This window comes from Staurois parvus, unplaced genomic scaffold (assembly GCF_062004578.1).
Source record: "Staurois parvus isolate SC_StPar_1 unplaced genomic scaffold, SC_StPar_1.0 ptg000192l, whole genome shotgun sequence".
In the NCBI taxonomy this organism is placed as follows: Eukaryota; Metazoa; Chordata; class Amphibia; order Anura; family Ranidae; genus Staurois; species Staurois parvus.
The window spans coordinates 3187396-3259484 of NW_028317988.1; the positions used below are offsets into that span (position 1 = coordinate 3187396).

The following is a 72089-nucleotide window of genomic DNA, read 5'->3' on the forward strand; positions in this document are numbered from 1 at the left end:
GTAGGCAAAGCGACGTACAGATATGTTGCTGCCTACTTCCAAGTTTCGGGTATGCACACCCTCCTGCTGGCCCCCACTGGTGTCTGTCAGCAAGTTCTGGCCAATGATTTACGGCGGGGACCTGCTGATAGGCTGTGTACAATCACAGCCCAGAGCTCTGTGTTGACATTCAGCACAGAGCTTTGTACACAGGGAGCAATCTGTCAGTTTCTCATCCCTACAGAGATAGATCTGATAGATGACTTAGCCCTAGTTCACATTAAATGCAACTTGGAAATCACACTACTTCACTTGAAATAGCATGATTTCAAAGCTGCAGGTCAGTGTGATTTCAGGTGCGACTTGCCTGACATCGGTGCGATTTAATGCACAGATGTCTATGCAAAACGCATCTGAAATCGCAGAAAATAGTGTAGGAACTCATTTCAAAATCGGTGCGACCCCAACTCTGTTTGCACGCTTCCTCTGCCGACAATAGGGTGAGACTTGTCATGGAATTTGGAACTGTCAAATCGCATAACAAATTGCACCAGTATGAACAGGGGCTTAGTAAAAGCAGCACACATTACAGTACACATTGTTAGGCACACATTTAACCCCTTGATCGCTTTAGATGGTAACCCCTTATCAGCCAGTGTCATTAGTACAGTGACAGTATTATCACTGATCAATGTATTAATGTCAGATTGGCCACCACACTCCCGCAGCCCCATTGTAAATCACTGATCACCACCATTAGTAGTATAAAAAAACATTCCAGTATATATTCCATAGTTTATAGGTGCTATAACTTTCAAGCAAATCAATCAATATATACTTTTGGGGATTTTTCTTTAATAAAGACATATAGCAGAATACATTTTGGCCAAAATTTATGAAGAAATTTTATTTTTTTAAAAATTTTTTATTGGATATATTTTATAGCAGAAAGCAAAAAAATATTGTGGGGTTTTTTCAAAATATTTTGGTCTTATTTTGGTTTATATCACATAAAATAGAAAAACCCAGTGGTGATCAAATACCACCAAAAGAAAACTCTATTTGTGTGAAAAAAATTATATAAATTTAGTTTGGGTACATGCCTTGCATGACTGTGCAATTACTGTTCAAAGTAGCGCAGTGCGGTATAGCAAAATATGACCTGGTCCTGAAGATGGTAAAATCTTCTGGAGCTGAAGTGGTTAAAAAAGCATACCAGGCATGGGATATTTTTATATACAGTAGTTACATTAGTCCAGCTTATACCAATATACGTATGTATAAACCATACTACTCCACTGATCTCCACTTGCTTCAGTGGGATGGTGGAGGATTCCTGCACATACACAAAGGAGCAGGGATGCTCATGACATCATTGGCCTAGTATTGTCACATGGCCAGCAGTTGATTGGCTCAGCACCAGGGGCGGACTGACAATTCATGGGGCCCCCGGGCAATAGGGGACCATGGGGCCTCTGTGTCCTTGCCTACACTCAAGCCACACCCAAAAAAGCCTATGAAAAGGTACCAGGGGCATCTCATGGGGCCCCCTTCTGACCCCAGTCCCTCGGGCAGTGCCCGAGTTCCCAAATGGTCAGTACGCCGCTGCTCAGCACTGATAGCTTCCTTCCAGGTTCGGACTGAACCCAAGCTTAGTCCTAGTAATTAGATATAGGTCCTTACACACAGGCGTTCTTTTTTTTTATCAGTTCAGTCATGTTTTTTCCAAAAAAAAAACGAGATCAGTTCACATCAGTTTTTCATCAGTTTACGTCATTTATGCATCAGTTTACATCTGTTTTCATTAGTTTACATCCATTTTTCGTCCGTTTTCATCCGTTTACATCCATTTTTTGTTTGTTCCATTTTTTTTTTTTACGGAAGAAAAATAGGGTATACTTCCATTCAAAAAAACGAATGTTAACGGATGCGGACATTAACGGATGTAAACAGATGCTTATCCACTTATATCCGCTGGTCCACTGAAATACATGGGTGTCTGTTTTTCATCCGTAAATGGACAGATAAATAACGGACATACGGAACGTCCATGTGAAAGGGACCATACTGTAATGCAGAACTGACGTTTCCCCCCACTCCAAAATTGCTAGCAGCAATAGACATTTGTATGGTGTTTTTGATGAAAAAAAAAAATCAGACTGCTGGCAGTTTTTTTTCTTTTGTCTGCGGTGCATTCACAGTGCACTGTGCACATTCTCAGCACATTATTGTGGCTCAGATTGTGACTTATCCTGGAACTGTTTTTATGTCAGAAACTATTAGACTGTGAAAGTCACATTAAAAAGGTTACTTCCAACAAGTGAAAATATGTGTGTATGGAGAAAAACACAGTTTGCCTTAAGGGGTTAACAAGTACAAGTCTTTTTCTGCAAGGAGCAGTGCTGCCTCCCTAGGGCCTGGTCCTAAAGTTGATACAGGAGCTTCGGGGCTCCCTAATGACTGCCAGCTGTCTCATCATCTCTCCAGCCGTCTAGAAAATCAGTGTATTTTCCAATCCCATTCATGTAAACTAGCACAAAAAGAAACTGGAGACGTTTCATCTAACAGCCAATCAGATTTTAGTTGTTATTTGTTTTCAGTGAAAACAACTGCAATTTTCAAATCTTATGGGACTCAAGAAAATAACTGTCACTTTTTTAAAGCGGAGTTCCAGGCATTTTTGTGTTCATTAAAAGTCAGCAGCTACAAAACTGTAGCTGCTGACTTTTAACCGCATCCCGACCGCCCTATAGCAGAAATACTGCTATAGGGCGGCACGGGTGCGCAAAATCATGTATATATATTTTGCCCTACCCGCACCGCCATTTGCGGCCTCAGCTGCCAATCACTGAGTCCCAGCCAGTGATTACTCGCTGGCGCCTGGTGATTACAAAGGATCTCTGTTTTGTTTACTAACAGTCCTCCTCCCTGTCAGCTACTTTGGATGGCTGTGCACAGCAGGGTGCTTACAGTGAAGCACACAGACACCGCCCCCTAGTAAAACACTCCCTGCATACAGTTAACCCTTTGATTGCCCCTAATGTTAACCCCTTTTTCCCAGTGCCATTAGTACACTGTTAGTGCTTTTTTTTTAGCACTGATCACTGTATTGGTGTCACTGGGGATGTCAGTGACACCAAGTCAGTTCCCCCCAGTGTCAGAATGTCCGCCGCCATCTCGCTATAAGTCGCTGATCGCCGCCATTGCTAGTAATAACAAAAAAATCCCAGTATATATTCCGCCATTTGTAAACGCTATAACTTTCACGTAAACCAATTAATTTACACATATTGGGATTTTTTTTTTAGCAAAGACATGTAGCAGAATACATTTTGGCCAAAATTTATTACAAAATTAGATTTTTTTACTGGACATGTTTAATAGCAAAAAGTCAAAAATATTTTTTTTTTTCAAAATTGTCGGGCTTTTTTTTTTTATAGTGCAAAAATGTAAAAACGCACAGGCAATCAAATACCACGAAAATAAAGTTCAATTCATGGGAAAATAAGGACGTAAATTTCTTTTGGGTGCAGCGTTGCATGACCGCGCAATTGTCAGTTACAATAACACAGCGCCATAATGCAAAAAATAGCCTGGTCAGGAAGGGGGGTGAATAAACACACACTTACCTGTCCCAGGATCCAGCAATGTGCTCACCTGCGCCGTCCCTTCTCTTCTTCTCTCCACGGCACCGGCATCTCAACTGTGGGCACCAGGCTGTGACAGCTTGTGGCTTCACATCCGGGTACCTACTGCACATGCGCGAGTAGCGCTGCGCCTCCTGAATGGTCCGGCAGTCTTCTGGGACCTGTGAAGGTTCCCTGGAAACTGTGGGAGGAAGGAAGGGGCCGAACTTCTGGCTCACTTCATGGTGGTGAACTGAGCCGGAAGTGGGAACGGGTACATGCTCCTCCCTCCAGGAATCTTCTTCCCCCAAAAGGTGCCAAGTGCCAAATATGGCAGTGGAGGAGGGGGGGGAGGGTAAGAGGCAGAGAAGCGGAGATTCCGTTTTTGAGTGGAACTCCGCTTTAAATAAATATGTGCTTTGTGAATTGAGCCTTTAAAATGGAACTAAACCCTCCGATCCTTTACAGCCAAGGAAGCTGCCATCTTAGCTCTGCTTGATCTGCAATTGCCATGGTGCTGCACATGTGATCAATGATGACACCAGCCATTTGATGGTCTGACAGTTCAGTTGGGAGAAAAAAGCAAATGTGACCGTTATCATTCCTGGCATGCCTTGAATAGAACTGTTTTGGGAAGCAATTACCCCCTTCACATATATGAGGTCGTGCGGGCCGCATTTTGCACGGGCACAAAAGCCCATCCATTTGAATAGACTCCCGTGCCCGTGACATGCAGGGAAGAAGTACCTGCACTTCTTTGGAAAACAAAGCCCACACAGGAACCTCGGTTCCCAGTACAGTTGCGTTTTCCAGTGAGGGCGGCGTGCCATTAGAGCTAATGGCACCCGCCCGCGGGTCCGCATTTCTCTGTGCAGGTGGTGCGGCTGCACAGATTTTTGTGTGGATCCGCAGCGGCACCACCCACACAGATGTGAGCCCAGGGTGAAAGTGGAACTAAACCCTCCTATCCTTTTGCATTTGGAACTTCTTTTGGGTGACACGCGTCATGCAATTTGGTTTGCGCAATTGCAGTGCGATTTGTCGCGTGACAATCATGGCAGAATCACCCCGCATTTTTAGGTGCCATTGAAATGAAAGGCACCTGAACACAGTGATGTGCGATTTGACATTTTAACAGCACGTTTTGAAATCCTTGGCAGAATCATGGATATTCCAGCTGCGATTTAAAACACCTACATATGAAAAGGAGCCTTATGCAGGCCATAGACGGGTCAAAAATCGACCGATTTTTGATTTTCGCACCGTTAGTGGGTTAATTGGTCAGCTGTTTTTCGGGGTTTTGGCACATTTTTTTATTGGTAAAGTTGGAAAAAAAATCGGCCAATTTTGCCGATCAGCCGATTTTCCCGGCAATGATGGGCAAATCAGCCGATCGTTTTACGGATAAAAAATTTGCGCATGAGCTGTGACCTGCAAGAAGAAGAAAAAAGAAGAAGAAAAAGAAGAATAATTCCAGTCTACTATTATATTTTATATGAAAAGTATTGCGGTTGCAACAATGTATCTATTTGTATCCGACTAAAAACATCTGTATCCGAAATGGATACAAATGGATACATTGTTGCAACTGCAATACTGCTTCATGTCAAATATAATAGCGGAGCTCTCTGCAAGGGACAGAAATAATTAAATGCCGACCAATTTTTTTTATCATTGGTGGTAACATCAGCCTATTGAACGACCGAGTTTTCATTTTTTTTTTTGTAAATGGCCGTTTTTTGACCCGTCTATGGCATGCATTAGTATGTTTTGAAATTGTTAAATTGGTGAGTTTAGTTCAACTTTAAGCAGAAAATAACTGCCACTTTTTAAAAAAATAATGGAGGCTATACATGGGTCGAGTCCGAACAATTTGTCGATCGAAAATTAAAAATTTTGTGAGTTTTGTAATCCAATCGTGCCACCATTGATTTCAAAAATCGACCAATCAAGCCTTCAATTTTGTTACAAAAACGAATTTTCATGGCCAGGAATCTTCTTTTCTTTCCATGTTATGACCCGTGCATTTCTTTTTCAGTTGTATTTCTCACATGATTCTCCCATCATTGTGTGGAAATTCGTTTTTCAAAAAAATTTCCAACATGCCCGATCACATAAATTTGATGGCCACGCGAAAAGCGACCGTTGCTGCGGTCCCACTATTGGTCAAGATTCAAATAATTCAAAACCGCGATTTTTCGACTGAAAAATCCTTCAGAATTTGACCTATGTATGGCCAGCCTTAATACTGTGTATTCATCCTGATGTATTAGCTTTGCAAAGTAAATGTTGCTTTTTACCGTGCAGGAAGTGTCAGTTCTGACTTTGCTCTTTTAAAACCCAAGGCACTGTTTCCCTTTGTGACAGTCATTTCCATGCATTGCAGCTAAGCTGTGGGCCGTAGAAACGTGGACAGAAACAGACGTGTTGCAGATTTCCACACCGTACCACAGTCTACCTAAAAGCCGCAATTAAAGCAGAACTAAACTCAGTGATTGAATTGTTTCCTAAAACAGTTACATTCGAGACATGCCGTGAACGACAACTATCACAGCTGCTTGTGCTCTCAACCGAACTGTCACGCCATCAAATGGCTGGTGGCAAAACTGATTACATGTGCAGCACCATGGCACCTGGAGGCTAAGATGGTGGCTTCCTTGAGTGTAAAAGAGAGGAGGGTTTTAAGTGTGAACTGGGCACATAGAAAACAATTGCTTTCTGTGGTCCCCTGCGGAGATCAGCGTTTTATCTAGCGAAGTGAAGGGAAATCTGCCCAATGGGACACGGGGGGGGGGGGCAAAAAAAAAGACCTGACGGGTTAGAACTATTCCTTAGTTTGAGTCACAGCTGTTAGGGCTCATTCACACTAGAGATACGGGGGGGGGGCAGTAAAACCCCGCAGTTGTGCCGTGCTTTTACCACCACCCATCCGCTACTCCCTATGGCAGTGCTTTGCTTCATGGCCATGGCAGGCATTATACCCCCTTCAAGTGAATGGGGCTGCCCTGCAAGTCTCCCAGCTACTACATGCAATGCACTTGGTTGCAGTGTGCTGGTGCAGCAATCAAGGGGTTAAAGCAGGTGGCAAGAAGGCAATACAATGCCTCCTCACCTCCTGTCACATGTTCTCTGAAGAGCGAGCTGAATGTGGATCACTCTTCAAAGATCAAAGTTAGTGTGAACAAGCCCTTATAGTCACAGATGGAGATTATTTTGTCATAATGAACAATTTTGCTCTCCAGGAAGTTTTGCCAAAGCGGAAACTTTTAGGCTCCATGCAACTCGTGTTTTTTTAAGCTCCTAGAAGCTATTATCAGCCTATTTTTTTTGCTGCTCCTAGAAGCTAAATAATGTTATCCTATGTGTCCATGCACACTGCTTTACCCTAGGTTCACACCTAAGCGCTTTCTGCCACATTGTGCGTTTTTCAGAAATGCAGTACAGTCCATTTAACATGATTTCCTATGGGACATGTTCACATCTCCGTGTTTTCAGCCGGTACATTTTTTGGAAAGGGTCAGGGACTTTTTTGAATGCAAAAAGTTGAGTTTTTGGTTCTATAGACTTCAGTGGAAACGCTGCTGAAAAGCATGTATTGCGATTTTGCTGTGTTTTTTTACGCATTTTGCATTTTAAATCTGCCTAGCAACAAGAAGAAAAAAATTTAAAAAAAAAATACAAAACACAGCAGAACTGAAAAAACAAAACGCATCAAAAACGTGTAAAGAATGCAAGTGCAAAAACGCAAAATGCAATGCAGAAATGCCTCAAACACAACCTGCATAAGTGTGAACCTAGAGTCAGGCTATTAGCATTTTTTGGGCTTCAGCGTCCAGAAGCAGAAAAAGTATTGTTTTTGTAGAGTTTTTTGGAGCTTTTTCCAGCAGAAAAAACAGCTAAATGCTCCTAAATGCTGCTAAACTCTACTAAAACACTCCTAACAGCTTTTTTCTAACTTTTTTTTTTCCTCAACATGTCCTGCAAAAACGCTAATAAAATGCTAACGCTCCTAAACGCTACTAGCGTCTGCTTGATCTACAGTTGCACATGTGACCAGCCATTTGATGGTTTGACAGTTCAGTTGGGAGCAAAAGCAAATGTGACCGTTATCATTCCTGGCATGCCTTGAATAGAACTGTTTTGGGAAGTAATTAAAGCGGAACTAAACTTTCCTATCCTTTTGCAGCTGGAACTTCTTTTATTACAACAGGCACATGTATAGCGCCGTCAATTTATGCAGCGCTTTACCTATATGTATATATATATATATATATATATTGTACATTCACATCAGTCCCTAACCCTCAAGGGGCGTACAATCTAAGGTCCTTAACATACATTCATTCATACTCATACTAGGGCCAATTTAGACAGGAGCCAATTAACCTACCAGCATGTCTTTGGAGTGTGGGAGGAAGCTGGAATACCTGGGCAACACGATACGCGCAATTTGGTTTGCTCAATAGCAGCGCGATTTGTCGCACGACAATTGAAGCAGAATCGCCCTGCGTTTTTAGATGCCACTGAAATGAATGGCACCTGAACACGCCGATGTGCGATTTAACATTTTAACAGCGCATTTTGAAATCATGGGCAGAATTGCGGTGATTCTGCCTGCAATTCACAATGCCTATATGTGAACGGAGCCTTAGTATGTTCTGAAACTGTTAAATCGATGAGTTTAGTACCGCTTTAAGCAGAAAATAGCTGCCACTTTTTAAAAGTATAATGGAGGCTATACATGGGTTGAATTCTGAATGATTTGGATATAAAGGCTATTGCTAGCGCTTTGTTAGCCATTTTTCCCAGCATTTATTTTAGCTTAAAAAAAATGGTGGTGTGCATGGAGCCTTAAAGCATTATAACCCCCCCAGTCACATCAAGCCTGACTTTTAAATTGTGCAAATTACAGTGAAGTCGCACGATTTCAAACGCCGGGTGAGATGCCGATTTCAGGTGCAATTTGCAAGACATCTGACAAAAATGTCTATGCAAATCGCACCAAAAGTAGTGCATGTACTACTTTAGAAATCAGTGCGGCTCTGACCAAGTCAAAGCCGCACCGATTTGACCGCTGTAATTGCAGACAATAGGGTACGACTTGGCATACGATTTGCAAGTCACATGGCATGCAAATCGCATACCAAGTTGCACCCAATGTGAGCGGGGTGTTAAACCCAAAACCAAAAATTTTATATATTACAGCATACCAATTACTATGTGTAATAGAATAAATCTGTGAAAGAAATAAAGTGAAAAGTAAAAAAAAAAAAAAGACTAATTATTAGATATGGTAGCTGCATATTTCTAGGCCTTTCTTCCTCTGTTTTCAGCTGTAATCTGGCCAGTAACACACCTCCTGTATTAGAGTGCCCCCACTCTGGATGAAGGCACCTTTGGACAGCAGCATTGTCAGTCTGGGGGGAGGGGAGTGTTAGATGTACTAGCAGATTTAAATACACTAACACACTGAAGCTGAACTCCAGCTTTTTATTTGCAGCAAACTTTTTTTTTTCCTATTGGGATAAAGGTTTTACATTAATGAAAGCTGATCATTGTAAGCACCCCTGCTAGTGTTAAATAGGTTGCCTCATCTCTGTAACTGATACATTCTGCTGAAAAGCTTGTTTTTTTGAAAAACAGACTTACTAGCCAGATCACAAGATGAAAATAGAAGAAAGAAGAAAGCCTAAAAAAAAAACTAATGCAGCCACCACATCGAAGAATTGGCAAGCTGCAATATAAAAAAAAGTTTGCTTTTGGGTTTAATACTGCTTTAAATTCCCTCACCGAGCTGTGTAGGTGGAATGCACTGTGATATACTTTGCTCTTTTTTTCTTTGAAGGGTGTGGGGTTTGGGGTGTATTTAGGGTAGATTATTTATTTGCTGTTCTTTATATTTATGTATTTTCCTCCTTCTTAGGGGTTTATGTCAATGGCTGATTTAGCCATTGCTGCATTTTCAATTTATCCACACGCAGCTGTGTTCGGATAAAAAAATGGAGCATTTGACATGAAAACATTGTGTTTGACTCACTTTGGCTGCACTTTATTTGGGCTCATTCACACTTGCTGTGGTCTCCGATGAGCAATCCACATTCAGAACGACGCTTTCAGATCAGCCGCATTCACTTGAAAGTAACAGTGGGTATAATTCCTGCTGTGGACACAAAGCAGGCCGTGGTATGTGTACACTCCTGGCTGCATCTGCAGCAAAAGGGGGGAACAGATGGGGGTGGTAAAAAAGTGGCTCATCAGTGGGGTTTTACCCCCATCAAAGACTAGAGTAAACAAAGGCTAGCTTCACACCTATGCAGTTTGCATTTGATCTGTTTCTGCAGTGCATTTTGAGTTTTTCCACATGCGTTTTTGCATTTTTTTCTTGTTGCTAGGCAGATTTAAAACACAAAATGCATCAAAAACGTGGCAAAAAAGCAGCAAAAACGCAGTATTTCCATTGAAGTCTATAGAACAAAAAACACAACTCTGACCCATAGGAAATTATGTTAAATGGACTGTAGCACCTTTCTGCAAAACGCTGCAGAAAACGGTTAGGTGTGAACCTAGGGTAACAGCTGAACCATAGAAAATACAGGTCAACATGCGCTCAATATTTACTTCTCAATTGAAGTCAATAGGATTTTGCTGACCTGTGCTTGATGTGTGTTCTAAATGCACAAGCAACCCAATGGAGCCCTTATACTTCTTTCACATGGGCAGCAGGCTCTAAGATCGTGGTTTAAAGTCAATTCATGGGTGTTCAGGAGGCAACACTGCCGTCTTTTTCAACGCCTGTTTTTTGACTCTTCAAGGGGATTTTATGTTGAAATACCGCCATAGCTATGTGGTGTGCTTCCATTGACTTTAATAGGTGTGATTGGCAGGTGTAGCGCCTACCAAACATGATGTGTCACGTTAAAACTAGTACGCTACCTCGCAAATGCGCTAATCTGATGTGTCCTTTTGGCAGCGAGGTAAACAAAACGTCGGTGTCTCCACAAAATCCTGTTTTTTCCCTTGGCCCTTTGCCCCTGTGAATGAGGCCTTAGTGTGTGGAGTGCTATTCAGAAGGAAATGAAAGGCAAAACAATGCACTAATGCATGAACGCATGCTTGTACAGGAAAGGGCTCATTCACACGGGCAGGAAAAATTCTGCGTTTAGATGAGCACAGCATATAGTTTTGTGAGCATCCCAACTCAGCACCATAGTAATCAATGAGCCCATACACACAGCCTCATCTACATGCAAAAATGTGCACTGTGCAAAAAACAAAGGACATGGCTACATCCAGGGCTGCACAGATATGCAAATTTTACACGCATGTATGCATAAACATATACGTGCATACTGTACATGTGTACTCATTCATTGGAATGAAAGAATTGTTTGCGTCTAAATGTGAGTACTTTAGGCGCACATTTTTTACGGGATCCTCTGCTAGCTCTGCCAGCAAGAACCATGTTCTGTGCAGAAAAACAAAAATGTCTAAATTGGCCCTAGTATGTGTATGTATGAATGTAAGTAATGCAGGCCATACATGGGTCGAATTCCAATTTTTTGGCCGAAAATCGAAAACGTTGTTCGCTCGATAATCCGATGGTGTCATCAATGATTTCGAAAATCGGCAGACTGAGTCATAAAGTTCACCCCATATAACAGGTGAAACTTCTGTTCCTTCCAGGTCACGGCTCAAGCGCATAGTCTTTTCAGAAAAACGATCGTACGATTTTACCATCGGGTCAAAAATTGGCTGTTTTTCACAAATTTTCCAACATGCCCGATCACCGAAAAGGAACCATGGAAATCGGCCGATGCCACTGACCCACTAACAGAGCGAAAATTGGCTGAGTATTGTTAGGTCCAATTTTCGGACAAAAAATCGGTTGAATTTCGACCCATGTATGGCCCACATTAGGGACCTTAGATTGTACGCCCCTTGAGGGTTAGGGACTGATGTGAATGTACAATATATATGTAAAGCGCTGCGTAAATTGACAGTGCTATATAAGTACCTGAAATAAATAAATATGCCTGTGAATGAGCCCTAAGTGAGCCCCCACACTATGTTGGCTTTTACATACAGTAATTGCTAATGTGAATGGGGCTTGAATTTTGCCCATCCCTAGTCACACAGGTCTGGTCAGGGTGCCCTTGCCATAGCAATGAATGGCTCCACCACAGCGCTGTTGCCATAGAAACAGAAGGCTCTGTCATGGCGCCTCTGCCATAGCCACTGTGGCTCAGCCAATGGCAACGCAGGTAGAGTCAGTCAAGCTCCGGTGTTAACAGAGCACTTTCTTCAGGTAATGGCGGCAGTTGCCTGGGCTACATGTTCTGTGTGCACTCGGGTAAGCAAGCGCCTACATTATGATGTGTGAATGGGCCCTCGGTTTCTCTAGTCACACAGTTCTGGTCAGGGCCCTTGTCTAGCAATGAATGGCTCCACCACAACACTATTGCCATAGAGACAGGCTCTGGTCCCGGTGCTGTTGCCATAGCCACTCTAGGCTCTGCCAATGGTGTCGCAGGTGGAGTCAGTCGGGCTTAGCAGTCACAGAGCACTTTCCTCAAGTAATAGCAGCCATTGCTGTGGCTACCAGCTGTGGGCCCGCTCTGGTAAATGAGCCCCACAGCCTTTTGTGTTTTAATGCAGACATGTTTATGTAAAGGCTAGAATGAATGGCCCTCAGTTTTGCCCATCCCTAGTCACACAGGTCTGGTCAGGGTGCCCTTGTCTAGCAATGAATAGCTCCACCACAGCGCTGTTGCCATAGAGACAGAAGGCTCTGTCATGGCGCCTCTGCCATAGCCACTGTGGCTCAGCCAATGGCAACGCAGGTAGAGTCAGTCAAGCTCCGGAGTTAACTGAGCACTTTCTTCAGGTAATGGCGCCAGTTGCCTGGGCTACATGTTCTGTGTGCACTTGGGTAAGCAAGCGCCTACATTATGATGTTTTAACGTGTGAATGGGCCCTCGGTTTCTCTAGTCACACAGGTCTGGTCAGGGTGCCCTTGTCTAGCAATGAATGGCTCCACCACAGCGCTGTTGTAGAGACAGAAGGCTCTGTCACAGCGCTGTTGCCTTAGCCACTAAAGGCTCAGCCAATGGCATCACATGAAGAGTCAGTCAGGCTCCAGCGGAAACAGAACGCTGTCCTCAGATAATGGCGGCAGTTGCCATGGCTACGAATTGTGTGTGTACTCGGGTCATGCTATGGTGTGTTTTATCGCACACTTGCTTATGTAACGCTTAGTGTGAATGGGCCCTCAGTTTTCCTAGTCACACAGGTCTGGTCATGGTGCCCTTGCCATAGTAATGAATGGCTCCACCAGAGCACTGTTGCCTTACAGAAAGAAGGCTCTGGTTACAGCACTGTTGCCATAGCCACTGCAGGCGCGGTCACTGGCATTGCAGCAAGAGTCAATCAGGTTCTGGTGGCAATAGAACGCATTCCTCAGGTAATGGCGGCCATTGCTGTGGCTACAAGCTGTGGGCCCACTCTGGTAGATTAGCTCCCACACTATGGTGTGTTTTAATGGCTAGTAGAGAATGGGTCCTCAGTCTCTCATCACACAGGTCTGATCAGTGTGACCTTGCCATCGCATTCAACGGCTCCACCAAAGTGCTGTTGCCATAGAGACAAATAGCTCTGATCACTGCGCTGTTGCCATAGCCAACATGGGCTCAGCCAATGGGTCGCAGCTAGTCAGTATCAGCGCTGATAACGCTTTCCTCAGGTAATGGCGGCCATTGCTCTGACTATTCAGGTAAGTGAGCCCCCACACTATGGTGTGCTTTTAGTGTAATCACATTTAGTGTGAATGGGCCCTCAGTTTCTCTAGTCACACAGGTCTGGTCAGGGTGCCCTTGCCATAGCAATGAATAGCTCCACCACAGCGCTGTTGCCGTAGAGACAGAAGGCTCTGGTCAGGGCGCCGTTGCCATAGCCACCGCGGGTTCGGCCAATGGCGTCGCGGCAAGAGTCAGTCAGGCTCCAGCGGCAACCGAGCGCCGTCCTCAGGTAATGGCGGCCGTTGCCGTGGCTACAGGCTGTGCACGCACTCCGTCACGTCCCCTCCCCTGCTTGGCCAATGGCAGGCGGGCGTCAGCGGCTGGGCGGGGCTCCTCAGCTCGCTCCGTGTGGAAAAGACGGTTTCGGGTGCAAAAGTTTGTATTATTTTCCTCCTCCGGACGTCAGAGATGCCCAGTGAGGGAGAAGCCGCTGCTGCCGCCGGTCTCCGGCCTGTTCTCCTCTCCGCAGCCTCCGTTCCTCTATCCCCCGACCTTTGCCCCGAACGCGGGCTGATAAGACGCCGAGATGTGGGAGTCCAACCGAGTGCGGCTGCTATGTATGCTCGGCCTGACCTTCGTCTTCTTCGTGGTGGAGGTGGTCATCAGCCGGCTGACCGGCTCCCTGGCCATGCTCTCCGACTCCTTCCACATGCTGTCCGATGTCATCGCCCTGGTGGTCGGCCTGATCGCCGTGCGCTTCGCCCAGAAGACCCGCTCCACCGACAAGAACACCTTCGGCTGGATCCGGGCCGGGGTGATGGGCGCTCTGGTCAACGCCATCTTCCTCACCGCCCTCTGCTTCACCATCGTGCTGGAGGCCATCGAGCGCTTCACCGAGCCGCAGGCCATCGAGCAGCCGCTGGTGGTGATGGGGGTCGGGGCCGGCGGGCTGCTCATTAACCTAATCGGCCTGTGTATGTTCCGGGACAGCGCCGGGGCCGCCCACGGGCACTCGCACGGAGGAGGAGGCGGAGGAGGAGGACACGGGCACGCGCACGGGGGGAAGAAGAACCGGAGCCGGGGGGAGAGATCGGCCGGAGAGGGGGCCGCCCTGGACCGGGAGGAGACCAACAACCTGGTGGAGAACTGGGCCAACGGACCTGCCGTGGAGGTGGTGCCGGGAAAGCACGGTGAGGAGGACTGTAGAGTGGCAGCATAGCAATGTGCCTGTGTGAAAAGCCTCAGGTGGAAGCTGATCCTCATCCCTACTACTTCTACAGCAATGTGCTTGAGTGAGAAGCCTCTGGTGGAAGCTGATCCCTACTACTTGGACCACAATGACAAACCTGTCTTCACTTACTGGCACACCTATGAGAATGACAGCTGTCATCTGAAGCTTCTCACATGGGCACCTTGCTGTGACAGGTTCTCTTTCATCTCCTGTAATGTCATGAAAAGGACAGCAGGAGGGAAGTGTGAGGTGTCACCTGTCTCACTGTCCCTGGAAAGTTGTTCCCAGCCATAGATCGCTAAGGGGGGCAGAGAAGCCACCTCCTGTTTCCATGGCATCACCCTAGAAACCCCATTGGGTCACATTTGCTAGCCAAGCGAGGCCGTTGTGGCCCTCTCTAGTGATCCGGTCACTGGTAAGTTGTCCCTAGCAATAGATCACTAAGGAGGGCAGAGAAACCACCTCCTGTTTCCATGGCTTCACCCTAGAAATCCAATCGGGTCACATTTGCCAGCCAAGCCAGGCCATTGTGGCCCTCTCTAGTGATCTGTCACTGGTAAGTTGTCCCTAGCAATAGATCACTAAACAGGGCAGAGAAGCCACCTCCTGTTTTCATGGCATCACCCTGAAAAAAACCTTTGTAAGTGTTGCCTTCTATAGCGATCCTGTTGGCTAGTTGTCCCCAGTGGTGGGATTTGCAAGTGTGACAGGGGCCTTACACTTCCCTCTGTGCTTCTAGTCCCTGGTGTTTCAATGGAATAGTCATCGAAATATTGGTCTACAGGGCCACCATTGGGGTGACTTAATTCCATTGGGATATTAGGGAGTGGGAGGACTGAGCTAACAGGCCGCAATGGGGTAGGTGCAGGGCAAGCACAGTGAGGATGACTGTAAGTGTCATAGATGACAACACAGCCATGCGCCTCTGTTAAATGCCATCGATGGAAGCTGCTCTTGATCTTTGCTACATCTAGTGCAATGACTTCCTATGTGTCCACTTAGCCAGACACCTATGAGAGTGACAGCTGTCATCTGAAGCTTCTCACATGGGCATCTTGATTTCCTGGAATTCTCATTGAAAAGGACAGCAGGTGATAAGTGTGAGGTGTCACTTGTCACACTGTCCCTTGTAACTTGTCCCCAGCGATAGATCATTAAAGAGGGCAGAGAAACCACCGCCTGTTTCCATGGCGTCACCCTGGAAATGCTGTTGGCAGTATTGCCCTCTATAGCAATCCTGTTGCTGGTGAGCTTTTCCCAGTGGTGGGATTTGCAAGTGGTACACTTCCCTCTGTGCTGGTCTTTCCTGGATAAAGACCTCCAAATACTCAGCACAACAGTCCTATGTGATCTGTGCTTCTGGTCCCTGGTGTTTCAGTGGAAATGGTCCTCCAAATAGAGCTCTATGAGACCACCATTTTGAATTAATCCCACTGAGATATTAGAGAGCGGTAGGACAGAACTAACGGGCCGCAGTGGGGGTGGTGCTGGGCAAGCACAGTGAGGAAGACCACAGGCCTTATAAGTGACAACACAGCAATATCCACGTGTGAAATGCCAATGATGGAAGCTGCTCCTGACTTCTACTTGAAGAGCAATGACATCACTTGTGTTCACTTAGCCAGACACGAGAATGACAGTTGTCATCAGAAGCTTCTCACATGGGCACCTTGCTGTGACAGGTTCTCTTTTTGATTTCCTGGAATGATCATTGAAAAGCACAGCAGGAGGGAAGTGTGAGGTGTCGCCTGTCACACTGCCCCTGGTAAGTTGTCCTTAGCAATAGATCACTAAAGAGGGCAGAGAAACCATGGCCTGTTTCTATGAAGCACCCTGGAATTGCCGTAGTTAGCCAGGCGATGGCGTTTTCGCACTCTATAGCAATCCTGTTGCTAGCGAGTTGTCCCCAGCAGTGGGATTTACAAGTGTGACACGGGCCTTACATTTGTTCTGAAAATACTCGGCACAATGGTACCATGTGATCAGTGCTTCCAGTCCTGTTGTTTCATTGTCCTCAAAATAGCGGTTTACGGGACCACCATTGTGGTGACTTCAGTCCATTGAGATATTGGGGAGCAGGAGGACTGAGCTAATGGTATACCGTGGAGGTAATTCCAGGCAGGCACAGTGATGACTACAGGTGTCATAGGTGACAACACAGCAATGTGCCCATGTGAAATGTCATCAATGGAAGCTGTGCTTGATCCCTGCTACTTCTAGAGCAATGACATCTCATAGGCTCTCTTATCCATTCTACTCTGAATGACAGCTGTCATCTGAAGTTTCTCACATTGGCACCTTGCTGTGACAGGTTCTCTTTTGATTTATTGGGTTCATTGAAAAGTACAGCAGGAGGTAAATGTGAGATGTCACACTGTTTGCTGATAAGTTGTCCGCAGCAGTAGATTGCTAAAGAGGGCAGAAAAACCAGCGCCCGTCTCCACGGCATCACCCTGAAAATGCTGTTCGCAGGTGAGGCCAGTGTTGCCCTCTGTAGCGATCCCATTGCTGGCAAATTGTCTCTACCAGCAGCATTTGCAAGTGTGATCCATGATAAGGAACTCAGATACTCAGCACAACAGTACAATGTGATTAGTACTTTAGTCCCTGGTGTTTCAGTAGAAATAGTCCTCGAAATAGATGTCTACGGGTCCACCATTGTAGTGACCAGGGGTGGACTGACTATTTGTAAACTCGGGCACTGCCCGAGGGCCCAGGGTCAGTAGGGGGCCCCATGAGATGCCCCTGGTACCTTTCTCATAGGCTTTTTTGAGTTTGGGCAAGGACACAGGGGCCCCACGATCCCCTATTGCCTGGGGGCCCCATGAGTTGTCAGTCTGCCCCTGGTAGTGACCTTGATTCCATTGCGATTATGGTGTACCAGAGGATTGAGCCAACAGTACCACCAGAATTTTCAGACTGCTGTACTGGGTAATAGCAAAACAGGAACAGGACATGCATCTAAAGATTAGGCAAAGGATGGTGGAATGTAACACTGCCGTCAACTGTGTGCTGACAGCCAGCAGCTGTAGCTGTCAGACTATCTGAATAGTGGCTACAGCTGATGGGCCGCAGTCATTGTTCGGCTGACTTTTTCCGCCTGGCTCCTTTTTATTTTAATAATATATATATTTTCAATCTAGATTTGTTGAGATGTCAGCAGACCCTCAGAAATTTGGTTCACAGGGATGGGTTGAAATTTGGGCTATGTATGGCCAGCTTACCTCCCGCAGTCCATCTAAAGAGAATTCCTGGAGCTCTGGCTTAACCCAGCTTAGTGATCTCTGGAAACCTATCCCATTTAAATGCTTTGAGATAGTCGGGTTTCCCTGAACCAGTTTACAATTAGATAGTGTGGTCTCCTAGTGCTGCCAACAGTTGTGTGGTGTGAGGGGCTACCTGATTGGATACGAATTGAATGGGTTGTTTAGGTAGGCCTGTTCTAAGATGACACAAACAGTCTGATTGCAGTCTTCTTTTGATTTACTGAAATGATATAATATGAGGATGTACTTTTTTTTTTTTTTTGTCTTAGGCAGGCCTTTTAAATGTTATATTACTATATATGTAAACTACAGTTCATCATTTGACCGAGTATGTCGGAGCTTTGGGTTTCCATGCCACTCCCTTGTCCATTCACAGAACACCTTGTATTCTCTGAATGATCCACAAAATACAAGGGGTTCTGTGAATGGACAAGAGAAAAGGGGGTGTATAAACTATAGTGCAGCTTCTTTGTGTGAGAGCTGTACATCTGGCATCATAGACAATGGAGGTGACATTCTATACATCTCATGAAAATTAACTATTTTCTACACATTATAAAAAAACAAACCAAACCAAAAATCCTGTTAATGTATGCAGCTCTGATTGGTCTCCGATAATCACATTTTAAAGGATAAGTTCACCTTTTCTAAAAAAAAAAATAAGTAAATGCACATTTTTTGCAGGTAAAAAAAAAGCGCATTTATATAATTTAGTAGGCGCCTGTAAAGCTATGAATCAGCAGATTGTGGGCGCAATCTCAGACTCCTACAGATTTAGTGTAAGATGTCTGCTCATACGTTTGTTCAGGCAGATAGTTACTGAATGACAGGAAGACCCAATGAACTACTAGAGCCCTGGTAGTATATTGAGAACTACAAAACTGTCAGACGAAAAGGCTTGTCAGTACCTGTAGTTCATTCATTCACAGAACTCTGTGAATGAATGATGCAGCTTTGTGAGTGGAGCTCTGCATGGCTGCTCTCTTTTCGAATTGTGACCAGGTGCAGAGAGAAGATCTCTGGCCCACTGTCACAATAAGGCTACGTTCACACTAGCGTTGTGTGCAGGGGGCAGAGAGGCGTTTGGGAAGCGTTTTTACCGCTTCCCAAACGCCTCTGCCAATTCTGCACATTACAGCACATGGTGCTGTTCTAACGGGAGCGTTTGCATCGCGTTGCGTCACGGCAAAACGGACGCCTCTGGTTGAGTCAGGAGGCGTTGAAGCCTCCTATTCTAGTCTATGGTGCCGGCGTTTGCAGTGCGGTTGCGAGGCGTTTGCGGAGCGGTAACACCATTCAAACTGCATTATAGGCGTTTGTATGGCGTTTTTAATGCTCGGCAACTTCCGCTAAACCGCGCATGCAGCGTTTGCCGAGCGTTAAAAACCGCTCCGCAAACGCTGGACCAACGCTTGCCAAACGCTATAGGGGCATTTGGCAAGCGTTGGTAAAACAGCCAAGTGTGAACGAGCCCTAAGGCTCCATGCACTCTGGCTCCTGAAGCTGTTATCAGCATTTTTCTTCCCTGCTCCTAGAAGCTAAAAAGTGTTATCCTATGTGTCCATGCACACTATTTTAGTCAAGTAGCATTTTTCATTCTTCAGCATTTAGGAGCAGTCAAAAAAATTGTTTTTGAGGAGGTTTTTTTGGAGTGTTTTTCCGACAGAGAATGCTCCTAAAACACTCCTAATAGCTTTTGTTTCTAATTTTTTTTTTTTTTTTTTTCCCCCACATATTCTGTAAAAATGCTCTTAAACATTACTACAAGCTGGCACAAAAAGCCATTATCAGCGTTTTTCATCCAGCTTTTTTTTCTAGCGTCTTTTGAGCTTATTAATGGTAGTGTGCATGGAGCCTGAGAAGTGCTATCAGGGATAGGTTGCAGGAGCGGAACATATTACATGTTCCCAAAGGTGAACTTATCGTAGGCTAAGGCTACTTTCACACTGAGGAATTTTTTTTAGTGTTTTTGCATTTTAAAAAAAAAAAAACTCAAGAAAAACTCTTTCTTATGTATGTGAATGTATATCTATGTATGTCTTCACACTGAGGCGTTGCGCTGCGGTGTAAAAACTCCTGCTTGCAGCATCTTTGGGGCATGTTTGGTGAGTTAAAACAAACGCCCCAAAAATGCCTCTTCCCATTGAAATCAATAAAAAAAACTCAAGCGCCTGAAAAACGAATCGGAGAAGCATTTTTGGTGCAGTTTTTAAGTCGCATGCCCTTTAAAACCGCTCAGAAGGCATGGTAAAATTGCCTATGCGTTTTTGCTGTGTTTTTGCGGCAGATCAGTGTGAAAGTAGCCTAAGGGTCCTTTATCATAGCTGACTTGATGGAATACACTGTAAAATGGGTTTTAGAAAAGGCTGCTTTTCAGAGAATTCCAGCCTGATGAGGACTTCAAAGGTAGCGTCTCACTGAGTGCCTGTAGGAAGTGTGATATTTACTGAGGTCACACAGTGGCTGATCCTTTTTTCAATGTGCTGATGTCAGCATTTTCTATCACAAGTCCCTCCAGATAAGCAACTCAAATTTGACACCACAGCTATTGGCATGTTTGACACCTAGTCTTCTCTAAAAATCTTTGTGTGAATATTCCCTTCCCTTACTGTATAGAGATGGCTTCACTTTCTAAAGCTTTAGGGGTTTTTTTTGTTTTTCCTTTTTACACACCGAAATGTCAATGACATTTTTGGTTGCAAATAGTAACACTGGCAATTACCATTTAACCTATTTATTCAACTGGTGAACTTTGACAGAACGTACTGAGTAAATTTAATAATATTGTGATCCGATAGAATCTCATCAAAAACTTGTGAAACAATCTGATAGAAAAAGTTGAGATTTCCTGCTGCATTTAGTGGTTATAATTTGTCCTTTTTGGTGGTTCGAAAATAGTAGTGTTGTTTTTGTCCTTTTTTTTTTTTTTTTTGTTTTTTTTTTTTTTTGTTTGTTTTTTTTGTTAAAGGGGATATGTTTTTGTTGCTGGGCAGAATTAAAATGCAAAGTGTGGCAAAAACGCATTACATGCATTTCAGCAGCATCTTCATTGAACTCTATCAAAAACACTGCTTTTTGCATTTAAAGTCCCTGACCCGTTCCAAAAATGCAGCAGCTCAAAAATGCATAGATGTGAACATGTCCCATAGGAAAACATGAAATGGACTGTAGTATGTTTTTGCAAAAAGCAATAAAAAAAACACATTGGTGTGAACTGGGCCTAAGGCCTCAGGCACACAGGCTGTTTTTAAAAATGCTCCTCCTCTTGGCAGCAGTGTTTTATCAGCAGTAAAAAAAAAAAAAAAAAAAAGCGCCTGACGCTTGTTAAAGTGACTAACGCTTTACAAGCGTTTAGGTGTGTCTACAGGCGTCAAGTGTTTGGCCGTTTTTTAATAATTTATTCTGCCCATTGAAATGAATTGACGCTAAATGTGCCTAGTGTTAACATGCGTTTAGATGCGTTATTTTCTGCCAAAATGCTGCTGCTCCTGGATGCACTGGCCCTGGGTTTTTCTCCTGCTAGTAAACACTACTGCTACTAAAAGTTTCTAAATGTCTGTGTGCATGGACACATAGGATAACAAGGAGGAGCGTTTGGAAGCAGTAAAAAAAAAAAAAAAAAAAAAAAAAAAATCGCCTAACGCTGTTAAAGTGGCTGCAAAAACGCCGTGTGTGCATGAGACCTAAGGGGCTCTTCTTGGATGGTAACAGATTGAATGTACTAATTGTCTTGGGGCTATAGGAACAAACACCTGGAAGGTGACCTTTGTAAGCTTGGGGAGAACGTTGAAGTTTCATGCAGGTAGTGATTGTGGTAGGAATTGGATCCAAGACCCCAGCACTTGAGAGGAAAACCACCCAGAATTTGGCCATCCTGATTAAAGTGTATCTAAACTTAAAGTCAAATTCCAGGGAAAGGAATGGGCTCCATTACAGTTGGCTTAACCTGCACTGCAAGGGTCAAATGCTCATTTAGGTCTAATGTGGGCATAAAAAGCAGTTTTACATATCCAATCGTCTGCTTCAGCAGACTTCCCCAGTCTCCCTGCAGCCTCTTCTTTTCTATGCTTTGGCAGTCGTAGGCGCTCTGATGTCCTAAAGTCCCAAGTCAGAGACCGTAGCTACATAGCTCATTGATATCGCTACGTTTTAGAAATGTAATTGATCCGTTTTTATTCTGTCATGAAACGTGTATAGTACTGTCTTTTGATGCTGTTTGTCATTCTCTAAATATTCTGTTTGTTCCTTAAGTATGCATATGATCATCTGTCTTCGGTTACACAACGTTTGTTCAAGCATTAGTCATTATACAGGTATTCTTCTACAGAAGCCGTGTGCAGAATTGAGGAGAGTGCAGAAAGCAAGGAGTGTGCAAAAAAAACAAGGAGTAACCTATTGGGCTTTTCCTTGTGTCATTCAGTAAAATGAGAATGTATAAAGCTGAACTCCAAGCTAGCCAATAGGAAACCACCTCCCTTTTTTTTTTTTTTTTCCCCTCTCACCCTGCACTGTAGTAAACATAATCTATTTAAAGTGGAACTTTACCTGTAACAACGTGATATAATAAAAAATGTTCTGTAACAAGGAACATACATTCCACATTAATAATTATGCCACCAAAATCAGTGTGTGCTGTAAATTTCCTCCAGCATTGCTCCTGTTTCTTCTTGCTGGAGGTTGCCATTTTGCTAAAGCCCAGAGCCCCTGAACAGCAGTAAATCATAAATGACAATCCTGGCATTCGAGGAATGCAACTGTTTTTTTGAAACTGGTTGAGGACACAAGCAAATGGGACCGTTTGCAACTAAACCCATCGATTAAAACAACCTGTGTCATAGCTGATCACATGTTCAGCACCATGACAGTTGCAGATCAAACAGAAGCAGGTTCCTTGGCTGTAAAGGATAGGAGGGTTTAATTCCACTTGAAGGTCTGGTTCTCACTAGTGTATTTTTAGTGCTTTTTGCAGAAACGCACTACAGTCCATTTTAAATGGTTTCTTATGGGACATGTTCACATCTGTGCGTTTTTGAGCCACTGCATTTTTGGAAAGGGTCAAGGACTTTTTTCAATGTGAAATGTTGCATTTTTGATTCAATAGACTTCAATGGAGATGCTGCTGAAAATGCATGTAGTGTATTTTTGATGTGTTTTTTAATCTGCCCAGCTACAAGTTAGGCTTACCGGTAACTCCTTTTCTGCGAGTCTTCCAGGACAGCCCCTTGAGATGTAGAGCTACTCCCTCGGGGACAGGAAACGCGTAATCCCAACTCCTTAAAGGCGGACCTCCAGGCCTCCATCCTCAGTTTTACTTGAGAACCACTGGAAGACACTGAGAGACATAAACACTTAAGTAGCCAAATATACATTACTTGTACATTGTTGGGGTGGGAAATCAAGGCTGTCCTGGAAGACTTGCAGAAAAGGAGTTACCGGTAAGCCTGACTCTCTGGTTTTCTCCCAGCGTCTTCCAGGACAGCCCCTTGAGACGATAATCAAGAACCTGCCCGCTAGGGTGGGGCCACTGCCTGGAGGACCTTGCGCCCAAATACCTGATCTTTACTTGAAAGGAGATCCAGGCAATAATGCTTCACAAAGGTAGAGAAGCTGGACCTGGTGGCCGCCTTACAGAGAAGGACTATATCCTGAGACCTATGAAAGGAGGAGGACACCTTGGGGAGTAACCCTGGATCTGTTTTGAGCACAACCCTTTCTTCAAAAGCAGTCAGGGCTCCCTAATGGAAAGTGCCTGTAACTCACTTACCCTACGGGCTGACGTGATTGTTACAAAAAAAAAACAAAAACGTTTTTTAAAGTAGAAAATGTTATAAGACTTTTTTCCAGAGGTTCAAAGGGACGGAGGACCAAGGCCTTTAGGACCAAAGACAGATCCCAAACTGAACAAGACCTGACCTTCACTGGTCTGGACTTGGAGACAGCCCTGGAAAAATCTATGACAAAGGGATCTTGCTGCAGGGAGACCTGAAGGAAAGTGCTAAAGGCTGAAGCCTGCACTTTTAAGGTGCTGATTGAGAGCCCCTGATCTTCCCCTTCTTGAAAGTAATCCAAAACTGCTGGAATGTCTGGAGGGCCCCGCCACTTACCTAGCAACCAGGAGTTGAATCTCTTCCAGACCTTAGCTCTAGTTACTGGTTTACAGCAGTTAACCAAAGTTTTTATTATGGTGTCTGAAAACCCCTGAGCTTTGAGGAGTTGTTCTTCAGAAACCACACAGGTTCTGATCTGAGGATGTAGAACAGGACCTTGAGAGATCAGATCCTCCCTTTCTGGAAGTGGGAATGGGGGAGCCGAGGTAAGGCTCTGCAGCAGAGAAAACCAGGGTCTCTTTGGCCAGAATGGTGCTATCAGAATGAGATCTGTCTTTCAAACTTCTGCAGGACCGCTGGGGTCAGTTTCACTGGAGGGAGTGCGTAAGAGGTTGGAATCCCACATTCTCGTCAAGGCGTCCACCCCCAAGGCCCGCTCTCGCAGATTTAGGGAACAGAATCGGCTGACCTTCCTGTTGTCCTGGGAAGCAAAGAGATTGGCCTCCGGCATGCCCCACCTGAGAGTTATGCTTGAGAACATCTCTTGGTTGAGTCATTAATCGTGACTGACTGGATGCCGATTTAAAAAGTCTGCCAGGGAGTTTTGTGTCCCTTTTCAGATGAACAGCAGAAACCGAAAGCAAGTTTAGCTTGGCCCAGGATAGAATGCTGCCTGCAATCACCTGCAGAGAGGAGCTTTGTGTGTTCCCTTGCTTGCTGATATACACCACTGTAGCCATATGTTTGACCGGATCTGCAGGTGACGGTCCAATAGCTCCTCTTCGAAGGCATCAAATGCCCTTTGGACTTCTAGAAACTCTCTCTGATTTGAGGAGCTCTTGAGACTCCTTCCGAGACCACAACCCCTGGGCCGCTGTGTTGCCTAGATGGGCTCCCCAACCATAACTGCTGGCATCGGTTGTAATAATAAGCGGAGAAGGAGGGTTCCACTCCAGACTTCTGACCAGATTGACTTCCTTCCGCCACCACCAGCGGGACCTCTTGACGCTGGACGGGAACTGGACTGCCAGATCTAAAGTAGATCTGTCCCTGTTCCAAATTTTCAGACAAAAAGCCTGAAGAGGCCGCTGGTGGAATCTTGCTCATGGGACTGCTGGGAAACATGAAGCCCTTGAAATCTTCCTTATTGACACCGACAGGTTGCATTGCAACTCTGCTAGCATCTGATCTATCTTGAGAAATTTTTCCCGAGGAAGAAAGAGAGATATTTTTTTTTTTTTTTTTTTTTTTTTTCCTTCACCGAAGAAATTTCGTATCCCAGATAGGTCACTTTCTGGGAAGGAGTTACAGATGACTTGTCCTGTTTTTGAGCCAGCCCAGGCTCCGAAGGAAATCCTGAGCAAACCTGCAGATCTTCTGCCAACTGTTGGTGAGATTTGGCCACGAAGAGAAGATCATCCAGATAAGGATCGATGGTAATAGACCTCATCTCTATTGGAACTAAGGCCTCCGCAAGCGCCTTTTGTAAAAATTCTTGGTGCTGAGGCTAGCCCAAAGGGTAAAGAATGTTCTTTACAGAGAATATCGTTTCCATCCTGAAGTGCTTGTACCTCAGTGATCATTTTAAGGGGCGCAGGTTTAAGATCAGGCGAAACTTGCCCGAAGGCTTCCCCACTACAAACACATTGGAATAACATCCCTTCCCCTGCTCGCTCTTAGGGATTTGAACTAGTACCTGCTGGTCCACTAAGTCTCCAGTTAGGCCACACAGACCTTGTGTCCTGTTTTGGTCCTTGGGAAGGTTGGTTACCAGGAATCTGGTGGGGGGGACGGAGTCTAACCTGTACCCCCCCCCCCTTTCTATCAGGTCCAGAATATAGGGGTTCGGGGAGATTGAAGCCCACTGAGGGAGAAGGGCGTCTCAGTGGGAGGAAGACTGGGGACCTTAGCCATTGAGGCTTGGAGGGGCCTTGAGGAGGATTGAATAGAATCCCCTCTTTCCCCTGAATCATCAGAGGGGTGAGAATAAAATTATATATTTTAATTTTTTTTTTTTTTTTTGGCAAGTGACCACGTTGCATTAATTAAAATAAACAAAAACGTTTCCTCATTTAGTGTGATCATGTGGTACTTGGCAGTACCATGCTGTCTGGAATCATACTGGTCACAACATTACTATTCTGTGTTCTCTGTTCTCATGCTCTTTGGGACCATAACATGTATGGGGACCATCCCCTGCAGCCCAGCATTGATGGATTCACTCTGGTGTGTGTGTGTGTGTGTGTGTGTGTGTGTGTGTGTGTGTCAGTACACAACTGTGTACAGTAGTGCACAGCATTATAAAAAAAAAACATGCCCCTTATTTTGTTAGGCAGCCCTTTCCAGTGATTGAGTTTCCCTAATGCAATTCGTATTAATGGGCTGCATGGTTCCCTTTAACACTCTGCAAAACTGTGAACCCAGCCTTAAATTTCATATATTCTTTATCACGTTAATGTCATTTTGAAAGGGAATTTCAGACTTTAAAGTCTGCGGCTTTCATTAAAAAGTATTTTAACTTGCTCAAGGTTCTTGGGGAACTGGATGACTGTGCTCTGTTTTGTGTCACTTGTGCTCCTGTGTTGTCATGTTAACATGTGGGGACCATAAGCCGCTATGAGGACTCTCATTTCATAGGGATGGTCCACTGTTGTCACCTTGAGAGAGCCTGCCCGGGCCAATGATGTTCAGGTGTTCCTGCAATGTGCATGTAGTTCAGCAGTAAGTTGTCTGTATTGGCTTGCATTTTTATATTGGAAAAATCATTGTCCCATTTGACAGTATTATAAATGAGCACATCTGTGTAATTAGTGAGGCTGTGTTTGCGGTAGCAGCTGTGTCCTCGGTTTGTACATTGATTTTTCAGTATGCTTCGGGGGCTTCCATGATACGGCAGAGCTCGAAGGATTGCCAAGGAACACACAGTCAAGTCTTAACTGCCAAGAATGTTCCGGTCAATTCTTTGGTAATGGTTTGCCTTGTATAACAGTTTCCTAGTTGGTGTTTCCCTTCTTGGCATCTTGTGGAAACCCATACTTCTGATTAAATGTGCCACCACAGTAAAAGTAATTGGTGAATTAGTTATTCTACTGGAAAATATCTAGAAATCTAAAACGTGTTTTTTATTGCCCACACATGAAATACTAAACCTATCGTGGTCCCTGTACTTGGGATGTATTGGGGGGGGGGGGGGGGGTTAGGGGCATGTCCTATTTCCAGCTCTTCTATTGATTGGCTACACCATAGTGACAGAATCGCTAAAATTCAGCTGCCACTTTCCCTATGGATGGCACTCCTTTTATTGGGTAAAACCTGTGTAATCTTGAGGGAGTAGGACCAAATAAACACCTCACTGATTTGTATGAGGGAGGCAGGAAATCCATACCTTCTCCCCAGAATATTATGGCCAATTTTTGGGGGGGGGGGGGGTTGGGGCATACACAACTCCCGGTGATCTTTAGGCATTTTGCACATGAGCTTAAGTTTTTTTTTTTTTTTTTTTTTGTTAAAAAAAGCTAAAAACTGCAAACGTGAAAAATCATGGCTGAACGCTGAAAAACTCAAGGTTTTTAACGTGACTTTTCACAGCTAACGAGTTATTAAAACACCCCATGTGCATGGAGCCTTTGAATTGAGATGCTCAGACAAGAGATCTGCTGGCTAAATGTAGCCTGTAGACATAGCAGGGCTATGGGTACATTGAACCTGGCCAATTAGTACTTCTAATTAGCAGTGGCTGCTATCGCTGCTTTGTACATACTGCTGGCCATGACTGTTGGTCCACACCTACCAGCAAGGAGATTTGCTGACTTGTGCCAGAGGCTGCCCTAGGTTGCCCGTCTGAATGAGCCCTAAAGTAACCTCTACCTCCTGTCTGGGCTAGCAATGACAGCCAGAGATCTGATGGTTTGTTTTAAAAGTTTCTCCAGCTTTGGTGAGACTGGGGAAGATTTACTAAAACTGGTGCAGCTGTGTTTGATAGCCAATCGGCTTCTAACTTCAGCTTGTTCAGTTAAAGGATAAATTTACCTTTCAACAAAAAATATTAAATGCACATTTTTTTTTTTTTTTTTTACCTGCAAAAATAAAAAAATGTGCATTTTATTTTTTGTTTATGAAGCCTCTAAAGGCTGACCTGTCAATATATCTGCTTGATCGTACATCCCCTACAAGGAAGCAGATACTGGCAGGAAGGCTATATGAACTACCACGGAGCTGTGGGACGCCATGGTAGTTAATTGAAAACGACAAGCCGACAGCCGCAAAGGCTGCCGGGACTTGCAGTGGTCCCATTCACAGAATGCCGTGAATGAATGTCTCGTTTGTGCTCCTGTGTTGTCAAGTTTTCTTTAAATTGTGACAGCTCGCAAGCAGGGAGGAAATCCCCCGGACACCCCAATCTACTTGACAGGACACCATGCATGAGCAATCCCTAACAGTTCAAGCTGAAAAAACAGATTTTCTAAAACCAATCATTTTGGCTTATTCTCTTAAACAAATGGTCGGACTCCCAGTCTCCCCTCAAAGCTTGTACCTTGGCAGGTGGGAATTGTACTAGTGTCCTTTTTTAGTTTTATATCTAAAGTTTTTTTTTTTTTTGTAGGGCAATTACTTCCGATAAGCCCGTGCCAAATGACAGGCTGTAATATCAAAGGACCATTTCCTCGAAATATCTGTTGAGGTGCTAGCTGACAAGTGTAGAGCACATATTTTATTTCAGATGATTTATATAGTTTAACAAATCATATTTGGCAGTGGATGTGAATTGGAGCTTGTGCCTTTTCCAGGCAGCGATAATGGAATGTACATGGCTGATTATCCTTCTCCCTCCCCTGGCCATCTGTCATAGGGAGATTTGTGGATGTCATCAGTTTTATTAGAACTTCTGCAGAAACTTTTTTTTTTTTTTTTCATTGGATTCATTAGCAAATGTAAAATCTCAAACTGGCTTTGTTGGCTATAGTCCAGTTTCCAGTGCAGGACAAATGCCAGTCGACCAAAATCAACATCTGACTGACAAGATGACACGGTGCGTGCCCGCTGATCAGGACCCCTCCCTCCCAGCTAGTTTAGTGGTACTTTATTTTGCAGCTCCCACTATTCTACCTGGCCGGCCTGTATAAGTGCAGCTCATGCTCCTTCCACTGCCTCATCCTGCTGTCAGCAAGGTCAGTTTATAGGGGACTAGGAGCTGTATGGGGAGGAAGGTCATGGCTCCTGTCGGCGGCGTTATCCCTTCTAGGAAAGCAGGGGTATAATGAGGGGGGATGGGAGGCTTTATGATTCATTACTGCTATGGCTAGTCATAGTGACTATCTTTAAACATTATACCACCAGTGATACCTATTAGAGAAAGGGATTAAAGCGTGTGCGTGCGTGCGTGTGTGTGTGTGTGTGTGTCTCTGCTGTGTGGGGGAAGGAGAAGCTGTTCATGTGTCTGCTGTGGGTGGATAAGACTTGCATACATCAAGTCATGCTGCATTGTTCCTGGCTTCTAGATATTGGGAATACATATATAGTTCTTATTTCACCCATCTGCTATACGCATTATAAAGTCGAATGACAGCCAGAACTTGACAGTTAACAATTTCTTGAATGGCATATGTCCGAAATGGGCAGCTCTAGGACCTGACATTGGTAAGACTGCATTCACACATGGGAGTTTTGAATCTTGGGCAGAATCGCTGCGATTTCAAAGCACTGCTAAAATGAAAATCGCGGAACCACATGTTCAGGTGTTACCACTTTAATGGCATTTGGAAACACGGTATGTTCCTGCTGTTGAGAAATCGCTCTGCAGTTGGGGCGAATCGCATCACTTGAAGCGTGTCATCCATCAAAGGTTCCTGAACTTGTTTTGGGTGACATGCTTTGCATGATACGATTTGCCCCAATTTCAGCACAATTTATCGCATGACAATCATGGCAGAACCGCACCGTGCTTTCAGGTGCCGTTAAGGGTCTGTTCACACTAGAATGCAGTGTGGGAGAGCCGCAGTTCTACGGGGCTTCCTGCACCACATTCTGATCACAATGCCCTTGCAATCTTCTGCGGGGGGAAGTTTGCACTTTTCATGTTAAATACATTTTAATTACAGATAGTAATTCAACAAAACAGGTACCCCACCAAGGGAACAAGAGAAGTGCTAATTATAGATTCAAAAAACATGCAATGCTCCAGTAAAACATTTTTTTTCTAAGTTATAACTTCCTGTGTTTTCTTATTGGTTACTTTGTTCCCTGCTATTAGTGTGGACTACACAACAACCCTGTGCCCCCCTCATGTTATTGGGAAAGGAAGATGGGGGCATTTTCTGTAGTCCTATCCTAGGGTGACAGAACCATAGACATAGTACAGTGAGTGCTGTCAGCCTACGACAGGAGGTGTGTTACTGGCAGGATCACAAGTCATGATAAAGGCAGATGGAAAAGCCAGAGCAAGTTTAAAAAAAAAAAAAAAAGTTTAAGGACTTGTCAGATACAATGTACTACATTTTTGTTTGGTTTTACGCTTTTATATTTGTGGTAGACTTTTTTTTTTTTTTTTTTTTTCTGCACGTAACCCAGGTAATTGAATTCTGTTTGAGATTTTTGCAAAAGCAAGCAACTAATCTTTTGTTTCTTTTATTCCTAATAGATGCTTTGGCAGACAAAGTGGAACACAGACTGAATGGGAATGTTGTGCAAAACAACTTGGTAGAAATTCATGAAGATGGTTCTCAACTCAACATGCGAGGAGTTTTCTTACATGTTCTTGGAGATGCATTGGGTTCTGTTATTGTGGTCGTCAATGCTTTAATATTTTATATGGTTTTTAACCCCTGTCCGCCCAATGGGCAATGCTACAACCCTTGTGTGCACGACCACTGCGATGACCATCCAGATTTGAATCACACCTCAGCATCACTCAACGATAGTGCAGAACACCCACAGGTTACGATCGCTGGACCTTGTTGGGTCCTGTACCTTGATCCTTCTTTGTGTGTGATCATGGTGTGTATATTGTTGTACACAACCTATCCACTCCTCAAAGAGTCTGCTCTTATCCTTCTACAAACAGTCCCTAAACAAATTGACATCTCCTCCCTGAAACAAAAGCTCAAAAACCTGGAGGGTGTGGAAGCTGTCCATGAGCTGCACGTTTGGCAGTTGGCTGAAAGCCGAATCATTGCCACCGCTCATATAAAATGCCACGATCCCACTGCTTACATGGATGTGGCCAAGCGGATTAAGGACTTCTTCCATGATGAAGGAATCCATGCCACAACCATCCAGCCGGAATTTTCCAGCGTAGAGTCTGGTTCTAGAATATCCCTTTGTGAACTCTCTTGTAGAACTCAGTGCGCTCCCAAACAGTGCTGCGGCAACCCGGAAAAGAACATGGCGGCACGAAAGTCCAGCAGTGGAGCAGCTATCTTGGGAATGATCAGCGAATCTCCTGAGCACAAAACCAAGAGGACTTTGGCTTCTGAGAAGCCTGTTGATGAACTTAAAATAGATGTAGACACTGCTATCTGAACAGCTTTTGCCAATTTAAACCAATGGCTACAGCCAGGGGAAGACACAAAGGGAAGTATGGTTTCTTCAAATGACAGGCTTCCCACAACTGCAGTTTGGCAATATTGATCTATTGGCACGACTGTACACATAGACTAGTTTTTTTTTTTTGTTTTTTTTTTTTTTCCATTTGCTTTTTGTTCACACTATGTGTTGTCATAACAACAGTTGCAGTGTTTTGATTATATAAATATAAGAAATGTCAATGTTACATTTTATTTTACTTTTTCATCCAGGACATTTGCAATGCTAAAATCCTCCTAGCTATGGCTGTGTCATTATGTATTTTTATTTCTTGGGATTTCCACCTTCAGATGACTTTTTTTTTTTTTTTTTTTTTTTTTTTTTTCTGTGACGTGCCACAAAAAAAAAAAAAAAATGGTACATTTCCACAGCAGTACATGCACATTACCTCTGCTGTAATTAACACATTCCAGTGAACTCCTACCTTCCTGCGTTGAAAGACAGTGCTGTCTTTTCTGCACTGAAATCCCAAGTAGTATTGTCAAACCTGCCTGAGCTCTTCTCTGCAGGACTACAGAACACCTTCCCCTCTGCTCTCCATAAGAGTGGAATTGTGTAGTTCTGAAGTCTTCAGTGCAACAGAAGTAGCATTATCAGCCAACGACAGGAAGTTAGGTGTTCAGTGGCTTTCTGGAAGATCAGTAGGTTTTTTTTTTTTTTTGTTTTTTTTTTCTTGCAGTGTTTGGAAAGAAAAAAAAAATGGGAAATGTGCATGATTTACTAAAGGGTTTGTGTGGTGTTTGTGTGTGTTGTTTTTTTACATTTTGACTTGACACACAGTTGCACTACATATTGTCTATCCTTATCTGATTGTCTCCTTTGCCATGTGATGCCACAACTTTTGCTCGCCGAATAATAAGGAACACTACAGGGAAAGCACAGCAGATTGGGTCGTCCCAGGTAGCAAAATTAAATACTTCGGCTTGAGTAAGGTGCATGGCCTGGAAAGCACAGGTCAAATCAAGAAATGGGGCAGATGTTAAAAGGCAGTCAAAACCTTCTTTTTTTTTTTTTTTTTTTTTTTTTTTCTTTCTTCTTTTTTCCCCCTAGGTCTCTGTAACCAATTGAAATCTTTATTCTTGTTCTGGACTGTAGAAATAACACTTGGAGACTGATCAAATGCCATGAATTATTTTATTTATTTTTGCTTTTTACATCCGTCACAATGTGTTGTCAAAGGTCCAGGACTGTGTGTACATGGCAATACATTTCCTCTGAAGGTGAAACCCTGTAATAACTCCTCTTTGTATTTAGAATTGAATTTCAGGTGAATTTGCTAATGACACAGTTGTAATACGTGTAAGTGAACTGTTTTACTGATTGGGAATTCTGTGAAGCCAGTCATGTGCTGCACCCTCTTCCTCAGCAGCAGTCAGGAAGGTACGTGATGATTCCTGGCTCATATTTACAGATTGCTCTGTAGTCTGCCTGCTCATTGCACAATGAATCAGTGGGCAAGCTGGAGGAGGAGAGTTCACGTGGGGGGGGGGAGTACTTGCACAGCTATCGCAAGAATGGCTGAGCAGAATCTTGGAAAGGCCCCAATATAAATGCATTTCAACTGTATGTTTAGCCGTTTGCCTGTAGTTCCCTTTTTAGACCTCTTGTCAGACTGTTGTCTCTTGTCTGGAGATTGAGGAGCTTTTAAATCCCAGGTCATTCCTTTTGTCTTGGGGATGAGGGATGCTCATCACGTTGGTAGCACTTTTGCAATATCCACAAGCTAATGTTTCCCTCGGACTCCGAAAACTCCGTATAGCTTGTGGACATGGCAGCATCTGGGAAAACAGAACTTTTCTTATCTCCTGCAAAGATATATCCCAAATTTAAAAAAGCAAGTGGCTCTAAATGGAAATGTACACCTAATTTATGCAATAATAATTCCTATTTATTGCACTTTTACTTAATGTACTGCAAGCTGTGGGTTTTTTTTTTTGTTTTTTTTTGTTTTTTTTTTGCACATTGGTACTGGGTTGTGTTTTCCACAGTACAATATAGTTTTTAAAATCCTTTGTGAGCAATGTAAATGTCCTGGTTTAGAATTGTTCGTGCTAAGCAAGGCTGTTGAGATGACCAAACTGCAAATGCACACTGAGGTAAGAACCCTCTAAGAAGACATCAGTGTGATGGATGGATGGAATATAGGGTTCCAATGACTCAATTGTGCTTGGAAGTCTTGTTCCAAGCGCATTTGAAATGAATTGCCTTGCCTTGTTCCTCTCTCAGCATGGGTGTTTGAATATCTCGGATGCACCATTAACAGTATAAGCAGTGTCAGGCATTTTGTTGTCTTCTCCAGTGCTGGCAAATTGCTTAGAATTCAGCAATAACTGTGAATGCAATGAAACGTTTTCCAGTGCTGTGACATGACAGTGCATGTCATTGGCAGACATTTTAAAGCACTGCTAGTGTGAATGGTGCCCTCTGGGTCTGACATCTAGTGGAGACGTAGGGTAATGCAATGTGATCGTGGTATCTCTTGGCAAATATGTGGTTAAGATTGCAAAAGCCTAGCCAAAGGTGTTTTTTGTTTTTAATTGGGGGGGGGGGGGGGGCGGCATGCATTAATGCTGCTGTTAAGTATTCATACCAGTCTTTCTATTGGCTAGACATCTGCTTTAATATATTTGCCCCACCTCCATTTAGTAGACTGGTTGTGGTTGGTTTTTTTTTTTTTTTTTTTTTTTTTTTTTTTTTTTCTTCTTATAGGGTTGTATTAGTGCATCACCAGTGCAGGTTTAAATTCTAGTTTCAACTTTTCAGGAAAAGGGGCCTCAGTAGGGAGAAAAAAAATATAAAAAATGTTGACTATTGTAATTGCTATACTTTTGTAAGCCAGGTGCACCAACCGCCAAAGTCTGGCCAAAAACTCCTCATAGCTGGCATTCCCTCATCCTGCCTTGTTGCTGGCATGCTCCAACTGTTGAGTGCTCATCCTCAGTATTACAGGAGCAAATTCTCTCCCTCGTTCAAAACCCAGTGCATGGGTTCTCCCTGTCGCAACAACACTGAGCTCATTTGCTGTTGTGATGGGGGTGGAGAGAGTGCACCTTGCGTGCGCAGGGTTTGGAAGGAAGGAGGATGTTCAGTTCTGTGAATTGGGAGGGGGGGGAGAGAGTTCCCAGGGGCAGGTGTCCTAGGCTTTGGAGGGGGTGGGGGGGTTAGAGCAACTTAGGCAACATTTTTGAAAGCTGCACCCCTTCATTCCTCCTTTCCTTTTTTTTTTTTTTTTTTTTTAATTATAGCCTACTGGGTCCCTCTGGCAATTTTCTTGAAACTGAGTTTGGCCTTTAAATTTTAAAGTCACATTGTTTTGAATGTAAACCAAACCAGAACATGGTTAAGGCATGTAATACTGTGTGACCTGATCTGTACTGGTGCAATGCGATCATTTTGGCACGCTTTGAGGCTGTCAGAATCTGAGCTCTCTGCATGCATTTTTATACAATATTCATGTGGTCACACACCACTCAAAGCACTGCATACTGCCTTTCTCTGTTGTTGTCTGGGCTACTTGCAGTTGGCCATCATTCCTGTGTGGGTTTTTTTTTTGTTTTTTGTTTTTCTTTCCTATTTTTTCTCTGAGATACTAAAGAGAGAACCTGATTTGTTAAAAGGTAATGGCTCCAGTGTTTATTAATGGGCACCACTGACTTCCTCTCTGCTGTATTCAGGTGTCTTATTCTGCTTTAAGTCTAAAGTTCATGAATGTAAGCGACTATTGTCACGTCATCAGCACACTGTGTATTGAATGCACATCTTTTCAGAAGAATTTACAATTGTAATTGTCTTTTTGCAGCCTTTTTGGATATACCATTTTATAAACTACTTGAATGCAATCTTCCTTGAGTAGTTGCTGCATAAATCAACAGAATGAGTAGCCTAGTTTTTAAGAATAATCTCTTGCAGACTTGTGTGAGCTATTTGGGGAATGTCGTCTTGCCTGTTCTTTGCATTTGGCTGTACTTTATATAGCTTATTTATGTATGTAATATTTTACTAATATGACAGTCCCTTTCTGCACACCTCACATATTCCCCCTGCCCTACAAGCCTATTGTTCATGTGTGACATGATCAAAGTTCTGTGTGTAGCCATTATGGCCCATAACACTTGTAATTGCAGACATTTTCAGGACCAATTAAACATGGGAAGAGCCTACGGCGTTGTGTTTCTATTTTCTGGTAGTTTGGTGTAATTAACTGGGAAATGTACCTATATGTAGTGTGTTCAAGCGAAGCAGATCTGGTCAAATCTCACCCAGAACTAGGCGCTAGCACTGCACAGCCTTCATGATTGTATAGGTAGCCATATTAGGTGTGCGCTGAACAGCTAGGACGTGTTGCATTTTTGCCCAGTCCGTTGACTTAAATATCAAGTTCAATTAAAAAAAAAATAAATACTGTGTGTACTGTTACAAAAAGCACTGGCACACATGCATCCACCTCCTCCTGCTATTGATGGCTGAAGCTTGCAGAAGTGGAGATCGGTGAAGCCTTGTGCATCTCCCTGCTCCGCCCAGCTTCTGGGGCATAATGGGCTGTTTGGATGTCTGCAGTCTGTGACCTGCTAGATGGTCTTCAGTTAGAGCTGTGTTAGCAATAGTTCTCAGTGATGGTGTTGATGTGTTGTCTCCCCTTGAACCTGGCCTAATGTGCCTGATGCTGTAGTCATGTGACACCATTGACTCAAGTCACCACTTCTGTTTGCTTCCTGGATGGGTCATTCTTTGGTTGTCCACATCACTGCCTGTGGAGATCACTTCCGATTGGAAGCCCAGTGCCAGGGTCCTGTTAAAATCTTAAAGTGCAACTTTAATCAGAAATTTAAGTCCTGCTAGATCACGTCGGGCTGCCTACTTTTGCAGGTATAGCTCTGTAAAACATTAAAAATAAGTGCCTATGCTGTAAAAAAACAAAAAATCCATTAATACGTTGTCACACCCTGTACATGCGCTGTCTAATTTTTTTTTTTTTTTTTCTGGCACTGTGCTGAAAATCAGAGCAACTAGAGGCCTAACAGTTGACAGTCTTAAGATTTACTGCTGCTCAGGGGATCAGTAGAATTGCATCCTCCAGCAAGCAGGAACAAAGCTGGAGGCAATTTACAGCACACGCTAATTTTGGTATCATAATTAGTAAAGGGGAATGCATGTTCCTGGCTAAAGAACATTTTTACCAAGTTGTTATGGGTAAAGTTTCACTTTAAAGACTAAAGAGGGGGACCAGAGGTCACTGGTGCCATTAAAGCACTGGATCAGCGGTCCCCCTCACCTGGAACTGGCAATGCCAAGGGACCTAGATGGAGGTCTTAGGTGAGTATATTTTAGCTTCACCTGGTAAGGAGAGAATGAACACTAGCAGGATAGGTTAAATGGGGGTCATATTTAGCATGAAATGAGTGAATTTAGCCTTGGTTAAAACTTGCTCATACCAAATGATCCCATTTAGTTTCGACTCAGCTGGGATGAAGGCTCCTTCAAACATAGCCATTCTTTTGGAATACTACACACGAATGTGGAGTTGTGTGTTAAGGCCTCAATCACATGGGCATACTGATCTGTACACCCACGGGCAGGGTTGGCTTCACCCATGGGGAATGTGCAGGTCTTTCATGAAGTCAGCCTGTTCAAATCCATAACAAGGAGCTGGCTGCATGGATCTCCAAGCATTTCCTAGACTATAGCTGTGGGTCCAATGCACGGATCAGAATACAGTCTGTCTGACTGCCCTTCTCATGGGTGTATAGATGGGTACTCCCATGTGAATGAGGCAAAGACTAGGCTGCCAACCCGCATAATTGAATCAAAAACTGGACCTGCACCCTTGTGCTCTGTGTGATGCCGTTATATTTAGAATGGAATGGCGCCCCAACACCCAGCCTAAAGGAAGCTTGCAATCGGAAGGGATGGTGGCTGCCATTACTGATCTCTCCTGCTGAAAACTCGCTTGCTTTGTTTTCATTTTGATCAGATGACTTCAGTATTTTCTCAGTGTTTAAACCAGACACAGGCAGGCATTTTCCAGGACAATAGCATAATGTTTTTTGCTTTTTTTTTTTTTTTTTTCCCCCTTTCAGTAGGTTTCCTTTCTAATAGAGTTAAAAAAAGCAAACATAAATTTAATTTCCACTATTTTTATTTAAATTCCCAACTAGAGAAAAAAAAGGCAAATAATTGGGATGTGTACAATACCAAAATTACAAGCTCAGGTCGCCAATATGACATAAGAATAAGTCCCAAAAATTATCAAGACAGATACAGGTTAGACAAGTAAGGAGGTAACTAATGAGTAGTAATGATGTAAAAAAGCAATCCAGATACTTATTGTAACAATGATTCCATCCTTCAGCCAACATAGCAATGATGTAAAAAGCCACAAAAACAAATCGGATGGTTAATATACCTGTGAAAGGAGACTCAATGCCTCAGATTAGAATTATAATGAAATTTAAAAATGGGGTGAAGAGGGCAGGGAGGAAAAGAGGGGCAAAACAAGGGGCTGAGAGAAATAAACCAGAAGCTGGTGATGAAGCTAACAAATACCGAATGCATGGGTCCCATGTCTTGTCAAATTTCTTGTGGGTAGAGACCATATACCAGCATAGTAAAGTTTTATAGTTCAATTCTATCACGATGGTGTTGTTAGATATTTTGGATAAGGCATAAGCCATTCAGGCAATTCCCAGGTGAAATTCAGATCCCTCTCCCATTGAATCATATATAAAAGTTTTGCAGTAGGATCAGTGAGGGAGGTACCGTATATATCACCGAAATTCATCCCCGTAAGAGGCCTCTTGCCTGGCAAACAAATTTAAAAAAAATTCTGATTGGTTGCTTTGGGTGACATCTAAATAATGTGTGAAGATTCACTTTATCCAGTCATGTGAAAAGAAAGTTCTTGTTTACCTATTTTATTTGCATATGATTATATAATTGAAGTGAATATTCTTGCAATTTGTGCAAACCTTCTCAAATCCTTTTAGTGAATCTGCTTTTTTGCCTCAGAAGCTTCTGGTAACAGATCAATCACTACTGCTCTTGCTGTGGGTAAGCTCCTCCTTCCATCGGAGACAGGGTTACTTTAGTCCGCCTCCTCGTCCAAATCAAAACCAGGAAAACAATTCTGCTAAAAGCATCAGGCTCCCAAGTTGGCTAAGCCTGGGTTCAAGCCTTCTGCACAATGATAGGGCACCCATGCTTCTTCAGGTGCGAGGACATCTGTCAGCCTTTGCTGCAAGCTGGTTTACGGACATTCCAGATCTTTGAGTTCAGTCTGTTGTCACCCAAGGCTCCAAACTGGAGTTTCAGTCTCCATCCCTTTCTCGATTCAGGACTTCAAACTTGCGTTATTTCCACAGCAAAAAAAGGCTCTTCAGACTGCCCTTTACCAGCTTTTTTTTTTCCTTGGAGACCATTTCTCCTGTGCCTGTGGGAAACAGGTTTTTTTGTTTTTTGAAAATCTGTTTTATTAATTTTAACACAAACAACAGAAGAAAACTTAAAACAAATGGTGCCCTCACAGGGGCAGGACATAAGCCCAACAAAACTACCACAAAAATGAATGAAAATTCAACCCTGGAGGGGGTACAAGACATGCAAGGCTTAGGCGAATACAGTTAGATGAAGAGACCATAAAAACAAGGAAGGGACCCTTTACAGGTAAGGAAAAACACAGCAAAGAACTATAACATATAAATTTAAGTCCTATCATCCGCCAAGATGGTGGTGGAGGCATTACCTAACCAGCAGGACCAAAATTTGTAAAATTTACAGGGGCATCCTCTATTAGCATAGGTAGTTTGATATAGGGGCAGATTAAAATTTACTAAATGTTTCCAGAAAGTTATTGTAGAAGTAGAGGGATGCTTTTAGCACAAAGTAATTGTTTTATGTGCGTAAAGTAGCAGAGTATTAAGGAGGAAGCATTTAGACACTGCAGGAGCTAAGGGTTCCACCAGCCCCAACAGACAATACTTCGGGTCAAGGGGGACTGTAATTTGTGCTATATTTTCAATTATTTGTAACACTTCCTGCCAATACGAACAATAGCAGGGCAAGACCAGAATATATGAAAGAATTCCCCATCCTGGTGTGAAAAATGCCAACAGGTTGGAGGAAGGGAAGGGTTCATTCTTTGCAGCTGATGTGGAGTAAAATAGGCCTGGTGTAGAATTTTAAATTGAATTAATTTAGCTCTGGCAGAGAGGAGAATCCCAAGCTAAGACTAGTTATCATCATCCAGGCTAGGGACATTCAACTTCCATTTCGGATGTAGAGATGACAATTAGGGGCTGGCCGCCACAAGAAAGTATCGGTATAATTCTGATGTGGGTTTCTCCAAATTTGATACACGAACGATAGCCTCCAGCTCAGAGTAAGCGAGGGAAATTGTCCTGAGATCTGGCTTCTGAAGGCATGGGAAACTTGAAGATATCTATAGTAATAATGTGAGGGCAGATTAAATTTAGATTGGAGAAGTGAAAAGGGGAATAAACCATTATGACCAGGTGATGTGCTCCAGTGTTTTAATTTTTGTATTTAGCCCAGTCTTTGGGGGCTGGGATCGTGGGAAAGTAAGGGGTTCAGCCAAAGTGGAGTATGCAGGGACAAGGTATTGGAGGAGAGGGATTCCAGTCTAAGCCAAAGCCCGAAGAGTGGTACACCTGGGTGGTGTGAGGTTATGAGGCGATCTTAATCCCATGAACACTAGGGATTGCAGGACTTCCAGAGATTTCAAAATTGCCGCCTCCAGGACAATGGAAGTGTTGGTCAAGTCAGGCTGTAAGCACCAGTGCACATGAACAAGTTGGGCAGTAAGGAAGTATTCGAAACAATCCGACATTGCCAAACCTCCTCTATCCGTAGGTCTTGTGAGGGTGGTGACTTTATATCTGGGAGGCTTAGTTCCTCAAAGAAAATAAAGGAATAATTGGTTTATTTTGAGAAAGAATGACTTGGGGAGCCACTGTAGGGAATTTTGAAAAATATACATGAATTTAAGAAGCAATTTAATTTTTAAAAGCTTAATATGACCACTTAGAGAAAGGGAGGAGGAGTCCAGTGCTCCCTCACCCACCGGAAATAAACGTGACTTATGCAAGTTGACCCTCAGACCCGTGAACCTTGAGAATGAGTTTATAAGGTGAAGGGCTCCCTGAAGGAAAGGTCTGGCATCATTTAGAAACAATAGCAGGTCGTCTGCATATAAGGCCACCCTCTGCTCCAGCCATCCCAGCCGCAGGCTGACAATTTCTGGAGAAACTCGAAGGGCTTCAGCTATAGACTTCAACGCCGCCGTAAAGAAGGCTGGGGAGAGGGGACATCCCTGGCTGGTACCTCATTGTAAATGGAAAGCTGTAGAGAGAAGGCCACCCACCCGCATCTTTGAATTTGAATATAGGGTCTGTAACCGTAAAGGGAAACCCATCTGACGTAACGCATCCCATAGGTAAGCCCATTCCAACGTATCAAAGGCTTTCTCTATAATGTGGCTATAGTCTTAGAGCCCTCATTTATGTGAGTGGTATGTATATTAGAGAACAAATGGCGGATGTTAATATCCGTGGATCTACCAGGCATAAAGGCCGTCAAGTCCGAATCTATATTTGACTTTTTCACCTTATTCAGCCTAACGGATAAAAATTTGGTAAGGATTCTGAGGTCACTGTTAAGAAGAGCTATAGGCCTATATGAAGCACAAAGTTTGGGATCCTTGCCTGGTTTATGAAGCAATACTATGTGCACCTCATGCATAGAAGGCGGTAAGGAGCCTGTGTGCAGGCATTCCTTATACAGGGATGATAATATAGGGGCTAGAAGCTCTGTATGAGTCTTGTAGAAGTCCATAGGGAGGCCATCATGCCCCAGAGCCTTGCCATTAGGAAAGGAGTTTACAGCCAGAGACTTCCTCTGGAGTAATGTCCGAAACCAACAGAGCACGCTCCGAATCGGAAAGCCAACCAAGGGCCAAAGAATTTAATAAAGCGGCCAAACCAGGAGGGCTAAAATTAGATGGTAGAGGCAGGTGTAGTAATTTTTAAATTTGTTTTAAGATGGCTTCTTGAGAGCACACCATTACACCATCTGCAGCACAGATTTCAGAGATAATAGTGAGAGGTCTATCATGCTGAGCCATCATTGCCAATAACTTACTATTTTTGTTCCCAAATTAAAAAAATTCCTACCTACGAGCATGTACATCCAGCCTAGTAATTTCAGACATATATAAATACAAATCTCATCGAACCGAGGAGAGAAAGTCATGCTTGTCTGCAGTAGGAGCAGATGAGTATTGAGCTGTTGCCTCTGACACTTTGGACTGTAACTCAGATTTGAGAGCAGAGTGATCTGACTTGATAGCAGAGATGACTAATATATAAAGTCCTCTACTATGAGCCTTAAAGGCATCCCAAACCACAGCAGGAGAAGCTGACCCAGTATTGTGTTCCTAGTAGTTTTGCAGGCCTGGAGGGATACGTTCCTCAGAGACTGTACGGTGAATCCATTTGGGATGAAGCCCCCAAAGGGAGCCATTACAGGGCCGCTGTGCACGAAGCATCAATTTATAGGGACTGTAGTCTGATAATCCCTCTGGGAGGTAACTAGCTTCCTGTATATCACTAAGGAGAATAGGATTAACAAATGCTAGATCAATACATGAGGCAGTCTTATAAGTCGAGGAAAAAAAAGAGTAGTCCCTATTGTGGGGATGAGGCCAGCACCACACCTCAGTGAGGTTAGCAGCCTGCGCCCAGGTCACCAGATCTGAATTAAAGGATGCTTGAGGGACTACCTATCCAGAGATTGTTAGAGGGTGGCATTGAAGTCTCCCATGATTAATATTTTGGCGGGGCCAGCTTCTCCAACAATAAATATAAGGGAGCCATATGACTAGGTGCTAGCAGGTAAGTATTAATGGTAATATATTTCTGGTTCCATAATAACACCACCAGTATGACATATCTCCCATTGGGGTCGATAGCAACCTCTTCAACAACACACGGAACTGATTTGCTAATCAAGATAGACACCCCACGAGAGTAAGTAGAGTAGGTGGTTCGAAACGCCTTCTGCACCCACGTTTTTTTTTTAGAGCCAGGATTTTACTTCCCATAAGATGGGTCTCTTGCAGTAGGCCAATAGGCAGGTTGTGCAATTTAAGGTATTAGAACAAAAGCGACTGTTTATACTTGGAATTTTGGCCCCTGACATTCCAGGAGAGGATAGAAAAGCAATCTTTACTTGTAAATGCCATGGTGTCATGTTTACGGTGGACGTAGCCACCTGAATGTCAGTAGATATAGTAGAAGGGTCCTTAAAGGCAGAAAAATCATTCTAAGCCTTTGCATGAACAATTCTAGGTGAGTAATACCACAGAAATACATAACTGAAATCCCCCGATCCTCAAAAAATTAAAAACAAAACCTTACCCTTGCACCACAAAAAATAAAAAACAAAAGAAGAAACTGGTGCAGGGTCTGTACCCAGAACTGAGAAACAGATAGCGGATTCCACACGTCCATCTGGCAGTCCGCCTTGAGGAAGCTGATAGTACTCGTGCATGCGAGAGTCTTCCACTCCTAGACCATCATAGCGGGTTGGCAGGATGACAGAAGTAGAACTATGTCATAGGAGTCTCAGTCCTTTGCAGGAAGGTAATTTAATCAGTAGAGGGAAAGTTCAGGAACAACTCCAATCATGTATCAGTGTAGGATGAAAGATGAAGGGCACAGAAGAGAGGACCAGCCAGGGCAAAGGAGTGAAAAGAAGGCAAGGGGAATAAGGGGAAAATAGAACAGAGTACTTACAGGGCTCTTGGAATCCGATGCCCTAGCGGTTTTCCAGCCAAGTGTCCACCACGGCAGGAGTATCAAAATATCGGGCGGTACCACCATCTAGGATTCGGAGTCTGCTCGGGTATAAGGCTGTAGTTCAGGCTGCGTTCTCGGAAACATTTACGAATCTCAGTGAACGAGCGCCTGCATTGCTGCACTTCAGAGGAGTAAGCAGGATACAGAGAAATCTTGGCACTTTCAAATGGAAGCTCGGGTGAATTCCGCGCGGCTGACAGCAGCATATCCTGGTCCCAGTAGTTCAGGAGCTTGATTAGAAAAGGCCTCGAGGGAGCCCCAGGTGGTGGTGGGGTAGGAGGGACCCGATAGGCCCACTCCACGACAAATGTGGGTGACAGATTCTGGAGGCCCAGCAGTTTGAGTATAAAGTGCTCCACAAATTCCGCAGGTTTCACACTTTCGGCCTTCTCCGGCAGGCCTATTATCCGCAGGTTGTTCTGGCGTAGCCTATTTTCTGTATCGATAGTGTCAGGAATGGACTCACCACAGGTGGTGCTGGGACTCACCTGCCTTGTGGGCTGCAGTACCAGTGCTGGCCAGCGGGTGCTCTCAGCAGCCAGAATCTCACTCCTGCAGTCAAGCCATCACCTGAGGCTGATTGCAGGAGGTGTATTTAAGCAATGGCCAGGCCTGCAGTCAGTGCCTTGGTGTTTGTTCCCATGAGCCCCTGTACCTGCATCCTGTCTGATATTCCTGCCGGATCGTGACTCTGCTAGAACTCTGCCTGCACCGACCCCGGCTATTCCTGACCACTCTCCTGCCTGCTCCTTTGTACCTTGTCTGACCGATAGTTACCGACCCGGCCTGCCTGACTGCGTCTGTGTTCCCGCACATATTGTGATTTGTTGGAGGTTTGGGTTTTGCACTGTGTGTACTGTATAGTCTTAATAAATTATATTGTTTTACGCCATACTTGAAGCCTGCATTTCCCTGTGTCAGTCCACACATCTCTGGTCATACCTGGATCCCTGACAGATAGATTTGTCCTGGAGTGCTTTTACCTGCCTTTGAAGAGCCGTGAGTTCCCTAGAATCCATCTGAACTGTGTCCTCCACCTGGGATATGTGGGATTCTGCCTCAGTCAGTCTGGAGCGGTACTTCTGTTGTTTGGGAATGTCCCAGTCATTTCTGAATCTGTCTGTGTCATGTACTGTAGGATTAAGAAAATTGGATTTTTTGCTTTTCTGTAAAATCAGTTTTTTGGAGTACAGTACAGGACACTCTATTTTCTGTGGCCTTTGAGTGTTTGCTAAAGAGCTGAAGTTTGCTTTTTACCAGTGTCCAAACACCTGCAACTACCTGCCTATAACCCAGTTATCTCTAAATATTCTTCATGTCCTGTACTGTACTTCAAGAAATGGATTTTTCAGGCAAGTCAAAAATCCTATTTTTATGCACACAAAGTGGATTTATATCTTCTGTGATTATTAAGGAATATATTTAAATGAGAGTTTCCCATCGGGAGTTTAGTTTTATCAATGTTGTGGTGCTTTGTTTACACTGCTTATTACAGACCACAAGTTGTTACGATTACTGGTGTAATGTTTTCCTAAATTGGCCCAGTAGCTTATGGCAACTGTTGCAGTATTTATTGATGTCACATTTATAGTAATGTAATGGAGATAAGCAATACAAATACCACGTTACCCAATAGTCAAACACAGAATTACTCGGTACAGATTGTAATTAATAAGTACACCTTTTAAATGCAGCATGAGAATGCATACCTGCTCTGTGGAAGCGGACCATCGCTCCATCTCTGTCCTTTACAGTTTTCTAAAATGAACACAATTTGGCCGAAGATCATATAGCCATTGTTCATAACAAACACAGCAATACATGCTTTCCTTGGATCAACCTTGTTAATTCATCTACATTTAAACATATGCTGAGAGCTGAGGGCTCTACTCAGAGTGGACCGTAAAGGTGGCTTCCTATGTGTCAAACACTGAGGGCATCTGAATTTTCATACCTGCAAATTCACTCCTGCTGCCATCCCATCAGGTTACCTCTTTTAATTTTCTTCTTCTTTCTGCCTTTATCCCTGTCCCCAGCTCACCTCCTAATACACTCCCTATCTTCCAATACTTTCTACCTCTTCAAAAGCTGAATCCTCAACTCAGTTCCGTTACAGGTCCTTAATGGCCAAATCCTCTTAGAAATGAATGCCCCCACAGGTGAAGGTACATTTTTTAGCTTCTTTGTCTACCAATACTCAGGGCATTTCAAATCTATGCCCTGAGTACTGGCCTGGAGAAGATTCAAGGGTCCTTGCAGTGGACTCAGTACCTGCTGATATACACATTTCCTCCTCTACAGATTCTTCCTTCTTGCTTTGCAGAATCAAGATGGAGGGCATTTCAGTGATCTTGGTGGCACCAAATTGGCTTCGTAAGATCTTGGAACTCGGACATTTTCAGACTCCTGGGAGATCCTCCATGAGGACTTCTTGCTGTCTCAAGGACTGGCATACTATCCTGCTTCCCGTTCTCTGCCTCTGATGGCTTGGCTGTTGAAACCCAACTCCTGAGAGATTGGGGCCTCTGTGACTGGTATTTTGTGATACTTAAAAGGGAAGTATGGGTTTACAAAAAAACAAACAGACATACGCACCTAGATGGCTGCATCAATATGATGCTGCAACTGTCCCCCATCGACCCTAAGGCTGTGAACTGAGCGATCACATGACTGCTGATTGCTTAGTTCTCGGTCTTCAGTGAGCAGAGAGTGGTAACTGTCAGTCACCCCTCTCTACTCTGCTCATCCAGCACTCCCTGGCTAGCTCAGGCTTTCAGTGGCGCGCTGCCAGCCTGAGCCAGCTGCCGGTCAGGCTGTCCCTGCAGACCTACAAATAACTGGTGGAAAAATGATCATAAAATAGCAGGAGAGGTTAAAAACACAGATTCACTGTGATTCACTCCAGCCTCCACGCTGCTAAGCAAACCTACTATAACACTCTCATCAAGACCCTCTCATACAAAACTCGTCAACTCTTCTCTACCCTTAATTCCTTACTCCACCCTCCACTGCCTCCACCCACCAACTTACTTACTGCACAGGAGATTGCCAGTCACTTCAAGAAGATCGACACAATTCGTGATGAGCTCTCCAGTGTCAAGCTTCCTCCCCTAATCAACATACCAGGCCCAACACCAAACTCTACACTCTCCTCCTTCGACCCTGTTACCACCAAGGAAGTTACCTAACTACTTTCCAAGGCCCACTTCACCACCTGTCACCTGGATCCTGTCCCCTCACGACTGTTGCAGCCTCCTTCCTGCTCTATCCTAAACTTTCTAACCCACATCTTCAACCTCTCACTCTGCATGGGCACATTTCCCTCCCCACTCAAACATGCACTGGTTACCCCCATCCTCAAAAAACCTTTGCTGGACCCCACCTGTTTGAATAACTTAAGACCCATCTCCCTGCTCCTGTTTGCCTCCAAGCTTCTCAAGCGCCTTGTTCACAACGGTATGAACTGCTACCTCACTGACAACAACCTTCTTGAACCCCGACAGTCTGGCTTCCGCCCACAACATTCCACAGAAGCTGCCCTACTAAAACTCACTAATGACCTACTAACTGCTAAAACCAACGGCCATTACTCCATACTCATACTCCTTGACCTTTCCGCTGCCTTTGACACAGTCGACCACCCGCTCCTCCTCAGTAAACGCCACTCCATCGGCCTCTGTGACTTTGCTCTCTCCTGGTTCTCCTCTTACCTTTCTCAGCGCACTGTCAGTGTCACATACAACTCCTCCTCCTCCGCTCCGCTTCCTCTTTCTGTTGGGGTACCTCAAGGTTCTGTTCTTGGGCCCCTCCTTTTCTCTCTCTATACCTCCTCCCTGGGTCAACTGATAACCTCCCATGGCTTCCAATACCACCTCTATGCTGATGACACCCAGATTTATCTCTCCACTCCCCAGCTCACCCCCTCAATCTCCTCACGTATCACAAATCTACTAAGCGACATATCAGCATGGATGTCACATCACTACCTTAAACTCAATCTTTCAAAAACTGAGCTTGTAATATTTTCTCCTCCCCGATCCCCCACTCATGACTTTACCATTAAGATCAACAGCACTACCACTGGCCCTTCCCCTCATGCCAGGGTGTTAGGTGTAATCCTAGACTCTGACCTCTCCTTTGGGCCCCACATCCACTCACTGGCTAAATCCTGCTGCCTCAACCTCCAGAACATTTCCAAAATCTGCCCCTTGCTGACCAATGACACCACAAAACAACTTATCCACGTCTTGGTTATATCCTGCCTCGATTGCTGCAACTCCCTCCTCACTGGTCTACCGTTACACAGGCTATCCCCCCTTCAGTCTATTATGAATGCTGCTGCTAGACTCATACACCTTACCAACCGATCAGTGACTGCTGCCCCTCTCTGCCAATCCCTCCACTGGCTTCCACTAACCCAACGTATAAAATTCAAAATACTAACCACAGCTTACAAAGCCATCCACAACACTGCCCCTAGCTACTTCACCAACCTCATCCACAGATACCACCCAAATCGCCCACTCCGCTCCTCCCATGATATCCTTCTCTCTAGCTCCCTCATCACCTCCTCCCACGCTCGCCTCCAGGACTTCTCCAGAGCCTCTCCCATCCTCTGTAACTCCCTACCACAGCATGTCCGGTCAGCCCCCATCCTGTCTTCCTTTAGGCGATCTTTGAAAACTTACTTCTTCAGGGAAGCCTACCCCACCCTCCACCTAAGAACTGTACTTGAATCACCTCCGCCAGATCATCCCCCGCAGCTATCACCTTTTATATCACCTTCCCCTTCCTTTAGATTGTGAGCTCCACGAGCCGGGCCCTTCTATTCCTTTTGTACTGAAATGTATTGTAATTGTACTGTCTTCCTTTTATTGTAAAGCGCTGCGCAAACTGTTGGCGCTATATAAATCCTGTATAATAATAATAATTCACAGAATAAATGAAAAAAAAAAAAAGCAAAAGCAGGGATATGCTTGTTTGCAGTTCCTCAAATTTCTCTCTAGCAATGACACCATTGAGCAGCACAGTGGTAACTTCACCAAATTTCACTCCAAATCTGGTGAGATATGTATTTCAAAGCACATAACCTAACGGGAACCTTTCACTCCAAATCTGGTGAGATGTGTATTTGGAAGCACATAGCTTTACAGAATATCACACTGTAGATATATTGCTATGAGGCTGTAGGCACAGGAGGGTATATGCCTTCCCTTTTTGGAAGGCGTTCTAGGCAAAAGGTAGATTTTACAGGGAAATGCTTAGGAACTATTAAAGTGGTACTAAAGGCTCCAATTTCTTTTTAAATAGCAAACATATTGTACTTAGCTGCTCTGTGCAATGATTTTGCACAGAACAGCCCTGATCCTCCTCTTCCTCCGCCTGTGCTCCTGGCTACTCCCCCCTGGCGAGTGCCCCATAGCAAGTCATTTACTATGGGGGCACTTGTGCTTGCTTGCTCCTAAGCTCCACCGACAGGTCCTTCCTCACTGGATGTGATTGACAGCAGCAGGAGCCAATGGATCCTGTTTCTGTGCCTCAGCCAATGAGTAGGCAGAGAGCCAAGACAGCAGCAGCTCTCGTGGTCATGGCTGGATTGAGCTCCAGTATGTAGGGGGGGCTGTGGGGGAAGTTGCATACTAAAAGTTTTTTTACCTTCATGCATAGAATCCATGAAGGTAAAAAACCTTTAGCCTTTACAACCACTTTAAAATGGTAGTAAACTCTTCAATTAAAAAAAAAAACTGTTCCAAGTTAATGTCGTAGTGTGCTAGTATGCACCGCATATGTGGCCATGCCTACAGCAGTGCCGGTTCCGGCAAACTACGGGGTGCAGAAGAGGACCCGCTAGCAGGGGACACACCTCCCAGGCCGTCTGCTGGAAATACACTGTACGAGACCACAGCAGGATCTCACCTAACCATGACGGCTGCACAGGGGAGGAAGGTGAGTGCAGTGCAGCCACACATCCCGCTCAGTAGCAGCGGTGTGTGTGGGAGGGTGGGGAGTGGATTGGGCCGTCTCTTTGCTGGATTGGTCCATCTCCTTGCTATATGGAGCTGTCTCTTTGCTGGACTAGACTGTCTTATTGCTGGATTAGGCCGTCTCTTTGCTATATGGAGCTGTGTCTTTGCTGGATTGGACTCTTTGCTGGATTGAGCCATCTCCTTGCTATATGGAGCTGTCTCTGCGCTGGATGGGGCTGTCTCTGCACTGGATTAGGCTGTCTCTTTGCTATATGGAGCTGTCTCTTTGCTGGATTGGGCTGTCTCTTTGCTGGATTGGGCCGTCTCTTTGCTATATGGGGCTGTCTCTTTGATGGATGGGGCTGTCTCTGCACTGGATTGGGCTGTCTCTTTGCTATATGGAGCTGTCTCTTTGCTGGATTGGGCTCTCTTTGCTGGATTGGGCCTTCTCTATGCTGGATTTGGATGTCTCCTTGCTGGATTAAGCTGTCTCTTTGCTGGATTTGGCTGTCTCTTTGCTGTATGTAGCTGTCTCTTTGCTGGACTGGGCTGTCTCTTTTCTGGATTGGGCCGTCTCTTTGCTGGATTGGGCCATCTCTTTGCTATATGGAGCTGTCTCTTTGCTGGATTGAGCTGTCTCTTTGTTTGATTGGGATGTCTCTGCTGGATTAGGCTGCCTCTTTGCTGGATTGAGCCGTCTCTTTGCTATATGGAGCTGTCTCTGCTGGACTGGGCTGTCTTTTTGCTGGATTGGGCCGTCTCTTTGCTTTATGGAGCTGTCTGCTGGATTTGGCTGTCTCTTTGCTGGACTGGACCGTCTCTTTGCTATATGGAGCTGTCTCTTTGTTGAACTGGGCTGTCTCTTTGCTGGATTATGCTGTCTGTTTGCTGGGTTGGACAGTCTCTTTGCTATATGGAGCTGTCTCTTTACTGGATTGGGCTGTCTCTTTGCTGGACTGGGCCATCTCTTTGCTATATGTAGCTGTCTCTTTGCTGGAATGGGATGTCTCTTTGCTGAATTGGGATGTCTCTTAGCTGAATAGGACTTTCTCTTTGAAGGATTGGGCCATCGCTTTGCTATATGGGACTGTCTCTTTGGTGGATGGGGCTGTCTCTTTGCTGGATTTGCATGTCTCTTTGCTGGCTTGGCATGTCTCCTTGCTCTGTGGGGATGTCTCATTGCTGGATTGGGCCGTCTCATTGCTGAATTGGGCTGTCTCTTTGCTATATGGGGATGTCTCTTTGGTGGATGGGGCTTTCTCTTTGCTTGATTTGCATGTCTCTTTGCTGGATTGGGATGTCTCCTTGCTCTATGGGGATGTCTCATTGCTGGATTGGGCTGTCTCATTGCTATATGGGATGTCTCTTTGCTGGATTGGGTTGTCTCTCTGCTGGATTGGGATGTCTCTTTGCTATATAGAGATGTCTATTTGCTGGATTGGTATGTCTCCTTGCTGGATGGGGATGTCTCCTTGCTGGATGGTGATGTCTCTTTTCTAGATGGGAATTTCTCTTTGCTAGATTAGGATGTTTCTTTGCTGAATATATGGGGATGTCCAAAGGAAGAACTGTGCAGTGGAGACAGAAAAGGGGCACTCTGATTAGAGAGAAAAGGGGGGCATAACTTCAAGGGGCATTGTGATGGGGGGGAGGGCTGTGATTCCGTGATTGCTAGGGGCACTGTAATGTAAGGGGGACTGTACTGTAAAGAGGCACTGTAATCAAAACAGTGCCCCTTTACAGTGCAGTTCGTCCCCTTTTATATCACAGTGCCTCTTTACATAACATTGCAGAGGACCCAGACTCCGTGAACATCCCGTCACCAACCGCCCCCATGAACTCCCACCCACCATCCCATTCCATATTTCCATATCCCCCCCCCCCCTTCTCCGGTCCCGTGGCTGCTCAGTTTAAAATGCCTGTTTTATGTCCCAGTCCAGGCCTGAATGAGGCCCTCCGGTATTGTCACTGCTGCCGGGGCTTCCATCTTCACTCGGTCTTCTTTCTGGGTTCTCAGGTTCCGGATGTTTGAATGACTGAGTGCAATGATGTCACTCCCACACATGTGCATGGGAGCATTGATTGCAGAGCAGCACCTGTCCATTCAGATTGCAGGGCACATGCACAGGTGATGTCACCAGCTGCTACAAATGGGAATATTCCCTAAACCATGCACTTTTAGGAGAAAGTAAGTAAGTGTATTGAAAAAAATCCCTTTTGCTGCATCTTAGATGCACTTTGATCAAAATGACTGATTTTTTTGTTAAAAATAATTATATTGCATGGAGTGGTCATTTATCTCCTCCTCTTGCAGTCACCCGCTGGCGCTGTGTGCTTCTTCCTACTCTGGTTGTCTCCTGAGCTGCGCTGGGTGCGTGCATGCTCCTGAGCTGCGATGTGTGCGTGCATGCTCCTGAGCTGCGCTGTGTGCGTGCATGCTCCTGAGCTGCGATGTGTGCGTGCATGCTCCTGAGCTGCGCTGTGTGCGTGCGTGCTCCTGAGCTGCGATGTGTGCGTGCGTGCTCCTGAGCTGCGCTGTGTGCGTGCGTGCTCCTGAGCTGCGCTGGGTGCGTGCATGCTCCTGAGCTGCGCTGTGTGCGTGCGTGCTCCTGAGCTGCGCTGGGTGCGTGCATGCTCCTGAGCTGCGCTGTGTGCGTGCGTGCTCCTGAGCTGCGCTGTGTGCGTGCGTGCTCCTGAGCTGCGCTGTGTGCGTGCGTGCTCCTGAGCTGCGATGTGTGCGTGCGTGCTCCTGAGCTGCGCTGGGTGGGTGCGTGCTCCTGAGCTGCGATGTGTGCGTGCATGCTCCTGAGCTGCGCTGTGTGCGTGCATGCTCCTGAGCTGCGCTGTGTGCGTGCATGCTCCTGAGCTGCGATGTGTGCGTTCTTAGACATACTCAGTACAAAGAAGCCATGCCCCTGCTCCATCCTCACAGCAGTTTACCTGACAGCAGTGGGAGCCTATGACTCCACTGCCTTCAGTATCTCATGTAATAGCAGATAGTGAGGGGAGTTGAGTTGGAGCCAGAAACAGAGCTGGAGCATTGACAGGAGCCAGGTAAGTATTAGGAATTGGAGTTGGAAGGACAGGGAGTGGGGAGGTTTTTTTTACCTTTAGGAGGCATTCACACTCCAGTGATTTGTACCTCGAAGCTCCAAAAACGCTCAAACGTAAAAAATCAATTGTTCTCTATGGTGCCTGTTCACACAATCAGGTGTTAACAGGCACCACAGAGAACAATTGATTTTTTTAAGTTTGAGCGTTTTTGGAGTTCCGAGCTACAAATCACTCGAGTGTGAATGCCTCCTAATGCAGGGAATGCATTAAAGTGTTACAAACCCACAACAGTAAAATCAGTCTGTATATGCAGTAAAGCATGCTTGTTATACTCACTGTGAAACCTATGGGGTTACTTCCCTGCATTGTGTAAAATGGCTGTTTGATCTTTCATTCCCTGCCCCTCCTCTTGTTGAAATGACCACCTGATACAGACTGAATCCGTAGTCACGTGCACATGCTCAATTTGGTGTGTATTGCTAGAGAGGTTTTTTGGTTTTTTTCTTGGGAGAGTGCATTTGATCAACACAGGGCCAATCAGCACTGTCTAGACAGGGGGTCGGGACTTTCACATCCTCCTAGAGCAGAAAGAAAACTCCTACAAGCTTTAACCAGTGCCCTGATGAAGTCACAAGACTGCTGTAACTGCTGATAAGAAAAGGTATTTAGCAGTTTATGTTTACTAAAATAATTGCATTTCCATGTTGTGTGTACTGCGGGAGACCAGATATAGTGAATGCAGGGTCCTGGGAGACCAGATATAGTGAATGCAGGGTCCGGGGAGACCAGATATAGTGACTGCGGGGTCCTGGGAGACCAGATATAGTGGATGCAGGGCCTGGGAAGACCAGATATAGTGAATGCAGGGTCCGGGGAGACCAGATATAGTGAATGCAGGGCCTGGGAAGACCAGATATAGTGAATGCAGGGTCCGGGGAGACCAGATATAGTGAATGCAGGGTCCGGGGAGACCAGATATAGTGAATGCATGGTCCGGGGAGACCAGATATAGTGAATGCAGGATCCAAGGAGATCAGATATAGTGAATGCACGGTCAGGGGAGATCAGATATAGTGAATGCAGGGTCCTGGGAGACCAGATATAGTGAATGCAGGATCCAAGGAGATCAGATATAGTGAATGCAAGGTCAGGGGAGATCGGATATAGTGAATGCAAGGTCCGGGGAGATCAGATATAGTGAATGCAGGGTCCGGGGAGATCAGATATAGTGAATGCAGGGTCCTGGGTTTAGTAACACTTTAAGGTAAAAAACCTTTAGACTTTAGAACCACTTTAATATATCTGATCTAGTGAGTAATTTTCTGATTAGCATTAGGAGTATTATAAGAGGCTTGTACACAGCCACAGAATAACTGGATTGGCACATATGTAGACTGTCATACAGGAGCCTTTAGTTGTACTTTAATATCTAGTAAGTCAGAACTGCATATACACAGCTCAAAAAATTAAAGGAACACTTTTTAATCAGAGTATAGCCTCAAGTCAATTAAACTCCTGAGATATTGATCTGCTCAGTTAAGTAGCAGAGGGGGTTGTTAATCAGTTTCAGCTGCTTTTATGTTAATGAAATTAACAACAGGTGCACTAGATGGGCAGAAATGAGACGACCCCCAAAACAGGAATGGGTTTACAGGTGGAGACCACTGACCTTTTTTTCCTTACTCATCTTTTCTGACTGTTTTTCACTAGTTTTGCATTTGGCTAGGGTCAGTGTCACTACTAGCAGCATGAGGCGATACCTGGGCCCTACAGAGGTTGCACAGGCAGTCCAACTCATCCAGGATTGCACATCAATACGTGCCATTGCCAGAAGGTTTGCTGTGTCTCCCAGCACAGTCTCAAGAGCATGGAGGAGATTCTAAGAGACAGGCAGTTACTCTAGGAGAGCTGGACAGGGCTGTAGAAGGTCTTTAACCCATCAGCAGGACCGATATCTGCTCCTTTGTGCAAGGAGGAACAGGATGAGCCCTGCCAGAGCCCTACAAAATGACCTCCAGCAGGCCACTGGTGTGAATGTCTCACACCTTCATGAGGGTGGCCTGAGGGCCAGATGTCCTCTAGTGGGCCCTGTGCTCACTGCCCGGCACCATAGAGCTTGATTGGCATTTGCCATTGAACGCCAGAATTGGCAGGTCCTCTACTGGCACCCTCACAGATGAGAGCAGGTTCACCCTGAGTACATGTGACAGATGTGAAAGCGTCTGGAGAAGCCATGGAGAATGTTATGCTGCCTGTAACATCGTTCAGCATGACCGTTTTGGTGGTGGGTCAGTGATGGTCTGGGGAGGCATATCCATGGAGGGACGCACAGACCTCTACAGGCTAGACAATGGCACCCTGACTGCCATTAGGTATCGGGATGAAATCCTTGGACCCATTGTCAGACCCTACGCTGGTGCAGTGGGGCCTGGGTTCCTCCTGGTGCACTACAATGCCCGGCCTCATGTGGCTAGATTATGTAGGCAGTTCCTGGAGGATGAAGGAATTGATACCATTGAATGGCCCCCATGCATGCCTGACCTAAATCCAATAGAACACCTCTGGGATATCATATTTTGGTCCATCTGACGCCGCCAGGTTGCACCTCAGACTGTCCAGGAGCTCAGTGATGCCCTGGTCCAGATCTGGGAGGAAATACCCCAGGACACCATCCGTCGTCTCATTAGGCGCATGCCCCGACGTTGTCAGGCATGCATACAAGCACATGGGGGCCATACAAACTACTGAGGACCATTTTGAGTTGCTGCAATGAAATTTCAGCGAAATGGACTAGCCTACTGCATCATTTTTTCACTTTGATTTTCAGGGTGTCTTTGAATTCAGTCCTCTGTAGGTTGATAACTTACATTTCCATCAAACGATGGGCATCCTTGCGTTCCTAACACATTACGCAGTCCATATCAGTATAGATATCCAGCATGATATTTTTCCCCATTGAGATCTGATGTGTTTTCAAAGTCTTCCTTTACATTTTTTGAGCAGTGTATGTTATGGGTCAGTAATTTGGAAAATGTCAAACTCATTGGATCAGCATGATGCCCAGGCAGCTAGTATTTTTTGCTGGCAATGGAAGCCCCATGTTACTAAGATTTCCTCCTAAGACACTGCACCTATATTGAAAAACTAAGTGTACTAAGATCTTTCATTGTCATTTTATGTACCTTTTAAAGCTCTGTAAATGCCTTTGTGGACATAACAAGGCTTTCTAACTTGATTGTCCTGCCAAGCAGACTCTATGGATGGGTACAATGTCCACAGGTCAGAGCACTTTGGGAATGGCTAAGATCATCACATATCACAATATGAACATGTTCAACATTTATAAGAACCTATTAAATCTAAAAGCATGCATGATATATTTCTCAGTAGACAACAAGCCTGTTTCTTGGAAGTTCCTCCATATACAATTGGGTGATAAGGTACAGTCCTAATGCTGTAGTGTAAAAGGAATTATGGAGAAAAGTACAAATCCCATCTCTGGCACATACAATGGGTATAGAAAAGAATCACCCCCTTTAAAATAATCACATTTTGTTGCTTTGCAGCCTGAAATAAAGACAGACGCAGTTTTTGTTTTATCCAGCTGAATTTACTCAGTGAAACTTATAACATCTCTGTGAGAGATACAACACCAACATGTCAGAAACAAAAATCAAATACAGAATTACTGGGTTGGAAAGAGGATCACTCCCTCCTAACAATGCTCCAGGAAAAGTCAGTAATTCTGTTTTTGAAAACTTTTTTTTTAATTTTTGTTCTGACATGTTGGTGTTATATCTTTCATTCTTTCAACCTTCTTTCAGCTGGATAAAACAAAAACTGTGTCTGCAAAGCAACAAAATGTGATTATTTTAAAGGGGGTGATTCTTTTCTATACCCAATGTAGCATACAGCCAAGTGTATCTAAAGCCAGAACTTTTATTTGTTTTAGTTTTGAGTGGTGAGGGATTAGATTCTCTGTCAGACTTGAATTCCTGTCTATGTCCTTGATAGAGAAATGCACTTTCTCTATTTGTTTTGGTGAACCTTTATCAAAAAGTACCCTATGCAGCCCCTAAATACCATTACATAACCCTACACTGAATGTAAATGGTTTAATACTATTTTTATACTTGTAGGCCATTTTCACAATGAGTACATATCCTAACAGGATGGAACAGCCCTTTAACTACTCAAAAAGGTGGTGGCCCAAGTAAAGGTGATATTAAACCATCAGTTTTTAAGCTCTTCCAGGAGCTGATTTGAAAACTTACTGAGTATGCAGCTTCTTTATCTTTTAATCCTTGCTTATGTTCCATCGTAAACTGGTGTCATGACCACCGTGCCAGATTTCCTGTATCGGTGGCTCCTTTCTCATGCAGTATCCATGAAGCCACCCCTGCATGCAGAGACAAGAGTTGTGTCTCCCTCCAGGGCTTTTTCTCAGAAAATAGGTGCAGGAACTCAACCAGGATTCCCCAAAATGCCCCTCCCTCCAAACCGCATCAAATAGTGGGTGTGGTCAAATTTCACTAACAGTGGGAGGGTCTTAAAGGGCCAGTAAATACCAGAAGTACATTGCGTATAGAGTGCAGGGTTGGGGGGTGTTATACGCAAAGTTCAGGGGTGCGCTGCATACAGAGTGCAGAGTTCCCCTAGCCTTCTTCCACAGCTGCTTATTTCTGCATCCCTCATCCACATCCCACTTTCAAACCTATTCAGCTCTGACTTCTGCTTGCAGCCCCCCACACTGCCCTCATCTTCTCCCCCCTCAAAAGCTCCACCATATCTTACTTTTGTTGCTGCAGTAAGCTGAAGCACCCAGCCGACTCTAGTACCTCCCCACCCACTGTAGGTCGCTCCGCCTCTGTCACTTGCAGAGGGATCAACCAGTGGGGGTTTCGACATCTGCACTGCACCCCGGGCACCTGTATCTCCCTTGTCCCCATCCTTGTCCCACTTTCACTTCTAACAGCAAAGCCAGACTTCTGTGCATACAAGTGATTGTGGTGAGCAGAGAGCCTAAGCCAGAAGTGGTAGAACTGAGTTTCACCAAGTTCCAGCCCTGCCCTGCTCCCTACACTGCATGCATCAATAGAAACACACATCTCCATAGCCTAGGATGGCAAGGTTCTCCCCCGCTTATCACCCCCCCCTTCCTTATTCAAACCAAAAGACTGACTTGAGACTGCACTGTCCACCCTTATCATTTTCCTGTGAAGGCCAGAAGTTCAGGGAAGCAGCACTGAGATAGCAAGAGCCAGTATCATTGAAAGTTGTAAACTGCAAGTGCTGGGGTAAGAATTGTTACAAATAATGAACTGGGGAATGTTTTTTATTATTGTGCTTAATGTGTTAAACTACAAAATGCTTATGTGTGAGACACTTTGAATAAACATTCAAAAACTTTTACAATCTATGTACTGTATCTAGCAAACAGTAAGCAAATATAAACTGTACAGCAGCCAAAGAGAAGCAAAAATATAAATCCTGTACAATATTATAATATTTAATTGCACAGTCACATATTTAATTAGCATTAGCTGCTGAAGAACGTATGAGAATGCTAGAGTGACATGGCCTAGTAAACAGAGGAGATAGCATTCAACCATAAATGTAAGAAATAAAAATAATGAGCAACAAATATGTTTACCGCTGTTGAAGGTAGAGAGACTCCCAATCTCCAAGCACAACTCGTCCTGTAGGTGCTAGCCGAGCCCGTGTGCTGCATAGATGAGAACAAAGGACGTCCGATCTGCTGCACTCCAAACAATCCACTTTATTGAACCAAGAAAAAACTAATACAGACAGTGGAAATACAGTGGGGGACTGGCATGAGCAAGCCGAAGAGATGAAGGAAGGTAATTGAGCAACTGATTGATCCGAGGCAATTGTAGCACACCCATAGACTATTAAGTAGCGTTGGTGTTGGGAGCCATGGAACACAAGCTTTATGTGGAGGAGGCAGATGTGTGGATGCTATCCGCCAACTGCGGAATTGAAAGCAGTCACCATAGCAATCTGCTCACAGTACGTGAGGGCCAACTTCCTACGTCCCAGCAGCAAGAGATTTCTTTTTTTTCTTTCTTTTTTTCACTGTTTCTATAAAATCTTTATGAAAAAAAATAACCCTGGGTACACATCTTCGATGTACTGCTCACCCCAATGCCGAGGTCAGAAATGATAGCTGGAGAGTGTTGTTTCTCCTATGGCTGCCCCCCTTCCCTGTCCAAGACGGCTATAAATGCCGCCATCACAAAATCGTAAGCTTACTTAAAAATTTTATTTTGGGAATCTTTTGTAAAAATGTGTTTACTCTTAGTGAACACATGCAGCTATCCCCCCTCCAGTCCATCATGAATACTGCTGCCAGGCTCATCCACCTTACCAACCGTTTAGTGTCTGCCAATCCCTCCACTGGCTTCCACTCACTCAACAAATAAAATTCAAAATACTAAACAACAACTTACAAAGCCATCCACAACTCTGCCCCCAGCTACATCACCAACCTGGTCTCAAAATATCAACCAAACCGCTCTCTTCGATCCTCCCAAGACCCTCTGCTCTCTAGTTCCCGTGTCACCTCCTCCCATGCTCGCCCCCAGGACTTCTACTGAGCTTCTCCCATCCTATGGAACTCCGTACCCCAATCAGTCCGGCTGTCTCCTAATCTATCCACCTTTAGACGATCCCTGAAAACCCTTCTCTTTAACCTCCTCGGCGGTATGATTATTTCCGATTTTTTGTGCTGAAAGCGGTACCATTTTTTTGCATGGAAATATGTAGTTTTTTATTGTAGGCTGTAATTTTTAGGAATAGCTCACTGAAAACTGTACGAACAAGAGTCTAGTAAACAAAAGTATGATAAAATTTGAAACACGAAATCATAAATTATAATTTAATAAATTTAATAAATAATCATAAAAAATAATAATATAATAATAATAAATTTAATTCAATAATATAATCAAACCAAAAACACTGAAATTTGAAATACAGAGGCAAATTCGCACATCGCTGAGCAAAGTCGCAAAATCACATGTCACAAACATAATTATGCACATATATGGTCTCACTGAAGCAGGTCCTTTGTAAAGGGGTTAATGATCTTATTGGCTGTCTCTAAGGAGCTAATCTTCCTACTGACAGCCAATGTAAGGGGGCACTACAATTTACACTGTCATACTTTACTTTGTAGTCTAATTTCAAGATTATTACTGAAAATACTTTTGACTTAGAGAGAAGGAAGTGCTAAAAGAAATGATCTGCCTGGGATGTCACATGCACTAGGTACACCAACATTGGTACACACAAAGACATTATTTAACCTCCCTGCGGTATGATTATTTCAGATGTTTGGTGCTGAAAGCGGTACCATTATTTTGCATGGAAATATGTAGTTTTTTATTGTAGGCCTGTAATTTTTAGGAATAACTCACTGAAATCTGTCCGAACAAGAGTCTAATAAACATCCCGGGTAGATTAAACTTGAAACACGAAATCATAAATTATAAATTTAATAAATAATCATAAAAAGTAATAATATAATAATAATAAATTTAATTCAATAAAATAATCAAACCAAAAACACTGAAATTTGAAATATAGCGCCAAGTTTGCACATCACTGAGCAAAGTCGCAAAATTGTTTTCAGTGTCTGATGATGAATTTCCCCACGAATCATTACCACTCAATTCTGCAAGTGGTTCTGATTTACTATCGCTGTTCTCTAGCCGGTCTAAAACCGCTTTTGACGTAAAGGGACGCTTTTTGGACGCCATGGACATTTCTCAGTTTCCAGGCAGAAAGAACAGTCAAAATGCATTGAAACAGCAATGTTTTACTATGTAATAATCGTTTTTAAAAAAATGAAATTTTTTTAAAAACGACGTCACAGGGACCGGAACACGGAAGCCGGATGCCGGCATCGGCCGGAGGAGATGGCCGGGGACGCTGCAGGGGACACATCGTGGGAGCGAAGGACAAGGTAAGTGCTGCAGGGACTCCCTGAGCAACGCCGCATGGTAAGCCCGAGTGTAGCTCGGGGTTACCGCTTCTGGTACTGAAACTTTACCCCGAGCTACACTCGGGAATACCGCCAGGGAGGTTAAAGAAGTCTATCCTGCTTCTACTTAGTAAACCGCCATTTATTTCCTCCATCAGCTCATCCCCCCCACAGCTATTACCTTTTGTATTACTCAACCCTTCCTCCTAGATTGTAAGCTCTAACGAGCAGGGCCCTCTGTTTCCTCTTGTACCAAATTGTATTGTAACTGTACTGTCTACCTTCATTTTGTAAAGCGCTGTGCAAACTGTTGGCGCTATAAAAATCCTGTATAATAATAAAAATATGAAAATAATGTCAACAGCTCCTGCGCATAAGTGTAGAAGGCTGGGAATGGAAATATTCGGTGAAGCTCAGACATATGTGAGATTCCGGTGGGTAGGCTAAGCCTTGCAGCTCTCATAAATGGCAGGGGGCGTCTAGAAAGGAATGAAACAAGAGCTCACTGGCCTAGTGCATTATCCCACATAACTGTTTATTAAAACGTAGATAAAATTGTACTCACAAACAAGTGATGACAGTTCGCATAGAAATTGACAGTCACAAAGTGCATTTCTCCACAAAGAGCCAAAGAACCTGTTGTCAATGAAGTGCCATCAAGGGCCAAATGCGGCTGATGCGTTTCAAGGGTAACCCTCTTCCTCAGAGCCACAGTGGCCCTGAGGAACAGGGTTACCCTCGAAATGTACTTCGTGACTGTCAATTTCTATGCAAACTGTCTTCAGTTGTTTGTGAGTATAATTTTATCTACGTTTTAATAAACAGTTATTGGGGATAATGCGCTAGGCCAGCATGCTCTTGTTTTATTCCTTCTGCAAAGAAAAATTTGACTGTGTCTCTTTAGTCCCTGGTCACACTGAGTGCGACCTGGTATGCAATTTGCATACCATGCGACTTGCAAATCCCATGCCATGTCACAGCCTATTGTCCACAATTACAGCAGTCATATCGGTGCGGTTCCGACTCGGTCGGAGCTGCACCGATTTCTAAAGTAGTACATGTACTACCTTTGGTGCGATTTGCATAGATATCTGTGTCCGATGTCTTGCAAATCACACCTCAAATTGGCATCTCACCCGACTTTGATATCGTGCAACTTCACTGTAAGTCGCACGATTTCAAAGTCGGGATCGGTGTGACAGGGGTGTTACTGGACATTTTAAGTTTTATCTTCTCAAAGAAGAATCTCCCACTCTTCACAATCAGGTCTTATTCACATCATCAGTTTACGGCAGTTCCTATATTTGTGAGCAACTATTTTCAGGGATGAAGCACACAAAGGGCAAAATTAGAACCAAAATATCTGATGAGCACCTTGAAAATTCATTGAGAATTGCTACTACATCCATTCAACCAGATATTGATGCGTTAGTTTATCACAAACAGTGTCACATAATGCTCTAGTTTTATGTTACCTCTTTTACTTTTATAATAAGAAATATTGCAAAAATAAAATTACGTTTTATTACTCAGATACACTCACCGGCCACTTTATTAGGTACACCTTGCTAGTGCCAAGAATATATTCCCCCACACCATTACACCACCACCAGCCTGAACCGCTGATACAAGGCAGGATGGATCCATGCTTTCATGTTGTTTACTCCAAATTCTGACCCTACCATCTGAATGTTGCAGCAACCAGTCTGCTCATACTCCCCTGACATCAACAAGGCATTTTTGTCCACACAACTGCCGCTCACTGGATATTTTCTGTTTTTCGAACCATTCTAGAGATGATTGTGCGTGAAAATCCCAGTAGATCAGCAGTTTTTGAAATACATAGACCAACCCATCTGGCACCAACAACCATGCCATGTCCAATGTCACTTAAATCCCTTTTATTCCCCATCTTATGCTCAGTTTGAACTTCAGCAAGTCTTAACCACGTCTAGATGCCTAAACACATTGAGTTGCTGCCATGTGATTGGCTGATTAGCAAATTGTGTTACCAAACAATTGACCAGGTGTACCTAATAAAATGGCTGGTGAGTGTAGGTTCATTACCAGAGTTGTACACGCAATGTGTCTTTTGCAATGAAATACACCCCTGACCTTTGTACATATACCGCAAGGCCATCCTGATTGACTCCTTGGTGGCCATATCAGATCCGGATGTAAGTTTTGTTTTCACTTTGTATATGCTGGAATTTTGTTAATTAAAGACCTACTACACTATTGGAAGTTCTCTCTGGGCTCATCATTTCCATGGGAGCCCACTTTTGAAGGTTCCTGATGACCTGGATTGGTGTGTGACCTCTCCCTCCCCTGCTGAGGATCGGCACGGTGGAAGGTTTAAGAGTACACCTAGACTGATGACATCTAGTGGCCTACATGCCGATGACATCTTCCTGGCATTTCAAGTCCAGAGCACCAGGAGCAGGTCTTAATTGCTCCACGCGCAGCTAATGCGCTATCTGGTTAGTGCAATGTTTGTACACTCTCAAGAGCACAAGAGTCATGGTTATCCTTCTATTACGGATTTATGAACACTTGCACATAATCACTTTGCTTTACCACTATGTATGGACTGAGTTGCTGAATTATGATATTGTGCAATATCTGATTTAGTTGATTTTTCACCTGATTTTATATTTTTATTAGCACTGCATACATATTTTATAATGAAATGCACCTGCATGCCTGCTCACAGACTTCACCTGCATGTAAACTGAGCCATGCATTCGCAGCTCAGCTTACATCACTGGCGTGCTCCTTATGTGTAGGGATGACCGAATCCTGCCAAGCACAGGAGTAGCCAATGAAGACAGCCAAAGACCAGCACCCAAAAGAAGATGCCAGCGCTAGCAAGGGAATAAGACTGTTGTAGAAAAGGTGAGTTTAGTTCTGCTTTAAGAGGAATACTAAAACAAGGTGCTGTGGTTCTTTGCTAGCCCCTCCCACCAGCCATGGTCTGCCTACATTGCATAGAGAAGCACAGAAATCTAAAATAAGGTAATGAAAATGGTAAAGTTTTTTATTTAAAAATTGAACCAGCATGTTAATGGGAGCTGGGAAGAGGAACCTGATAAAATATAAACAGAATAAACTGCAGCTTTAAATCTCACAATTCTAAAAAAAAAAAGTTATTTAAAAAAAAAACACTTTCAATGCAGCTTTATAATACCAAAATTATGTATAAGGCTTGTTATACCTCCTCTTAGGGTTTTCTCTCAATGTGCAGATTTTTTTCTGCCTGATTCTGTCTGCATCACAGTGAAAAAAAAAGTTGTGCATAGGTTCCCTTAACACTAATCCTATTTGAGTGCATTTACTAGCCTACAGGCCTCCATAACGCTTAGTTACCACTTTCCCTGGGCAGAGGTCACCAAGTTTCATTAGGCAAGCATTACTGCTGTATGCAGCATTCAGAACTAAGTGCATTGTGCAAGCCAGCCATCCTTTCAGAGAATATTCTCTTGAAACTCTCAACAATGTCTCATTATATTCTGCATCCCATCAGAGGTAAGTCATGGGAGAGTCACGAGTAGGCGCGCATAGTTACTATCCATAAGATGTACTGTATATTCTTTAAGGTCTGGTCTAGCCTAGTGTATAGGAATCTGTTGAAGACAAGCTTTAACCTCCCTGGCGGTATGATTATGTCAGGAACTTTATACCAAAAACGGTGCCATTTTTTTGCATGGAAATATGTATTTTTTTTATTGTAGGCCTGTAATTTAGGAATAACTCCCTGAAATCTGTCCAAACAAGAGTCTATTAAACATCCCGGGTATGATAAAACTTGAAACACGAAATCATAAATTATAATTTAATAAATAATCATAAAAAATAATAATATAATAATAATACATTTAATTCAATAATATAATCAAACCAAAAACACTGAAATTTGAAATATAGCGCCAAGTTCACACATCACTGAGCAAAGTCGCAAAATCGTTTTCAGTGTCTGATGACGAATTTCCCCACGAATCATTATCACTCAATTCTGCAAGTAGTTCGGATTTACTATCGCTGTTCTCTAGCTGGTCTAAAACCGATTTTGACCTAAAGGGACGCTTTTTGGACGCCGTGGACTTTTCTATGTTTCCAGGCAGAAAGAACAGTCAAAATGCAGGCAGGGCACAGGACAAAGCACTTGGGACAAAATGTATGTGAAATGCTTTGATACAGTAATGTTTTACTATGAAATAATCGTTTTAAAAAAAATGTCATTTGTTTTAAATTTTCAAATTTTCCGCCGGTTCCGGCGCCCGTACATCCCGACGTCACAGGGACCGGAACACGGAAGCCGGATGCCGGCATCGCCCGGAGGAGACGGCCGGGGACGCTGCAGGGGACACATCGCGGGAGCGAAGGACAAGGTAAGCGCTGTAGGGAATCCCTGAGCAACGCCGCATGGTAAGCCCGAGTGTAGCTCGGGGTTACCGCTTTTGGTACTGAAATTTTACCCCGAGCTACACTCGGGAATACTGCCAGGGAGGTTAAGTAACTGTAAAAAAATGAGTCTATGTAGTTACATAGTCTGGCTGAAAAAAGACAAAAGTCCATCCAGATCGACCATAAAAAAAAAAAAAAAAAGGTTACAATCCTACACCCACAGTTGATCAAGAGGAAGGCAAAAAGAACCCAGTAAAGCATGATCCAATTTGCTGCTGCAGGGAAAATTTCCCTCCTGATCTCCCGAGAGGCAATCAGATATTCCCTGGATCAACCTTACCTATAAATGTTAGTATCCAGTTATATTCTGTGTATCCAAGAAATAATCCAGGACTTTTTTAAAGCAATCCACTGAGCTGGCCAGAACCACCTCTTGAGGGAGTCTATTCCACATTCTCACAGCTCTTACTGTGAAGAAACCTTTCCGTGTTTGGAGATTACATTTCTTTTCCTCCAGGACGTATTCAATGACTATGTCGTTTCCAAATGAGATTATTTACATATGTAACTCCTCTCTGTGCTAAATTCCCACAGTCCCTTGTCACTGCATAGCCCCCTAAAATAACAGAAAGGTTAACAAGAAATCTTATAGATCAGTGTTTCTCAACCTTTTTTCAGTCAAGGCACCCTTTAAAATTATGGACAGTCCCCAGCAGGGCTGTGGATAAGGGGGTACTGCCTGTCCTCCTGTATGGGACCCAGGCCAGCAGAGGGGTCCAGGTAGTTGGGTGAAGCAGATGTGGGCAGGGATGGTGATTGGCGAGTTGGGGGGGGGGGAACTATTGGAACCAATCCCCTGTATGGCTCTCTGTGCAGCAGCTGAAAGCTGCCCTCTTCTCCTCTCCCTCCTGCCGGCTTTCAGCTGCTGCAGAATTAGCCATATTGGGGATCTGTTCCAGTAATTCCTCCTGCCACACCCATCACCCTCCCTGTGCACTGTACACTTCCCCCTGCTGTCCAGGCCCTGTGTACCCCCACAGTGCTGCTGGCTTCCCTATTCTATTTTCTATTGGCAGCTGCAAGTACACAATAGGATCCTTCAGTATAGAGAGTGGGGGAAGGGTCCCATAAATATGTCACATTTACCAGTTATTTTCCTGAATTAACATAATGAGTGATCAGTACTGATCACTCACTGTGTTCATTCATAGCTGAAGCATTGTAAACTGTGTTTTTTTTTTTGGGGGGGGGGGGGACCTGTCATATTGGCTGTATGGGACCTGTGGTTTCTAACAGCCCTGGTCCCGAGGCACCCTTTAAAATTATGGACAGTCTTAAGGCACCCCATTCTAAAATGGGGTGCCTCTAGACCAGTGGTTCTCAACCTTTCTAACGCCGCGACCCCTTAATACAGTTCCTCATGTTGTGGTGACCCCCAACCATAAAATTATTTTCGTTGCTACTTCAGAACTGTAATTTTGCAGTGGGAGGAATAGTGCCCCATCATTGGTATCAGTGGGAGGACTAGCGCCCCATCATTGGTATCAGTGGGAGGAATAGTGTCCCATCGTTGGTATCAGTGGGAGGAATAGTGCCCCATCACTGATGTCAGTGGGAGGAATAGTGTCCCATCGTTGGTATCAGTGGGAGGAATAGTGTCCCGCCATTGGTGTCAGTGGGAGGAATAGTGCCCCATCGTTGGTATCAGTGGGAGGAATAGTACCCCATCGTTGGTATCAGTGGGAGGACTAGCGCCCCATCGTTGGTATCAGTGGGAGGAATAGCGCCCCATCATTGGTGTCAGTGGGAGGAATAGTGCCCCATCATTGGTGTCAGTGGGAGGAATAGTGCCCCATCATTGGTGTCAGTGGGGGGAATAGTGCTCCATCATTGGTGTCAGTGGGAGGAATAGTGTCCCATCATTGGTGTCAGTGGGAGGAATAGTGCCCCATCATTGGTATCAGTGGGAGGAATAGTGTCCCATCATTGGTGTCAGTGGGAGGAATAGTGTCCCATCATTGGTGTCAGTGGGAGGAATAGTGCCCCATCATTGGTGTCAGTGGGAGGAATAGTGCCCCATCATTGGTGTCAGTGGGAGGAATAGTGCCCCATCATTGGTGTCAGTGGGAGGAATAGTGCCCCATCATTGGTATCAGTGGGAGGAATAGTGCCCCATCATTGGTGTCAGTGGGAGGAATAGTGCCCCATCATTGGTATCAGTGGGAGGAATAGTGCCCCATCATTGGTATAGGTGGGAGGAATAGTGCCCCATCATTGGTGTCAGTGGGAGGAATAGTGCCTATCATTGGTGTCAGTGGGGGGAGGAATAGTGCCCCATCGTTGGTGTCAGTGGGGGGAGGAATAGTGCCTATCATTGGTGTCAGTGGGGGGAGGAATAGTGCCCCATCGTTGGTGTCAGTGGGGGGAGGAATAGTGCCCCATCGTTGGTGTCAGTGGGGGGAGGAATAGTGCCCCATCGTTGGTGTCAGTGGGGGGAGGAATAGTGCCCCATCGTTGGTGTCAGTGGGGGGAGGAATAGTGCCCCATCGTTGGTGTCAGTGGGGGGAGGAATAGTGCCCCATCGTTGGTGTCAGTGGGGGGAGGAATAGTGCCCCATCGTTGGTGTCAGTGGGAGGAATAGTGCCCCATCGTTGGTGTCAGTGGGAGGAATAGTGCCCCATCGTTGGTGTCAGTGGGAGGAATAGTGCCCCATCGTTGGTGTCAGTGGGGGGAGGAATAGTGCCCCATCGTTGGTGTCAGTGGGGGGAGGAATAGTGCCCCATCGTTGGTGTCAGTGGGGGGAGGAATAGTGCCTATCATTGGTGTCAGTGGGGGGAGGAATAGTGCCCCATCGTTGGTGTCAGTGGGGGGAGGAATAGTGCCCCATCGTTGGTGTCAGTGGGGGGAGGAATAGTGCCCCATCGTTGGTGTCAGTGGGGGGAGGAATAGTGCCCCATCGTTGGTGTCAGTGGGGGGAGGAATAGTGCCCCATCGTTGGTGTCAGTGGGGGGAGGAATAGTGCCCCATCGTTGGTGTCAGTGGGGGGAGGAATAGTGCCCCATCGTTGGTGTCAGTGGGGGGAGGAATAGTGCCCCATCGTTGGTGTCAGTGGGGGGAGGAATAGTGCCCCATCGTTGGTGTCAGTGGGGGGAGAAATAGTGCCCCATCGTTGGTGTCAGTGGGAGGAATAGTGCCCCATCGTTGGTGTCAGTGGGAGGAATAGTGCCCCATCGTTGGTGTCAGTGGGAGGAATAGTGCCCCATCGTTGGTGTCAGTGGGGGGAGGAATAGTGCCCCATCGTTGGTGTCAGTGGGGGGAGGAATAGTGCCCCATCGTTGGTATTAGTGACACAAATGATGGGGCACTATTCCTCCCACTGACACCAATGATACTTACCTTGCTGACCCCTGCTCCAGCCTGGGCTCGCTCTCTCCCTCTCCCATCTACAGCCTGCAGAAGCAAAATTTGCACTTACCTGTCAGCTGTCTTCCTTCTCTGGCCTCTCTCCTCTTCACTCGGTCCTGCAGCTCCCTCGATCTTCTTCGATCTGCGCGCTCTGCCGCTCGGCTCCTCCTCTCCAAGCTCCACCTCCTCGCCGGTGATTGGCCGCCTGTGTGCCTCTCCTGAGCTACAGTTCCGGTGGCCAATCAGCGGCAAGGAGGCGGAGCTGTTGAGTGATCCCGGAGGTGTGGCCAGGTTACAGGGGCAGCATATCATCCCGCCCACAGATCGCGAGACAGAGCAGCGGTGTCTCGGTTCCTAAGACCATCGGAAATATGTGTTTTCCGATTGTCTTAGGCGACCCCTGGGAAATGGTCGTTCGACCCCCAAAGGGGTCGCGACCCCCAGGTTGAGAACCGCTGCTCTAGACTGTCCATATTTTAAAAGAACCAATTCTATTCTTAGATGTGAAAAACTATTCTACTAGTTTTATATAACAGAGCAACATACACACATGTAGGACACCCAACATTTTAGGAGATTTATTCTTCCAAAGCAAATACACCTTTGCACACTGGTACTGACTAGTATTCTGATGTTTCTTCTCTCCCTCAGTTTTTCTCCATCACTGAGCTAATGTGACCCCAGCACTCATGGAAAGGGGCAGGGGAGGGGCAAAGTAGGATGTTGTGCAGGCAACTGACATTCTCCCTGATGAGGTCATTGGTTATCAGGATGCCGGCAGCTAGAGGGTTCTAATGGTACACAATGAAAACCTGTGGCTTTGTGTAACTAAAAGGCTGGCTTGTTCCACTCACTGGCTTATATACAAGTTTTGGGCAATTTTTAGACATTTTGCCAAGGCACCCCTGAAGAAACCTCAAGGCACCCTGGTTGAGAAAGGCTGTTATAAAAAATAGCATGCCACATTGTAGCTGATAATGAGCCAATGGGTTTAATTTATTGAATGAAAATAGACTGTTCACTTTGCAAAGGAACTTTCCCCAGAGCTTAGTGAATGAGGCAAAGCTCTGCTGACTCCCACCATCCAATCATATGCAAGCAAAATTATGTTTTTATTTTCATATTCCTTGCATATGATTGGGTTTTCTTTGCCAAGTAATATTTTTCCACTTTTACTAATCTCTAGGGAAAATTTCCATGCAAAGTGTGACTTCACCTGCAAGGTGAACAGCCCATTTGCTTATTAGTCAAAACAAAAATCCGTGCAATTTCAAAATATGGACCAAATCCATGCCCATTGTGGTTAGTAAAGTGGAATTATAGCCAAAAAATAAAAAATGCACAGGCGATCAAATACCACTGAAAGAAGAAAGCTCAATTCGTAGGAAAAAAAGGATGTAAATTTCATTTGGGTGCAGCATTGCATGACCGCGCAATTGTCAGTTAAAGTAATATATACATATAAACATCCGGACGTCCGGCGAGACGGACGTGTCTCGGCGAGCTCCTGCTCCCCCGGCCCCAATCCGCTGCCATCTGGGCGGCAGCGGACCCTGACGGGGGCCCCACGACCCTCCGGTCCCTGTTCGCCAGCCAGGGAAGGCCACTGGACCTTTCTCCCGGAGCTCCGGGACTTGCGGCCTACCCGGCACCTGAAGCCGCGGCCTCGATTTCTGGCGCGGCCGACCAGGATCGCCGGACATCAGCCCGGACTACTGCCACTCCGCTCCTCGGTCCCCGCCGATCAGGGGATCACCCCTGCGCCCCTACCGCTGCCATCAGGGCCCATCCGGGCCCCTGTGTCTGCTGCCGAGGTCCCCACCAACACCCACAGTCACTCCGTCCCTCCAGCGGAGCTCCGGCGGTTCGCAGCAGCCTGAGGCCTACCGCGGCACCCGAAGCCGCGGTGTTTCCTGCCAGCCGTGGCTGGAATCGCGGCGGGAATTGCGGCCGCGGCGGGACGCCTCCGCTGCTCCGGGAAGCTACCACCACCACCAACGGTCCTGCTAACCCAGGAGGGATCCACCGACGCTCCAGGACACCAGGTACTTCACCAGGGGCGCCCACTACCCACCAGGGAGCCCAACCACCATCACACCGCCAGCCTCCAGGGACTCACTCACTCAGGGATCCCACCATCCACCTGAAACCCCAAACCACCAGGGACCCTAAGCCACTATCCCTCCAGGGATCGCTACTACCCCACCAGGGATAGCACGGCCACCATCCCACCGGGGATCCCCTGCCCACCACCCCACCTGGGATTACCAGCCAGCCACCACACCAGGGAACGCTCGCCCAGCACCCTGATTTCCGGCACGCTATTCCCTCTGGCGACGCCCCGGCGACTAATGGCCCACCACGACCCTTGAAGCTGCGGTCTCTCCTACCGGCCGCAACAGATCACGGTTGAGCACAAACCACGCAGGGCCGACGATCGCTACCGCAACGCCCCGCTCGACTCTGATGACGATCCTTCAACACCTTCAGCGCCTCACGACGCCGAGCCCTCAGCACCCGACGCCTGGCCTCAACAACCCCAGTCACCGAGCCGCCAGCATCACCAGTCGCCGTGCCTACCATCACCCCCAGCCATCGCACCCTACGACCCCTCCACTAGCCGAACCACCGTACCCACTGAAGACATGCCACAGCACCCATGGTCGCCAGCTTACTGCACCCACAGACTGCTGCCAACCAGCTGCCGCCCTCCACCCTCACTCTACCCCTACAGAAGGACTCAAATGACTCTCCCATGGTAACACAGATTCCCCACACACCTTGCCCTGACCTGTATCCCTTCACCTCCCCTGACCCAACTGTCACCGCACCCACCCCAACATGCCTCCTGCACTCCTCCTCCTCATTTTCCTCTCCACCATCCCAAAAATCGCCTCCCTCTACCCGCCTACCCCCCCAAAACAGCTCTACATTGCCCCTTCACTACTCCCCTCTCCCCACTACGGCACTCACCACCTCCTCCTGCTACTCCACTCCCCCGTCGACCCACGTGCCACCACTATCAGACCCACACGCTCCTACACTTCCCATTCCCATGCCACCTTCCTCACCCTTCTCCTTCTCCTATCTGCTGGGGACATCTCCCCGAACCCTGGCCCCTCGCCACCTCACCCCTCCTCTAGGGACCCCCCTGCTCCCGCCAGCTGCCGTAACCCCCTCAACCTCATATCTGTGCCCCCTCTCCCCGCATCCATCCCCCCTCTCTCGGTTGCACTCCTGAACGCCCGCTCGGTCTGCAACAAACTTACTGCCATCCATGACCTCTTTATCTCCCGCTCCCTTAACCTCCTAGCCATCACCGAAACCTGGGTACAGGCCACTGACTCCACCTCCCCTGCGGCACTCTCCTATGGAGGTCTCGTCTGGTCCCATTCACCAAGACTGAGCGGTCACAAAGGTGGTGGGGTCGGCCTGCTCCTATCACCGCTGAGCACCTTCCAGGTCCTCCCTAATCCTCCCTCCCTAACTTTCTCCTCCTTCGAGGCTCACTGCATCCGGCTCTTCTCACCCACCCCCCTAAGGATCGCAGTGATCTACAGGCCTCCCGGATCCATACCCCGCTTCCTGGATGACTTCGCTGCCTGGCTTCCCTTCTTCCTCTCCTCTGAGCTACCAACCATCATCCTCGGGGACTTCAATATCCCCATCAATGACAACAGCCCGGCTACTTCCCAATTCCTCCACCTAACCTCCTCCTTCGCGCTCACACAGCACACTCAATCCTCCACCCACATCATTGGGAACACCCTGGACCTCGTCTTCTCCCACCTCTGTACCCTCAACCAGTTCTCTAACACCCCCTTCCCTCTCTCCGACCACCACCTCCTCACGTTCTCCATCTCCCCTTCCCCTAACTCCCCCCCCCCAGAGCGCCAAACCATCACCAGCCGCAACCTTCGC

The 72089-nt window shown here is 45.1% G+C and overlaps 1 protein-coding gene and 1 long non-coding RNA gene across 2 annotated transcripts; one reads left to right on the top strand and one right to left on the bottom strand.

Annotated features, from left to right (window-relative positions):
* Window positions 1-13637: 13637 nt before the first annotated feature.
* Window positions 13638-32433, top strand: SLC30A1 (solute carrier family 30 member 1). The gene is made up of 2 exons (XM_089677800.1): window positions 13638-14529; window positions 30521-32433. The coding sequence occupies exons 1-2, from the start codon at window positions 13926-13928 to the stop codon at window positions 31399-31401; spliced, it is 1485 nt and encodes a 494-aa protein (XP_089533926.1). The 5' UTR covers window positions 13638-13925; the 3' UTR covers window positions 31402-32433.
* Window positions 32434-37582: 5149 nt separating this feature from the next.
* Window positions 37583-58379, bottom strand: LOC149461763 (uncharacterized). Its single transcript, XR_016312764.1, has 2 exons — window positions 58008-58379; window positions 37583-38890 (listed from the first exon to the last, which is right to left on the bottom strand). It is a non-coding gene; the product is annotated as an uncharacterized LOC149461763 (long non-coding RNA).
* Between the last annotated feature and the right edge of the window lie 13710 nt (window positions 58380-72089).

Bases quoted from the DNA above. Each gene is read 5' to 3' on its own strand.
- SLC30A1 (XM_089677800.1), top strand. From the start codon at position 13,926: ATGTGGGAGTCCAACCGAGTGCGGCTGCTATGTATGCTCGGCCTGACC. The intron at 14,530-30,520 runs GTGAGGAGGACT...TATTCCTAATAG, and splicing joins GGTGGTGCCGGGAAAGCACG to ATGCTTTGGCAGACAAAGTG.